This window comes from Barbus barbus (genome assembly GCF_936440315.1).
Source record: "Barbus barbus genome assembly, chromosome: 22".
Classification (NCBI taxonomy): Eukaryota; Metazoa; Chordata; class Actinopteri; order Cypriniformes; family Cyprinidae; genus Barbus; species Barbus barbus.
The window spans coordinates 11,396,986-11,469,074 of NC_136750.1; the positions used below are offsets into that span (position 1 = coordinate 11,396,986).

General features: G+C 38.3%; 2 protein-coding genes across 2 annotated transcripts; both read right to left on the reverse strand.

Moving 5' to 3' along the window:
* Positions 1-17,296: 17,296 nt before the first annotated feature.
* LOC306888633 (cytochrome b-245 light chain-like) lies at positions 17,297-25,145 on the reverse strand. The gene is made up of 5 exons (XM_079447073.1): positions 24,999-25,145; positions 24,383-24,572; positions 24,104-24,187; positions 23,896-23,977; positions 17,297-17,584 (listed from the first exon to the last, which is right to left on the reverse strand). The coding sequence occupies exons 1-5, from the start codon at positions 25,087-25,089 to the stop codon at positions 17,393-17,395; spliced, it is 639 nt and encodes a 212-aa protein (XP_079303199.1). The 5' UTR covers positions 25,090-25,145; the 3' UTR covers positions 17,297-17,392.
* A 7,814-nt stretch (positions 25,146-32,959) lies between these two features.
* Positions 32,960-52,576, reverse strand: LOC306888542 (programmed cell death protein 5-like). Its single transcript, XM_079446905.1, has 6 exons — positions 52,352-52,576; positions 39,060-39,103; positions 38,640-38,701; positions 33,639-33,730; positions 33,483-33,554; positions 32,960-33,375 (listed from the first exon to the last, which is right to left on the reverse strand). The coding sequence occupies exons 1-6, from the start codon at positions 52,415-52,417 to the stop codon at positions 33,328-33,330; spliced, it is 384 nt and encodes a 127-aa protein (XP_079303031.1). The 5' UTR covers positions 52,418-52,576; the 3' UTR covers positions 32,960-33,327.
* Between the last annotated feature and the right edge of the window lie 19,513 nt (positions 52,577-72,089).

The window sequence follows — 72,089 nt, forward strand, 5'->3', positions numbered from 1 at the left end:
TTTAACTTGAAAAAGAGGCTTTACCTCCTACATTGATGCAAGGTATCATTAATTCCTAAACCTAAGAAAGATCTTACCAATTTAGACAACTGGCGACCCATCACACTCCTTAACAATGACTATAAAATTTTCACCATAATATTTGCTAAAAGATTTAAGGATTGTTTGGATACTGTTATAGATGAGACTCAGTCTGGATTTATGACAAACAGTATAATGAATAATATTAGATTAGTTTTAGATTTATTGGATTTATTGCGATTTGCTGGAACATAATAGTTTTATTCTTTTCCTGGATTTTTATAAAGCTTTTGATTCAGTTGAACATAAATTTATATTTAAATCAGTGGAAAAATTTGGTTTTGGTGAATATTTTTGTAAGGCGGTAAGAACTCTATATTACAACTGTAGTAGCACAATTAAATTAAAATATGGTACTTCTCCTAGATTTTACTTGCCACGTGGTATTAGGCAAGGGTGCACTGTAAAAAATGATCGTGATTTTAACGGTAAAAAACTGTTACATGGTTAACGGAAAGTTCCTGTAAAATTTACAGGGAAAAACCGTAAACTGACGTTCCCAGAATTCCCTGCGTTCCATTTCAAATTCTGTTTGAATTTGACGTTTATTTTCTTTGAAATAACTATGTTTCTTTTTAGTTTTTTCTTATCAGTTATGTTTATTAGGGTTGTATGTTACATCTAATGTTGTTAAATTAATGTTTATAGCATATTTCAGTTTAAGGAGTCTCACCATGATTGTGTTTAGTGCTTGTGTGAATGACACTGTGCACCTTCTATATATTCTATTGTTTAAAAGTTGCTTGTGATGGGCTTTGGCTCATCATGTGACTTTCTCATCATCACCTGCATTTGGTGGTTATCAGTGTATTTCAAAGGAACAAAACAGATTTCAGTACTTTAATAGGTTGGTATATTAAGATTATATCAGTTAAAGAAATTACGGTATTTAACTGTAAATTTAAGTTAAAACCGTAAAATCTAAAACGTTGCTACCGTATTTTTTACGGTAGAATTCTGGCAACCACAGCTGCCAGTTTTTTACCGTAAATTTGACAGATTTTTTTTACAGTGTGTCCATTATCCCCTTATTTATTTTTACTAGTTTCCCAGATATTCGCTTCTTATATTTCTAATAGTGGTCTTCATGGTATCGCTATTGCTGACAAACAGATACTCATCAGTCAGCTGGCTGATGATACCACTCTTTTTTTGTAAGATGCTAATCAGGTTCCTTTAACATTAAAGTATATCCAGCAATTCTCCAAAGCATCAGGCCTGTTCTTGAACCTCTCAAAGTGTGAACCGATGTCCATCAAAGAATGTAATTTATCAGAAATTTGTAATATTCAAATCAAATATCAAATATCTTATTTAGGTGTTATTATAACAAAAAATGAATTAGAAAGATGCTCCTTAAATTTGAATCCATTAATTGAGAGTACTGAGAAAAAAAAACTGAATATGTGGCTCCAACGTGATCTCTCATTGAAGGGAAGAATCTTACTAGCCAAAGCTGAAGGTTTGTCAAGGTTATATGCTGCTCTCTCTTTGAATGTTGACACTTTAATATAAATTTTAGCCTCATTGAGAAACTCAAAGCGAGGGTTAAATAAGTGATTGATGGTTGTTCAGGTCTATGCAATTGAACATATTGCTGTAAACTTGGGATTTCACATTTTCATTCTCTTAAACTCATCCTTTCCTTACTTTCTCTCTTTCTGCAACGTGTGAATGTGTGAATGCTTGTGTTCATGTGTTAGATTAGTTTATGTCTTAGGTTTATATAAATAAAATCTTATTCATATTGAAAACAGAAGTATCTTGTGTTTTGTGCTCACAAGTTAATGTCTTAATCTGCCGATTTTGTTATTGCGCTATTAAATAGGGTTTTCACTATATTTACTATATTTCACTATATTTGGATTTTAATATCCAGTGCAGAGTTTGTTATACGGCTCGTTCAGTGAATCGCTTTGAGCTAAATTAAACTATTTCTTTAAATTACTTATTAATATTACTTTTATTATGTTACACTCCTCTTCATCTTCTTTCTCATCCTCAGCCTGCACTGACATCATTCAGTTTAAAGGCCTTATTAATGTTGCTTACATTTCAGCAGAAGAACCAGAGAAAGGCTGGGAAAAATGTATATTACATTTAAATGAAAATTAAACTTATGAAGTCACACATTCCCAAATAATTGTTTGATAATAACTTACTTCACTCATTGCTGCCTCCTTCAAACTGAATCTCTTCAGGCTTCTTGAAGTCTGTGACCTTTTCAATTTTCAAAAAAAAATGTAAATATTATAATGTGTATGTTGTACGTCAAGTTACAGCATCATTTGTTTTTACGACAAACATTTTCATCAGGCTGATATGAAGTCATTTTTAAGTCATACATTATGCTTGCTTAGATTATTAATTATATAATCTCTACGAGTAATTGAATGGTGGGTAACACTTTAGAATAAGGTTCCATTTATTAACATTAGTTAACAACATTAGTAAACATGAACTAAGAATGAACAATACTTCTACAGCATTTATTAATCTTAGTTAATGTTAATTTCAGCATTTACTGATGCATTATTAAATTCACAAGTTGTGTTTGTTAACATTAATGTAGTGTGAACTAACATGAGTAAACAATGAACAACTGTATTGTCATTAACTAACATTAACAACGTTTAATAAATAGTGTAATACATGCATTGTTCATTGTTTGTTCATGTTAGTTAATACATTAACTAATGTTAATAAATGGAACCTTATTCTAAAGTGTTACCGAATGGTGAAATCCAGCCCTGTAGATTACCTGTCTTACCTCATGAGCCTTTTGCCCCCTGGCTTCAAAAAAGGCTACTCGTATGCAGTAAGACTGGGTTGACAATATTGATTTCTCAGTTTTAATAGATCTTCATTTTGATGAATTGAAAATGCAATTGATTCTTAAATCTCAAAATCGTTCTTTTGGTCAATGCTGTTTTCAGCTGATCCATGGACAAAACGTTACTAAACATTATTTATATCAGCGCTGCCATCCAATAATCACAACAAGCTTTGAGCTTTATTACTTCTGATAAGAAACATATAGTCTCAGCTTTCAAATTCTATCATGAAACTCACCACTGTTCTGTACTCGTTTACTGAGCCTCAGGAAACATCAAGTGACAATCACAAACACATTTACAGTAGGCTATTTATTCAGCATTTAGTCAGTGACATTTCCCACACTAAGCTAATAAATAATTAAGATTATTTTCAAAAATGTTACCAAAAAAGTTGTTGAGAATGAAAAAAAAAAAAATTCAATTAATTTTCATTTTTGTTCATTTTTTTCAAGTCATTATATTTTGACTGTTTAACAAATGATAAAAGCCTTATTAATCTTCAAAAAGGAGGAGTCTCTCATCATCATCATTTTGCAGCTGCACAGCCTTTCTCTGGTCCTTCTGCTAAAAATGAAAAGAAGTTTTAGTTTTCATGCAACAAATTTCAAATTTAATGCAAAACTTTGTTGGCAATTGAAACCAGACATATTGAACCAGTAGTTCAAAACAAGAGCAGTAGAGCAGGGGCCCGTTTCAAAATGGGAGGTTTGTCAAACCCGAGAAAGCAAGGTAAGTCAAGCCCGTTTCTGAAAGAGAGGTAACTTCCTACGGTAACTGACTCTGAGTATAACTTACTCTGTGAACCTAACCTGGTCGGGAGCAGGTTTTCTTCGGCAAACCCAGAGTTTCTTTCGGTCTCCTCCCCCTTTTTAGTGTTAGCGAAGTTTAAATACCTTATTCATTCATTCACGCTGCAAAATTGATGTATTTTTGTCTTATTTCAAGTACAAATATAAAAAAAATTCTTAATATGCATTTTATATATGAAAAATTGTCTATATTTAGTCTTGTTTCCTGGGGGATTTTCCTTTTAAGTGCATTTTACAAAAAACAAGTAAAATTGTCTGCCATAGGGTAAGAAAAATAATCTTAATGCAAACGGAAACAAGAATATTTTTAAATTTCTTACCCCATTGGAAGATAATTTGCAAAATAAGAAAAATGCACTTTAAATCATCGGAGATGCAGAGCACATTATAAGTCCGCTGTATGCAGATTCTAAGGAAAGTGTGCATCCCTCTCACACTCATTCTGAGAATTTTTTCCAGAGCACAAATCCGTCAAAGAGGGGTTTCACAGGACTGCAAGTCAGTGGTGTAAAAATTGGTTTAAATTAGGCTAATCTGATAAATGACGTTCACTTGATAACATCTTTCTGTGACGTCCGGAAGTAACCCAATAATCCGAATTTCCTTCCACATTTCCAGTGTGGAAGCCTGGATGCATTGATGACAAGCATATCCCCCCTTCTGAAAAGGAAACTGATTACTTTATGGAATGGAAGGATGCCAGATGGAAGGGTAGTACAAGCCGTAACCACCAACACAGCTGTTAAATAAACAAATTATTCACAATTGTTTGGTCATCTTTATTTCCTATTACAAAAGCAAAATATTTTTTTTTTACTTTTGGATTTTAGAAATCTTCCAGTACTTGATCATCTCCTCTTCATCTGTCAGTGGTGCAGGTGCAGGTTCTCCCCCCTTTTTGGGAGCCTCTGCCTTCTTGCTGTCGACAAATCAGTAGTTAATTTTATTACTCTAATTAAGAAATGTAACAGGTTGGATTAGAGAATATTTAATTATGTGAAAAGAGTGTTAGACTATGTGGAAAAAGCTGCAACGCATTGAAATAAACATTGAATGTTATTTAATGTCAAATGTTTGTAAAGTCATTGAGCCCACACCCATAAACCTTTCATGTTTAAAGCTTTACCTTGATTGAATTGTGTTTTTATACTTCATTTTTAGCTGCTGCCACGTTCTTGTTTCTTTTTTCTGTATTTCTCCTTTTTTTTTTTTGATACCATTAAAATGAATATTAGGGAAAGGGAAGTGGTGTGTGGCCAAGTATGGTGACCCATACTCGGAATTTGTGCTCTGCATTTAACCCATCCAAGTGTACACACAGTAGTGAACATACACCCGGAGCAGTGGGCAACCAATGCTGCGGCACCCAGGGAGCAGTTGGGGGTTTGGTGCCTTGCTCAAGGGTCTCACCTCAGTCGTGGTATTGAGGGTGGAGAGAGTGTTGGTTATTCACTCTCCCACCTACAATCCCTGCCGGACCTGAGACTCGAACCAAGTCCAACTCTCTATCCATTAGGCCACGACTGCCCCGTCAATGAATATTAGATCGATAATTTACAGTTTTCACCTCTGAGTTATTACGTTATTGGCAGTTATTAAGAATTAAAGTTACACATTGACGGAAGTACGCGCGCTGACGTCTTTTTGGAGGGAGCTGTTGCCATGGTGAATCGTAATTTCGGCGCTCCGCTGATCATGACTTTTCATAGTCGTGGTGTATGCGCTTAACTCAGAGTCAACCAACTTAGAGTTGATTGAACTAATGGCGCTTTTCCACTGCGTGTTACGACTCGGCACGGTTCAAAACGGCACGGAACGGCTCAGCTCGGTTTGCATTTCCATTGCAGTTTAGTACCGCTTTAGGGTGGGCGGGATTATTCGCGTGTCGTTATAGTTGCGCCGCCTCTACTGCCGTGACTCCTGAAAAACTTTTTAATTCCGCGTCGCTCCATCACGCTCTCACTGGATCCGCTCCTCGGCTATCATGAGAGGACAGTCTGTACTTCCTCAACAAACAACGAAACAGCCATTTTTTGGTTGTTAAAAGAAAGGTGCGCTCATTGAAAACAGTTGCGTTCGATCCTTCGCTGGCTTTGCTGATTTAAATCTAGCGGGTCTGTTGTGTCTCGTCCCGCAAGTTCAAATGATGCAAAAAAAAAAAATAAGTTCAAATGATGCAGGCAGTGATGATATTCTCCGGCCAATCAGTGATCAGCAGGGTTTACACGTCACGCTATTGTAACTAAGTCACTGCAGCCAAACAAAATTTTACTTTAAAAATATAAGGGTCAAGAACCCAACTAAAGTAAACGCTGACCACTATAATGGTGACACAGAAATGGTCATTTGCGTCTTTGGTGATTCTGCTCGTTAACATCAGGTGTCTTAAATAATGGTCAATCACCACTCAATGAATCTCTTAATTAAAAAAAAATCTAGGACTAGTTCGCAAAAGTAGGGTTTAAACATATTTGTGAATATTTAATGAATGATTTGATGCCCAGCATTACTCCCAGAGACAAAGTTGGTCAGAATAACATATGATATGATATGCAGATCGTGTGTTTGTGTGAATATATGAACATTATCTACAATTTGAGGTAATTTTATACAGAAATATTGTGTTTTTGAGGCCTTTTCAACTGTCATAGCGCCACCTATGGTCCGATCTCTTTGAAAAATTAGCATGATTGTTAAGGGTCATCTGAAACATGTTTTCACCAAGTTTCGTAAAGTTTTGAGTTTTCATTTAGGTTTTATAGGCTTTTGGGTAAATTAGGCAACACCCCTTTTCTAAATGATAATTATTTATCTAGAGAGTCCAGAGAAGTGCGCTGCAATGGTTTGGTCGAGACTGAGCGAAAAACCTAGGACTAGTTTGCAAAAGTAGGTTTTTAACATTTTTGAGAATATTTAATGAACTATTTGATTGACATCAAAAATTCCTTGGGTAAAGTTGCTCATTATGAGGAGATCTATCGAATGATATGTATATTGTGTGGATATGTGAAACACCACGATATTACAGAGCCAAAAAATTCGTTATCCTCGTTAGCACCAACTAGTGGCCGATTTCTTTCAAAATTGTTACAGACCTTTAGGGCCATAAGTCGAACATGCCCTTTGAGTTTTGTTCCGATTGACCCCGCTTACCTTGTCAAATAGGTGCTTAAATTTAATTGACCGATGGCGGCCATGTTTTTTTCGATACGCGAATGTCCTCATAGACACTTGTGCCACATTGGACAAAGACACTGCATACCAATTTCTGCATACCAAAGTCGATCGGAACAACGGTTACCCAGTTATAGTTTTTTCGCTCTTATTGTGCCACCAAGTGGCAGAGCTCCAGTTTTTTTTTTTTTTTAACAAAGATTGAGCTTGTACATATGTGTACAGAGTTTGGTGAAGATATCTCATTTCGTTCACTAATTATGGCCTTTTTCATAAAATTGGCCCACGACTTTTAAACATTTTGGGGCTCCATTGCGAAAATAAGTTCAAATTTCAAGATTTTTGGGATAATTATTGATGGTCACTGTCCAGAGAACATTTCTGCAGTGGTTTTGTTCCGATTGGGTGAAAAACCTAGGACTAGTTTGCAAAAGTAGGTTTTTAACATAATTGAAAATATTTAAATAACATTTTGATTGATGGCATTGATCCTAGAGACAAAGTTGTTCAGAATGAGGAGATCTATCAGGAGATATGAATAAATAGTGTATGTGGGAATATATGAACTGTTTTCTTATAGTTTACGTTCATGTACAATTGAAATATTGTGTTTTTGAAGGCTTTTTTTTACTGTTATAGCGCCACCTATGGTTCGATCTCCATGAAAATTTCTCCATGAAAAAATGGTTAACAGTCATGTGACATGTTTTCACCAACTTTTGTAAAGTTTCAAGTTTTTGTTTAGGTTTTATAGGCTTTTGGGTATGTGTGGCCACGCCTCTTTTTTAAAATGAGCCAATTATAGCTAACCAAAGGACAAAATTCAAAATTTTTTCGATAACTATTGATCTAGAGAGTCCGGAGATTATTACTGCAGTAGTTTGATCGAGATTGAGCAAAAAAACAGAGGTTTTTAACATATTTTAAATAATTAATGAACGATTGATTGACAGCAATGGTTCTTGAGGCAAAGTTGCTCACTGTGAGGAGATCTATCAAATGATATCCATATTGTGTGGATATGTTAAACACCACGTGATTACAGAGCCAAGAACCTCGTTAGTGCCAACTAGTGGCCGATTTCTTCCAAAATTCTTACAGACTTTAAGGCCATGAGTCGAACATCCCAACGAGTTTCGCTCCGATCGACCTCCGTTAACCTTGTCTAATAGGTGCTCAAACTTCATTGGCCGATGGCAGCCATGTTATTTTAGATACGCCAATGTCCCTATTTTAGTAAAATTGGCCCCGCCTCTTTCGAATGTTTTTGCGCCCCTTTTGACCGTGAGTTGAAAGTTCAACTTTTTTTAATAACTATTGATCCGCACTGTCCAGAGAATATTTCTGCACAGGTTTGGTTCCGATCGGGTGAAAAACCTAGGACTAGTTCGCAAAAGAATGTTTTAGACAAATTTCAAAATGGCGGCAAAATTTTCATACCCGAAATGAAATCGGAGATAGCCATTTCGTTTTGATTGAGCCAAGGATTACAATGATATAAGACTTGAGTCTACGACAAGTGGTTTAGGATTTATGAGCAGTTTCGCGTCTGTGATCGCTGTAGCGCCACCTATGGACCGATTGGGGTGAGTCTTTGATAAGTTTCAAGTTTCTAGGCCTTACGGTTTGATCTGCACGATCAGTTTTACGGCAGAAAAATAATAATAATAATAAATATAGCTGCAAGCAACGAATACTGGGGTTCAAGCATTTTAAGGGCTAAGGTAGTATGCTTTTAGGGTCTAGGCCAACCTGGATGCATAGCTGACAGTGAAACTCATCGAAAATGGACAATAGGCTCACAGAAACACACACACACACACAAATAGAAATTAAATGGTTAAACTATCATTAAGTTTGCTTACACACACACTCATACACGGACATACATGCACACATATTTTGTTGCAGATATAGTTATTTGAAATAAATGACAGATGACAGTACTTTTTGCAAGTCTTCTCTTTTTAAGAGTTTATATCAGAGATCTCCAACCCTACTCCTGGAGCGCTATCATCATGCAGATTTCAGTTCCAACCCTGCTCCAACACACCTGTCTGAAATTAACAAGTAGCCTTTAAGACCTTGATTAGCTGATTCAGGTGTGTTTGATTGGGGTTGGAGTTGAAATCTGTAGGACTTTAGCTCTCCAGGAGCAGGGTCTAGGCCAATGTGAAATACAGGGCTGACAACAGAACACATTCACAATTGAGAATTCATTAAAACTGTCTCTCTCTCCGTTACACACACACACACACACACACACACACACACACATACACATACACATACACATACACATACACACACACACAGAGAAATTAAAGGTTCAAAAATGCTTAATAAACAGTAAGCATACAAACACAGACATACACAGAAATTAAAGGTTTAATAATACTTAATACACAGCAAGCATGCTAACACACAAACACACACATGCACACACATTTTGTTGCAGATATAAAATAGTGATTTTAAAAGACATCCAAAATGGAGAATAGGTTCATACACAAAAATGAAATGGTTAAACTAATATATTAATATTCTATAAGCATATTTACACACACACACATTTTATTGCAGAGGTATATATTTGAAATAAATAAGTGACTTATTGCAATACTTATTGCAAGTCTTCTCTTTTTAAGAGTTTATATGTCATTTTCAGGTTTTACTGTAATCATAATCTGGCATAATTGTAAAAACATGTCTGTATGAATAAAATTGTAAACTTTGACTAAATGTAATTTCAAATATTATAACAGTGATTTTATCATATCTAAGCATAAATCCATCAAACCTATGAGCAGTACTGTTTAAGTTGGTTCAGTGGTTCTCAAACCTCTCCATGAAGTAACCCCAGCCTTGCACATTTTGTATGTCTCCCTATATCTAATACACCCACTTCAGGTCTTGCAGTCTCCACTAATGAGCTGATGAGTTGAATCAGGTGTGATAGATGAGGGAGACATACATGTGCAGGGCTGGGGGTACTCCAGGACAGGTTTGAGAACCACTGAGTTAGTTGAATGAGCCCATTAGTGGTCTTCCGCTGCCATCGAGTGGTTATAAATTGCAATTTCTCATACAACACTGTGTTTTAACCTTTTATAACTATTATAGTGTTATTTTTGCCCAATCTCTCTTCAAATTGTGCAAGCTTGTTTAGAATGAAGTTATGCATAATTTGACAGTTTTGAGACTTTGCAGGCTTTCATTTAGGATTCATAGGCCTTTGGGTACACTATGTAAAGAAGATATTATAAAATGACCGGTTTATAGATGTCCAAATGCATGTTTAATTTTTTTTTTGGATAATTATTGACCTAGAGAGTCTAGGTTTTACTACACTGATTTTATTGATTTAGATTTTAAAAACCATGTATAGTTCACTAGTTCAAGTAGTTTTTTTTAAAATAATCTCAAATATTTCATGAACGGTTTGATTAACAGCATTGGTCCCAGAGGCAAAGTTGTTCAGAATGAGGAGATCTATCGCAGGATATGAAGATATAGTGTATAAGTGAATATTTTATTGCAATTTGAGGTCATTCACTATAGAAATACTGTGTTTTACATTTATGCATTTAGCAGACGCAAAGCGACTTACATTGCATTCAAGTTACAGTTTTTACATTTTATCAGCTCTTTCTTTCCCTGGGAATCGAACGCATGACCTTGGCGTTAATAGCACCACGCTCTACTATTTGAGCTACAGGAAAGCCTAGCTTTTAGAGGCCTTTTTCACTGTTATAGCACCACCTATATGGTCCAATCTGCATGAAACTTTGCAATCTTGTTAAGAGTCATCTTACACGTTTTCAACAAGTTTAGTAAAGTTTCCAGTTTTTGTTTAGGTTTTATAGGCTTCTGGGTATATTTGGCCACACCCCTTTTTAATAGGGCTGTGTATTGGCAAGAATCTGGCGATACGATACGTATCACAATACAGGGGTTGCGATACAATATACAGGTCCTTCTCAAAAAATTAGCATATTGTGATAAAGTTCATTATTTTCTGTAATGTACTGATAAACATTAGACTTTCATATATTTTAGATTCATTACAACACAACTGAAGTAGTTCAAGCCTTTTATTGTTTTAATATTGATGATTTTGGCATACAGCTCATGAAAACCCAAAATTCCTATCTCAAAAAATTAGCATATCATGAAAAGGTTCTCTATACAAGCTATTAACCTAATCATCTGAATCAACTAATTAACTCTAAACACCTGCAAAAGATTCCTGAGGCTTTTAAAAACTCCCAGCCTGGTTCATTACTCAAAACCGCAATCATGGGTAAGACTGCCGACCTGACTGCTGTCCAGAAGGCCATCATTGACACCCTCAAGCAAGAGGGTAAGACACAGAAAGAAATTTCTGAACGAATAGGCTGTTCCCAGAGTGCTGTATCAAGGCACCTCAGTGGGAAGTCTGTGGGAAGGAAAAAGTGTGGCAGAAAACGCAGCACAACGAGAAGAGGTGACCGGACCCTGAGGAAGATTGTGGAGAAGGACCGATTCCAGACCTTGGGGGACCTGCGGAAGCAGTGGACTGAGTCTGGAGTAGAAACATCCAGAGCCACCGTGTACAGGCGTGTGCAGGAAATGGGCTACAGGTGCCGCATTCCCCAGGTCAAGCCACTTTTGAACCAGAAACAGCGACAGAAGCGCCTGACCTGGGCTACAGAGAAGCAGCACTGGACTGTTGCTCAGTGGTCCAAAGTACTTTTTTTGGATGAAAGCAAATTTCGCATGTCATTCGGAAATCAAGGTGCCAGAGTCTGGAGGAAGACTGGGGAGAGGGAAATGCCAAAATGCCTGAAGTCCAGTGTCAAGTACCCACAGTCAGTGATGGTCTGGGGTGCCATGTCAGCTGCTGGTGTTGGTCCACTGTGTTTTATCAAGGGCAGGGTCAATGCAGCTAGCTATCAGGAGATTTTGGAGCACTTCATGCTTCCATCTGCTGAAAAGCTTTATGGAGATGAAGATTTCATTTTTCAGCACGACCTGGCACCTGCTCACAGTGCCAAAACCACTGGTAAATGGTTTACTGACCATGGTATTGCTGTGCTCAATTGGCCTGCCAACTCTCCTGACCTGAACCCCATAGAGAATCTGTGGGATATTGTGAAGAGAAAGTTGAGAGACGCAAGACCCAACACTCTGGATGAGCTTAAGGCCGCTATCGAAGCATCCTGGGCCTCCATAACACCTCAGCAGTGCCACAGGCTGATTGCCTCCATGCCACGCCGCATTGAAGTAGTCATTTCTGCAAAAGGATTCCCGACCAAGTATTGAGTGCATAAATGAACATAATGGCCATTCTTTTATTGGTCGGATGAAATATGCTAATTTTTTGAGATAGGAATTTTGGGTTTTCATGAGCTGTATGCCAAAATCATCAATATTAAAACAATAAAAGGCTTGAACTACTTCAGTTGTGTTGTAACGAATCTAAAATATATGAAAGTCTAATGTTTATCAGTACATTACAGAAAATAATTAACTTTATCACAATATGCTAAGTTTTTTGAGAAGGACCTGTATTGCGATACATTGCAATACGGTAAGCAAGGCGATATATTGGGATATTTCTTATTTTAGGAATAGGACATATTTTTTTAGGAAAGCTGTCATTAAGAACACACCACCATATGCAAACCTTAGTAAAAAATAAATAAATAAAAATAGTTTAACCAGAACACACTGCAGAACACACTGGGATCTGCATCAGTATAACCTTCAACATTATTGAACCACTTTTTGTGCAGTACGAGTAAAGGGGGAAATATTCAAGTGCTTGCATGCATTTAGTTAAATGTATCTATAAAATGTATTTTATAAAAAGATAAAAATATATATTTATAGACTCTACTTTAAAGTTTCATAGTTTAAGTTTACAATTGTCACATGCAATGTCATAACATTTGATCTGAACAAAAAAATTACATTGCTTAATATCAATGAAAAATAAAGTGCTTGCAGGATTCCTAAAGAAAACAAAACAATTGTAAAACAATCAAATAAATACAGATGTTAAACATTCTCAGAACTTTTCAACTTGGATTTCACAGGTTTTTCAGTTTGTATTTATGTTCTAGTGTTTGTGTGAATATATGAACATGTTCTACAATTTGAGGTTATTTTCGATTTCATTTTCTATTTCTTTACAAATATTGTGTTTTTGAAGGATTTTTTAACTGTTATAGCGCTACCTATGGTCCGATCTCCATGCATCTTTTCAAGATTGTTAAGAGTCATATGACACGTGTTCACCAGGTTTCGTAAAGTTTAGAATTTTCGTTTAGGTTTTATAGGCGTTTGGGTATATGTGGCCACACCCCCTTAGTAAATGAGCCCATTGTAGCTAAGCAAAGGACAACATTGTTTTGTTAATTATTGATCTAGAGAGTCCAGAGATTAATACTGCAGTGGTTTGATCGAGATTGAGTGGAAAACCAGGGACTAGTTCGTAAAAGTAGGTTTTTCACATATTTGTGAATAATTAATGAATGATTTGATTGACAGCAATGGTTCTTGAGGCAAAGTTGCTCATTATTAGGAGATCTATCAAATGATATGCATATTGTGTGGATGTGTGAAATACCACGATCAAACATGCGCACCTAGTTTCGTTCCGATCAGCCACCGTTAACCTTGTCTAATAGGTGCTCAAATTTCATTGGCCGATAGCGGCCATGTTTTTTGAGATATGCCAATGTCCTCATAGACACTTATGGCACATGGGAGAAATACACTGTATACCAATTTTCAGGTCAATTGGACTAACGCTTGTGTAGTTATAGCCATTTTTATGTTTTTTCCATCTTATAGCGAGTGGCAGAGCTTCACAATTTTTTTTATTTGACCAAAGATTAAGCTCTTACACATGTGTACCGAGTTTGGTGAAGATATCTCATTTTGTTCACGAGTTATAGCCTTTTTCGTAAAATTGGCCCTCCGCTTTCTAACGTTTTGGCGCCCCATTGTGACAGTGAGTCGAAATTTCAACTTTTTTTTTGATAATTATTGATATTCACTGTCCAGGGAATTTTTCTGAACTGGTTTGGTTCAGATTGGGCGAAAAACCTAGGACTAGTTTGCAAAAGTAGGTTTTGGACATAAATTTTGCGGAAAAAACCGTACCTCGCAGCGCAAATCTGATTTTTTAGGCTTTTGACCGCCTTGACCCAAGGATTTCAAAAATGTAATTTTTGAGTCTACGATAAGCGGTTTAGGGGCTATGAGCGATTTCGCATTTTTGTTCGCTGTAGCGCCCCCATAGGCCGATTGGGGCGAGCCTTGGTATCTGACAAGAAGGCTGGACTACTACCATCTGACAAAGTTTCAGCTCTCTAGGCCCGTTATGATTAATTATGTTCATCTCACTTTGAGCTAATTTGCTACATGCTCTCAATGTCAAATGCAAAAATGCTAATTCATGCGTTTATGACCTCAAGGTTAGACTATTGTAATGCTTTATTGGGTGGTTGTTCTGCACGCTTGATCAACAAACTACAGCTGGTCCAAAATGCAGCAGCTAGAGTTCTTACTAGAACCAGGAAGTATGACCATATTAGCCCGGTTCTGTTTTGATAGGTTCACTGGCTCCCTATCAAACATCGTATAGATTTTAAAATCTTGTTAACTACTTATAAAGCCCTGAATGGCTTATTTCCTCAGTACCTGAGCGAGCTCTTATCACATTATAGTCCTCCACGTCCACTGCGTTCTCAAAACTTTGGCTGTTTGATAATACCTAGAATATCAAAATCGACTGCGGGTGGCAGATCCTTTTCCTATTTAGCGCCCAAACTCAGGAACAATCTTCCTAACGCTGTTCGGGAGGCAGACACACTCTGTCAGTTTAAATCTAGATAACACACTAATACGCTTCTATTATTCAAATCTATTAAAGGATTGTTAGGCTGCATTAATTAGACAAACCGGAAGAGGGAACACTCCCCATAACACACGATGTACTCGTTACATCGTAAGAAGAATGGCATCTAGGCAAATATTTGTCTGTTTCTTTCTTATTCTGTTTCTCAGTCCGAGTCCGGATCAGATGGTGGATCGGCGCCGGGAGATGATGTCTCCCTGATCGTCGGCAGAGGCCGGGACACCTGGATGAGCCCCGGGGGCATATCTCCAGTGAAGACCTCGACTTGAATACAATAAAATTAAAAAGAAAATAACTAAAATTATAATAAAATACCTAACTACATAATACTATTATTGTTAGAAATTGCAACAATATAAAATAGAAATAAATGCATTTATACATTTAAAATTTTTATTAAAACAATAAGTAAACAATTATCTCCTGGCCAGAGGAGAACTGCCCCCCAACTGGGCCTGGTTTCTCCCAAGGTTTTTTTTTCTCCATTCTGTCACAGAGGGAGTTTTGGTTCCTTGCCGGTGTCGCCTCTGGCTTGCTCAGTTGGGGACACTTAATTTCTAGTGATTATCGTCAATTTGATTTCGCAGATACTATTTAAACTAAACTGATCTAGACACTGACATCTCTGAACTCAATAATGAAATGCCTTAACTGAAAATTGAGTGTTTAATCTTATTTCTATACATTACTGACACTCTATCCTCTAATTTGATACTGTTAAGTGCTTTGACACAATCTGTATTGTTAAAAGCGCTATATAAATAAAGGTGACTTGACTATTATTATTATTTAGTCATTTAGCACACACTTTTATCCAAAGCGACTTACAAATAAGGACAACAGAAGCAATCAATTGTAGTATTTAAACAACTAAAAACAGATCCAAAACTAAAAGCTAAAACGTTATAAATACTATCTATACACATTGTAAAAATAAAGAAATGAAATAAAAATGACAAATGCATACAACGACATTTCAAAACTTAACATTTAAATGAAAAAAAATAAATAAAAAATAAAACTAAAAACAATTCAAAATATTAAAGAACAAAAAGGTATAAGAGTATAATAATGATTCTAACATAACACTAAGCCAAACACCAAAAAAACAACATATATGTACAACCACACACACATACATACATACATAAATATATATACATACACATTTATAAATTCAATATATATATATAATTTTATTTCCATTTAGTTTGTTGAAGTATTAAAATAACTCAAATTAAATAAAACTAAAACTTAATAAAAGACCTACACAGACATAATAAATTCAAACATTAACTAAAAATTTAAATAGATAACAAATACAAATCACGACAGTATAGTTTATCAGTAATCCTAAGAAATAACACTGCCAAACACACATGCTAAAAACAACAACTTTCTTACACATAGTAAGAAATGGTTATAAAAAACTGAAACAGAAGTGAAACAAGTAGTAGAAAAGAGGAGAAATAAAAAGTGATACTTATATCCTTTGCCGGTGTCCCAGCCCGGTGGAGCCGCACAGTCTTTACATTCTTCGGTCATCACACAAGGACGCCTTCACACAACAACTGTGGCGACCACTGCCATGGTAAACTAAGCTTTTTTATACCCATCTAACAAAATACTAATTGAATTTAGCTGGACACACTTTCCTTATTTTTCCACAACAAATGGCCAAGCATGCATAGACACTGACAAGATACGCAAGACAAAACGAGACCAAACGTGATATTTTATATATTTATATATAAAAATTATATATTTATGTATTTATATTTTTTATATATTTTCATATTTTATCTGTCAAAGTTTGATGATATGAAATGAAAATGAAGTCATGCTCAGAATGTTCAAAACCAGCTCCTGTCATACAGCAGAAGAGATTTTCAGAGCATTTTGTCAGTTTGATGGGAACAATCAGATCTTTCTGAGCTACAGCACTTATTTCTTCAATGTACATGCCAGTGAATTTAACACTAGACATCAAAGAAACAGTCTTAATTAAATGAGCACAAAAGACAATGAGTTTCATTTTTCTTTGAGCAAGATTAACTTCCTTGTTCCTTGTTAAGTAATGGAGGATTACGAAAACATGACGTGATTTACATTCTGCCATAATATTATGATCATTGCACATTTTTTTTTTCTTTAGTTATGAATATAGACATTTCAGGATGACATGCATTTTAGAGGAAAAATTTCGCTACATTTTAAAAATTGATTTGTAAATGAAATAACACAGCATTAGGTTATACATATGCACAACACATAAAAAAGTAAATGAAGCTTGGCAATATTTGAACTCAATAGATGACAAATGATTGAATGAAGCACATCCTGAGTTTATTGTAAGTACAAATGAAGACAACTATATACACTCTCTTGAGGTAAATATACACAATCACTGTTAACATTTTAACAGCATCCCAGTAAAATGAGTTTTTTCTTCAATGATTATATTAATGATAAAAAAAAATCTCTTACATAAAAATTGCTCCTCTATTAGTAGCAATAATCTCTATTAGTAGCAATAATACTGCCTCCTTGAATAATAGGTTACTGTTTTCACAATGGAATCCTTATTCATTGACGGTCACAGACATGGGATTGTCATACGCAGCAGTCTCCAGTTTATCTGCTTTCTTTCGGCGGAGTTCAGGAGGAGGCCGAGGTGGAGGGTTTTGAGGAGGTTCTTTGATGCTATCCCCAACATGCTTTGGTGGCTCTGTGCGGGGCAGTATGGGCTCCCAGTGCTCTCCGTGAATAGCTGCCTGTGATGCCAAAGTTCAAAATCATGTGAAATCAAAGGCCACACAACCAAATGCATCCAAATATAGATGTTGTCCAAAGAGTTCTTCTCCAAGTGACAGTTGATGAGTCAAATGAAATAAAATATTATTATACAAAAATACTGTGGGATGGATCATCATATTACACTCACATCATCTGTCAGCACATCAGTGGTCAGCGCAAAGTATCAGATTCAGAGACATATTTTTAAAACTTTAGTTAAAGCTATGGTCTACGATTTCAAAGATTGTTCATTATTAATAACCTCGTTTAGATGCTGGTTATGGTTCTACAGTACAATCCTAATAATATGAAGAGAAAAAAGAATGAAAAAAATCCATTCACTCTATTGGGTGTACACCCGCAGAGAAATTGACCAATGTAAGCTGTCCGGCCGGTCAGCTTACATTGGTTAACTGCTCTCATCCAATCCCCTGCTCCACTCGCGTCTCCACCCACCGCACCCCACCCCGCCCCCTCCTGCGACATGAAATTTCGCGCGAAAGTAGGCAGCATCAACTCAGCAATGGAGAAAAACCAACAAACAGACAGCAGCAAGCGGCCCCTGCTCGCCCCAACAGTCAAGGTTGGAAGAAAGAGAAAGTCAATTGAGGAAAGAGCAGAGATTAAAAAAAATGTGAAGAACGCCGGACTCAAAGCCGAATCAATATAGGGTCCACCATTGCCCGTTGGAGGAAGCTTCAGAGAAACCTTGGACTTAAAACCGACGCTGACATGGCTGACTTTTTGTTGAGCAGATAAGTATTTATTTATACTTTTATGGTGTGGTGTATTACATAAATAGCTTTTTATCAGTCTGACAACATGATCATGCTACCGGTCGGCATTGGAATGTTAGCCGTTCAGCATCGCCTATCACGGGTCAAAGTAATTATATTTCTTGAAGTGCTTGACTATTTCAGTAGGCCTAACGTTAGCGGTTTTCTGTTCGAGCCGATAGAACATTGCATGTGTTGCTAATCTTGCGTGTGCGTGACCTCAAACGTGTGCCTCTGAGCTATTTTCCATGTTTACTCCTGCTTGACTGAGTGACGTTGTTCAGGTCGTTTCCCAGTGGGAGGGATCAGGTAGCACAGAGGGGAGGGGTGTGCGTGTGGAGGGGCGGGATGAGTTTTTTAAAAATTCTGGCTTTCTCGACTGATTTTCAACATCGTAGACTACAGCTTTAACTCAAAATTCTGTCGACATCTACATCATTGGCTGCGTTTACACTTGGCATTAACATGCAACCTGTATCCGGATGTTGTTCACATACAAATTGAAAAGACAAGTGTAAACACGCTTCTGATCGGAAAGTTATATGATCAGCGTGTCCTGCTCCAGAGGTAGTCGAGGACGCATTGAGATCCGATCTCAGTGTAATGTAAACGCAATCCAGCCATCGTGTCTAGATTGCATTCGCAGGTCGACATCACACAAAACGCCACCCCATCTTTCGTGAACTGTCAGAAAACAAGACGGAGAACACTCGTGTGGAGCGCTAGTGAGACTCCTACACTTATCTTTGATTTGTAAAATGTCCCGCGACTGAAAATGCTTTCCAAAAGAAAACCCACCACTTCAGGTTGATTTGCACAGGGGCCATTCTCTGCAGACTTTATATATTATTTATATAATATATATATTATTTATATATTTTATACTTTAAATATTGCGCAGGAAAGACAGATCACGGTGATCGCATGTTAATGCCAGGTGTAAACGCAGCCATTCATACTCATGTCATTCTTAAATTTTCTTTCTTCCGTGGAACACAAAAGGGTAAGACTGTGCATATGAACTGCTTTTTTATATTCCGGTGCTTTTTGTATTTTTTTAAGCTTGAAGATATATGTCCCCTTTTAACCATGTTTCTCTCAAACAGACACTCAAAACTTTTCAGCAATATGTCTCCTGTCCAACCAGACGGGGTAAGACTTTAGATCTCTGTTATGGGTCAGTAAAGGATGCTTATAAATCTCTCCCGCTTCCTCCATTGGGCTCTGCTGACCATAATTGCATTAATTTACTGCCCATATACAAGACTATTTTTAAGAGATAGAAAGGAAAGATCATGGACATAAGAATACGGTCTGAAGAATCTGTGTCCTGTTTGCAAGAATGTTACAGCTGTACTGATTGGGACATTTTTAAACAGTCCTGTGGTAATGATTTGGACTCGCTGGTGGATGTAACATGCTCATATATTGCTTTTTGCTGAGACATGACAATTCCCAATAAGCATGTTAAAATATATTCTAATAACTAGGGCTGGGTATACCTTGAGTTTGATACCGGTTCCTGAATGATACTTTTTTCGATACCAATTTTATGAAATCAGTTTTAACTATAAATATATATATTTAAATATATCCAACACAATAAATCAGTGCAAGTAGTTTTAATAAAGTTCAAATAGTTTTCAGTTTACACATCTGTTAGGCTACGTTTACACTAGTGCGTGTTCGTTTTAAAACACATAGCACAGACAGAACCATCATTTCTATTAATTTATTCTAGGTTTGAAAATCTTTATCCACTTTCATAAGTGGGTGTTTTATTTTCTTTCACCATATGTTTTATTGTTATTAAATTCTGTGATGTAGTATGTCTAATTATTTGAATGCATAAAAACAACTTAGTTTATTCAAATTTATTCTTAAAATAGCCTTATGAAATGTTTTCTTTTTCCTCAGAAATTCTGTGTTCTGTATATGGTTTTCAAATGAAGGCATAAAACATTAATTTCATTTATCTTTAAATGACTGAAAATCAAAGTTTATTTATTTTGGCAAACAAAGGGGGGTTACTATTAAAATTAAAACATGGAATAACTGTTGTGTGATCATTACAAAAAAAAAAATAAAGTTTTAATAATTTTAATAGTAGCCTAGTAGTAGCAGTATGTACACTCTGCTGAACAATAGAAATATATTTCTGCCGCAGTGTCTTCAAAGTTAAACCGAACTTTTATTTTAAAGGGATGCCGTGAATACCTTTAGAGTCATATCATATACACAAAGAACTGTAGTTTTACTGAAATCAAACGGTAAAATGCTCATGAAGTGACTCTCAGAGCAGTTCTGGAGATGTTGTTCATGTCTTTATGTCCTCATTTAGTGAGACGTCAGATGCTGAAATCACTGTGAGCTTCAGTCTGTGTGTAGTAAATACAGGTGCATCTCAATAAATTAGAATGTCGTGAAAAAGTTAATTTTTTTCTTGTAAGTTATTTCAAAAAGTGAAACTTTCATATATTTTAGATTCATTGCATGTAAAGTAAAACATTTCAAAAAAATTTTTGCTTTAATTTTGATGATTAGAGCTTACAGCTCATGAAAGTCAAAAATCAGTATCTCAATGAGTTTCAATTAATGACCATCCCTACAGTATAAATTCAGGGTATCTCTTGTTCTTTGAAACCACAATAATGGAGAAGACTGCTGACTTGGCAATGATCCAGAAGACGAACATTGACGCCCTCCACAAAGAGGGTAAGTTACAGAGGGTCATTACTGAAAGGTGTGGCTGTTTACAGAGTGCTGTATCAAAGCATATTAAATGCAAAGTTGACTGGAAGGAAGAATTTGGGTAGGAAAAGGTGCACAAGCAACAGGGATGACTGCAAGCTTGAGAATACTGTGAAGCAAAGCTGATTCAAACACTTGTGAAAGCTTCACAAGGAGTGGACTGAAGCTGGAGTCAGTGCATCAAGAGTCACCACGCTCAGACGTCTTCAGGAAAAGGCTACCAAGCCACTTCTGAACCAGAGACAACGTCAGAAGCGTCTTACCTGGGCTGTGGAGAAAAAGAACTGGACTGTTGCTCAGTGGTCCAAAGTCCTCTTTTCAGATGAAAGTCAATTTTGCATTTCATTTGGAAATCAAGGTCCCAGAGTCTGGAGGAAGAGTGGAGAGGCACAGAATCCATGTTGCTTGAAGTCTAGTGTGAAGTTTCCACAGTCAGTGATGATTTGGGCTGCCATGTCATCTGCTGGTGTTGCTCCACTGTGTTTTCTGAAGTCCACAGTCAACACAGCCATCTACCAGGAAATTTTAGAGCACTTCATGCTTCCATCTGCTGACAAGCTTTATGGAGATGCTGATTTCATTTTCCAGCAGGACTTGGCACCTGCCCACACTGCCAAAGGTACCAAAAGCTGGTTCAATGATGGTGTTACTGTGCTTGATTGGCCAGCAAACTCGCCTGACCTGAACCCCATAGAGAATCTATGGGGTATTGTCAAGAGGAAGATGAGAGACACCAGACCCAACAATGCAGATGACCTGAAGGCCGCTATCAAAGCAACCTGGGCTTCCATACCACCTCAGCAGTGCCACAAACTGATCACCTCCATGCCGAATTGAGGGAGTAATTAAAGCAAAAGAAGCCCCTACCAAGTATTGAGTGCATATACAGTAAATGAACATACTTTCCAGAAGACCAACAATTCACTAAAAATGTTTTTTTTTATTGGTCTTATGAAGTATTCTAATTTGTTGAGATAGTGAATTGGTGGGTTTTTGTCAAATGTGTGCCTAAATCATCACAATTAAAAGAATCAAAGACTTAAACTGACGTTTTTCGATACTCGATGGTATCGAGGCAATTCAGTTGGTGCCTAAAAAGTATCGAACTCGATACCCAGCCCTACTAATAACACACCCTGGGTTACTAAATCTGTGAAGTCCTGCTTACAAAAGAAAAAACTTGCCTTTAAACAGGGAGCAGCCTCTGATTTGTATTTGGCTACAAAAGAGCTGAAGATTTTGAAAGCTAAACAAGATTATAAAGTAAAACTGGAAGACAAGATGGCTGCAAATAATTCTGGTTCGGCCTGGTCGAGTATGAAAAGTATAGCAGGCCTTAATAATTCAAACAGCAGCACTCATGTTATGTTGGATGGTTTTAATTCGGACTTTGAATTTGCAAATGTTTTAAATGGTTTTTATTGTCGTTTTGATAATTTAGATTTTATCAAAGAAATTCAGGAAATGAGTCTTAACCTTATGGATACTCAGCATTTCAACATTGATCTTCAGGAGGTTGAAAAGGCTTTTAATTCAGTAAAGGTGAACAAAAGCTCTGGACCTGACAGTATTTGTGGCCGGTTACTTAAATCATGTGCAAAAGACCTAAGTCCTGATTTATAACAAGTCACTACTGACACAACATGTACCTAATCTCTGGAAAGATGCAGTGGTTGTCCCAGTTCCAAAATGTAGTCATCCTAAAATTATTAATGATTTTAGGCCGGTCGCTCTGACTTCAGTTTTAATGAAGATTTTTGAGAAATTGGTCAGGTCTGAGATCTTGAGGCAGACTCAATATGCTCTGGATCCCATGCACTTTGCATATACTGTAGGCCTCACAGAGGAGTGGAGGATGCTACAGTCACATTGCAGTCTGAATTTCAAAGCTAATTGTGCAGCTGTGTGTAAAAAAGGTCACCAGTGCTTGTATTGTTTGCGGAAATTATCACACTTTCATATTGACCTAACGTTAATGATCATGTTTTATCATGCTTTTATTGAATCAGTTTTGTCTTTTTCTTTGGTTGTATGGTTTGGTCAAACATCTTTAAAAGCGAGAAACTCTCTGAACCAGATAGTTAAATGGTCTAGTCAATTGTTGGATGAGTCACAGTTGGATCCAACATCGTTGTATGCCAGACAGTTGCAACGAATGGCTACTTCTATTTTAAATGATGACTCCCAGTGAGTTTCAGCTTATTCCCTCTGGTCGGAGGTTTTTAATCCCAAGGTGTAAAACAAAGCGACATCAAAACAGCTTTGTTCCCGTTTTAACTGTATTAAGCTGTAGGATGGGGGAGTCTTGGAGCATTCATATAATTTATCACATATCGTATTTTTGTTATTTGTTGTGTTATGTTCTTAAATGTGTTTTGAATTTGTGTTATGGTTGGTTGTCATTGTCATTTTACTGCAAGACAAATTTACCTGCGGGTATGAATAAAGTAACCTAACCTAACCTTTCATTTTCATCATTTAAAAACATTTTGCTAAACACTTGCATTTGTGTTCTACAAAAGAAATAACATCATATGGGTTTTAGTGAGTAAATAACAGAATTTTCATTTTGGGTGAACTGTTTCTGTAACAGTTTGAATGTGAAAAAGGGGATTTTATAGGAGGAAGCAAATGAGCATGAAGCAATAATATCTTCTTTTTTTTCCCCCCTATCTTCTTATACAGTGGTATTCACATTCATTCAGTCATGTTGTTTATCTGGAGTTCAGATGAAAGAGCACTGAATTGGAATATGAACTTACTGAAAGATAGATTAAACTGGCAATTCCTAGACACACACATCCCAGAACTGTGGCTAACATGAACCCTCCAGGAACACACAGCCTGCAAAGTAAAACACACAGAGACAGACATATGTGTGCATCATTTGAAACACAAGTAAGATGGTATCTTATATAATAAGAGAAGGGACATGCATGACAACACCTGATTGAAAGATAACAGACTTAAGCAGCGTGCAAGAATGCTCTGACGTAATAGTTTCTGGTCAGGGGTCCAAAAGACTTTACACAAACTGTGAAGCAGTACTGACCACTGAAATCAAACAGAACATTTTTCCATGAGAAATGTATGATTCAAAGCACACAAAGGAAGTCTTCATTATACAAATGACTAAGAAAAACATATTTTGCAGAGAATTATTGATAGTGTGTTGAAATCACCAGCCTGTACTTCCTGTAACTAGTTACGGTCTCAAATGAGTTCACTGACTCTTCATAAAACACTCACGTTCTCTCAACGCTGGTGCCTTTGCCCCGTTTGCTTCGTGGATATTCAAGCAAACACACAGACACACCGGCAGCACTATTACAGTCAAGGATATAATTGAGTACGCTAGAAATACACTTTGGTCCTTTACCAAAAAATACTTTACAAGTCAAAAGCCAATGAAAATGAGGGCAAATCAGAGTTTCATACATTTATAGGAAAGAGCCCTGTACAGGTTGTAAGGATACATGCCGAACGCTCATTTCCATTTCCTAATTTTCACACTAGACTACATTAACTTAAATATAATATTTCAAATGTAAAAAATAAAACCTTCTTTTAAATATTATTTTTCATTCAAGCTTATTAGCTCAGCGAGTGAAAATCAACTTATTGCTTTTAAAGATAATAAAAGAGATTAACACATATTCTAAACAAAATAAAAACAAAACAAAAACAAAAAACACTTGAATGACGACATAAATGACAGCTGCTAGATTTTAAACTCCATGTTGTATGTAGTTGCGGTCATCTCTTTAGAGTTTTACATCTATAATCACGAAACTATTCGAGAGACATTAATGTAAGTCATACTTTAGTCCTTGTTTAAATGTTTTAGAGCGCCTGATAAACTAACCGAGGTATAGAATTAGAGTATGTGTGTTCTTACTGAGTCCAGCAGCCAGAGCTTGCTCGTTTGCCCACATCGCCCACTCAATTTTCCCCATGATCACTTTAGTGCGTACTGACACTGATTAGTGAACTTTTTTTCAACTTAATTCTACAAAAGAAAAGTAGGAAGTGGCCAGCGTGTCATAACCCCAACCCTTTTCGTTTCATAACTTCCTTTTCACTTTGTTCTACGTTTCAACAAATTATACAGTAAATTCATGAAAGGAAATACAAGCGCTAGACCAGACACTAAACGAGATAACACAGGAGGCGGCACCATAGTCATCAGGAACTTTATTCTTCTTCTTCAGTTTTATGGCGGGTAGCACCAACGTTAAGATGCATTATCGCCACCTACTGTATTGGAGTGTGGACCAGAGTTTACCCATTTCATAATGACAGCGAAGATAACACAAACAAACAAAAATAAAAAAATAAACATTTTTACATAAATAAATTAAACCTCTGAATTCTCTTAATCAGTTCTGTTGAGATAAAGAAATAAACTCTCTAATCCATAAATACATTTAATTTTAAGCTTTAATCCATTCCCACCTTCCTAAATTCATTCTTCATTGTTTCTCGTTCATTAATACTTTTGACAAACACAAATAACATGTTCTACTGATTCCTCTGTTCCACAGTGCTCACATAATCCTGTTGGATGTTTATATATTATTTTTAAGGTTTTATTCAGCATAGAACCCAATGTTCTTAATCTTGTTAGAATATTTTCTTCTTTGGTGCTTCTTTAGTCATCCTCACAGGAACTTTCTCGTTTTTCAGATATGTTAGACTGCGAAGAAGATTGCAGTTTCACATTTTGCATATACAGAACAAAGCAAATTTACATGCCATGATACAAGATTTGTAATGAAAAAAAAAAATAGACAAATAAGAATAAATGATGTAACCCCTCAGCACACTTCTTGACTCAGCAGCATGCGCTCCGAACAACCAAATCTTAATACAATTAAATCTGCAGGCAGCCATATCATCCTGCAGCCCAAGACTGGTTGCCCACTGACGCCAAGCAGGGTTGAGCAAACAGGTGAGAAAACTGGGTTGCTGCTGGAAGAGGTGTTAATGAGACCAGCAGGGGGTGCTCACCCTGCAGTCTGTGTAGGTCCTAATGCCCCAGTATAGTGACGGGGACACTATACTCTCAACAAGCACTGTCCTTCGGATGAGACGTTAAAATGAGGTCCTGACTCTCTGTGGTCATTAAAAAATCCCAAGATGTCTTTCGAAAAGAGTAGAAGTGTGACCTCGGCATTCTGGCCAAATTTGCCCATAGGCCTCTGATCATCATGGTCTTCTAACAATCCCCGTATCTGCTGACTGGCTTCATCACTCTGTCTCCTCTCCACCAGTAAGCTGGTGTGTGGTGGGCGTTCTGGCACACTATGGCTGCCGTCGCATCATTCCGGTGGATGCTGCACACTAGTGATGGATGAGGAGATACCCCCTGACAATATAGGGTGCTTGGAAAAGCAGAAAAGCGCTATATAAATGTTATGAATTATTATTATTATTATAAATCTTGCACTCTGCGTGAATGCAGAGCAGATAGCGACACAAGTTATGTGAAACACATGAAAGGTTTAAATAAGATAATAGTGACAATGAACATTATATGACATTTAAATTAGTTTTGACGATTTGTCCTTCAGTCCTCCTGTGCATTTCTGACCCGCACTGGGCTGAATCTCCGCGATGTTCTCGTTGAGAATGCAATTTCTAAAATGGTAATAGAATGAATTCATTTCTAAAATGTTATGATACGAAAAGCCTGAAACAGACCACAGCTGTATAGACCTACACAGTAGGCTTTCAGTCATCAGCATGATTATAATAAGAGAACTTGAGTTTAAACGGAGGACGTTTTATTAATCCATCCCTTCAATGTTTCAATGATTTGGCTAAATCGTGCCAAGTTTCATTTATCCGTTTCTTGTTTTATTTAGGCCTAAATAATGGGAGCGAAATTATACAGTGCCTCACATTGTACTAATAAAAGGACAGGATTCATAAAATACGCAACAATTTCTTAATTAGTGAACAGATATCTTTTTCCCACGCAGTTCTTTTGCCTGCTCAAATGGTTATCCAGTAAGATGTGTGACATTCAGGTGAGGCAAATCGAGCTGTGAAGATCAGAAACATATTTAGCAGAGGTGGGTACCACAATCAAGAGGTTATATTTACAACAAAATTTAATAATTTATCCATCATAGATGATTACATTTCTTAAATATACACTTTTTTATAATAACAATATGCACATTTATTATTAATACAATTCTAAATTATTATATAAATAATTTCAGAAATTCTAACAATTTGTATAAGGATACAAATATTGAACAGCTGATGATAAATGCAAAATTGTGATGCATAAACAAATGCTATCAGTTTTATAGTGCCATATTTATGCTTATCAATAATAATAACAGAAACACAAGACAGATTTTATCACATCAATCACACATTGTGTAGGTAACTATGTTTACTCTATTTTTCTCCTAGTTATCAATCAACATGTTCATTATTAAAAAAAAAATAAAAAGACAAAAGAAAAAATGTCAGTTAAAATTTGGCATTAATCACAAACGACAAAACTTGATAATTATTATTAACAAGGTTAATAATTAATGGGGATCTAAGACAATTATAAAACACAAGCTACATATAAAAAATATCTTCATAATCTCTAGATATTTGTCAAATTATCCACAAGAAACCGTTTTACTGCAGTCTACGTGTGGTGAATGAAGTTCGAGGTTGCGGCGGTCATGTTCGGGTTGCAAATTATGCATGGGTCTACACCAAATTTCCTTTTATGAATATTGTCCGTTTCTAAGTGTTTGTATCCAAACAAACAATATTTGTAGATTCTCTCTACCCCTGTAGCCTATTGTTCTATGCTTGCACAGCGTCATGCAGAGCGTAGACTTTGATCAGAGGCGCCAGCGCCGCTGCTTCCGTGGCTTGCAGTTTGTATAAGTGGTACTCAAACTATTTACAGCGGCCCTGGGGCATTTAAGATTCTTCTGCGTACCCCCTCTCTTCCACTTAGACCACAGTCACACCTTTTTTATTAAAGGACAACATTTGCCCCCTTAAACTGATTTACAGGTGCATTTTTTTTTACCTTTATAGAGGCAAAGGTTTTCTATCCTTATTAATTGTATGTAATGTTTTATGTCATATACTTAATATTCCATTAAGTGTATTATTAATATAATAAATAAAACAATAAATGCTGGCAAAAGGAAGTGATACTTGTAGATTTAAAAATAAAACCGCCAGTAGGCGGTGACGGTCTTAATGATCGAGGCGTGGTGGTATTCATTCATTCATTCAGTAATGAATCAAAAGGCTGTAGTTATGAAAGGGTTATTAATCACTGACTCTGAATCGTTCAAAGCCGCAGATTAATTAACGAAACACCGCTGTATGTTGCTTGAGCACACCATGTTGCGGATTTCGTTGGAACTATTATTTTGTTGCAAAATATAACAAACAATATTGATATTGTGTTTAAAATGTAGGCTACATTTAAAATGTAAAATGTTCACTTAATATCACCTTTTTTGTAGAACTGTTGTATAAAATCATGTCACATTTGCAATCATTTGGATATTCAAGAAAAATTGTATTTCTCGTATTTTAAACATGAAAAACAATAACTCGAACAGGGTGTGTTTTTTTTAGTTGGAAAACAGCAGCTGGCTTAGGCTATTCTTATTCCCAGTTGTTGAGAAACAGCGTTATTTAAATTAAAGCCGAAAGATATTACCCGCGGTGGGTCAGCGAGGTGGAACACAGGGAAACCGCTCTTTCATTGAAGTGTTGGGTACCGCTGGCTTCTGGGCTAGTGGCGGAATAAAAACAGAATGAAACGAAAGATTCTCCACCCGGCCCTCCTCCGGGGGAGGGAGTGGTGCAGTCACCATCTCCTGACGAACAGTCTCCTCTATCTATGGGTCGCCTGTCTCAGGGCCTCTTGTACTTGCGCTTGCCACCAGGTTTGGCAGGGGCCTGGACAGGCTGCTGCGGGGGCGGGGGCAGCCGCCCCACGGCGACAAGTAGGCTGAGGGGCTGCAGCCAAGGTGGAAGCAGCAGGTTTCCTCTGGCGCATGATGTGCTTGATCACCTCAGTCTGCTTCTGTGCCGCCGAGAACTGCTGGGCAAAACTCTCAACAGCGTCGCCAAAGAGGCCGGTCTGTGACACGGGAGCATTCAGGAACTGTACCTTCTCCTGCTCCTTCATGTCAGCGAGACACAGTCAGAGATGGCGCTCCTGGACCACTAGCATGGATATCGCACGACCCAGAGACTGTGCGGTCACCTTCATCGCTCGAAGCGCAAGGTCCATCGCAGCATGCAGCTCATGTAGAACCGCCAGGTCGTGACCACCCTCGTGCAGGTCTTTCAGGACTTTGGCCTGGTGAACCTGCAGTAACGCCATGGCGTGGAGGGCAGAAGCCGCCTCCCCACAGGCTCTATAAGCACTGCCAGTTAGACCTGACGAATACTTACTGGCCTGTGAGGGGAGACACGGGTCACCCCGCAGGGTGGTAGCGGTTGTTGGACACAGTTGCATGGCCACAGACCGCTCCAACGGCAATACCACCGGCTGCGGAGTGCTTGAGGGGGGAGGAACTCACCGTATTCCTCAAATCACCTCTGCCTCCACCGGATGCGGCGGCACCCCGGGAGCTGGGACGAACGCTGGATCGAGGCAGAGGCAGAGGGACTCCGCCATGTTTGACATAATGGAGTCTTCTGTGCAACTCCGGTATGGTCATGTAGAAGACACAAGAAGAACATGAACCATCCACGAAAGCTTCATGAAAATCGCTTTTTCTTCCTGTGAGATCGCGACCACCGCTGCTGCACTGTAATGCCAACACTTGCTCGCTCTTTCTCACAGGATAGGAGAGCAGCAGTGATACACCGCCGCTCGGCTCCGAAGCGAAAGGATGAATTAATACGGTGCAACTTCTGCCTCTTAGGCTACGTCCACACAAAGCCAGATTTCTCCCTATCCAATGTTTTTTTTTTGCCTCAAATTCCGTAAACACGGAGTCGTCTCAGGAAATATCTGTGTCCACACAGAATCACTGAAAACGACTGAAAACGATGTAGTACACATGCCAGACCAATATGTGGCGCTGTAATTCTGCCACAGAGATACACAAAAAAAACAGAGAAGAAGACTTGGACCATGTGCGTAAACCTTGCGCGCTGAATACAAACTAACACACAAAGCAGAAGATTTTGCTTTAATTAAAACTAATGAGCTCAGTAGGTTCTGCAGCACAGGTACGTAGTCTGACATTGTTGTTGTTGTTGTCGCTGTTATGTGACGCAGTGGTGTCTGATTAGGGGCGAGGCGTGGGCTGATGACGTCATCGTTTCAGAAAATATACGGATTCGCCGTCCACACGAAAACATGAAAACGGCGTTTTCAAATTTATCCACCCTGGGACCCGGTTTCAAAAATGATCGGTTTCACTCTTCGAAAACGCCGGTTTCGTGTGGACGGGGCCTTACACTCATGCTGTGATCAGCGGCAGCTGGATGCAATGATCGCATGCCAATGTCCATTGGCTCGTTTAGTTACACTCGAAGTGGATTGGTCTCTCTGGTGAGATCCCAATTTTGTCGGTCATCCGACGTGACTCGGAGTCACCGACTGAAAGGGAACTTATACACTGCCTTGTAATCACTCGAGTTACAGATAGCAGCCAACAAGTCAATAGCAACATGCCCAAATCTTTTTTGTGTCAATGCAGTACAGTGGTTCTCAAACTGGGGATCTCAACCACCAGAATAATTTCAAGGGGTCGCAAGAGGGTTTAAAAAAATAACTGTAATTTTTTGAGATTATAATAGCCTAAATATTTTTAAGTAAATACTACACATAAATATTTTCAGATTTTTAAAGATGTTTAAAAAAATAATGTTAAATAATTTTTTGAGATATGACATCACTGTGCAGCGACTGGCTCACTAGTTATAGCTGCAGCTCTCACCTGCATGTGGAAACGGCAACTGCAGAGATGGATAAATTTGTAATTTGCAAACCTAAAAATGTTGAAGAAATTGTGGACAGTTTGCCTGAGTCATCGGAACCGTGTACTTTGACTAAGCATAAGAGCAAGACCCCATCAGACCAAAGTAGAAAACGTCGTAAATATCAAGAATAATTAATAAAGTATGGATTCACTTGCTCTAAAGTTACTGTCAACAACGATCTGCGAGTAGCTGCATCCACCATCAGGGGCCTGTACCATGAAGCCGGATTAGCTGGCTAGCCAGGTAAATTTCAGTTTAGTTTGCACCAATCCTGGGTTTTAGGTACCATGAAAGTGGCTTGGCTTTTAACTGCATTCATTGCCATAGTAACTTACACTCCATGGCTAACCTGCTCCAGGGCAGGTTATGTTCTGGGTTAGAGATCTCAAACTGAAATTGGACCAATCAGATATGAGCAAAGTGACACATGTCTGATACAAAAAAAGTCACTCCCCCAGTTTCTCTTCCTACAAATTAAGGTCACTATGAAGTACCTTAAAAAAAAAAAAAATACAAATTGTCTGGCTTACAATTTACATATGATTTATATAATTATAATATGATTTATGTTATTACTCCATTACTTTTAGTTTAACAATTATTATAAAGCATTCATTTTAAAGGAATATTAATATTTACAGATCATGTGTAATATAAATAAGTGGTAGAATCAATAGATAACGCTTTAAAAATGGCTACATGTGACCTTACATGTTTGAGTCTCTATAACTATATATGATCAACTATATAAACTAACTACACTGATAGAGCAAGATCATTTCCTTTATTTGTCCTCTTTCATGGACAAGTACTTCAGTGGAAAGGCGTTTAAATTCATCATATTCTTTAATCTCTTAACCTTTAACAAAAAGTTTTGAATCTCGCTGGCTCTCTCGCGAGAAGTTAATCACACTTGCTCTGTGTTGTGATTGCTGTTCACCGCTGATGTCACACATTCATGTGCACGTGCTCCATTAACTCGGGATCAAGCCTTGACAGTTGACAGAGAAAGTTGATGATCAGCTTCATGGTACCAACAAAGCCAGATTGGAGTGGTTTGGTTTTGTCAACTCAAAACTTATCCTATAACTCTGAATTTGTTCACCTACCATCATGGTACAGGCCCCAGGTCAGAGATTAAGCTTTTGTGCTGCCAAAAACAAGTACACCCATCCCATTGAAAGGTAAGCCCAAATTAATTTCATGTATAGTAAATATAGTTAAAATATTGTGAACCGCTTAAAATAAGTTGTTTGGTTTATTTTTTGTGTATGCTTTGGTAGCGGGGGGTCGCGAGTTCTTGTCAGTCTTACATTAGGGGTTGCTGGCTTAAAAGTTTGAGAACCACTGCAGTAGAACTTAATGGAGCTTTCCGAGCCTCAGACAATATGCCCTCACCTGCACCATTATTGTTTGGGAGCTACACACCCACGGGCAAAGGTTGCAGCCCAGAAACGTCCTGAGCATACAAGAAAATACAGGCACAGGGCAGTGTATGTACAGTCTTATTAAATTAACAGAGATTATTTTTGTACAAGTCTATAATTCTGCATGGTGCACCTCTAAAATCATTAATGCTTTGTAAAGTGAACTTTTGACCACAACCATTTATGCTTACCAGCATGGAAAAAACTACAAAACACGTCTTGGCACTTACGAGTTTGGCATGTTTTTGAAAACTGAAGGGTTATAAGACTGAAATAATATCAGAGTTTAACAATAAAAACAAACTAAAAGACAATTTTTTGCACTATCAAATCTCAAATAAAAGTATTTTTGTAGCATGGCCCAGAGAAAAGTGCAGTTTGGTTACAAGCAATGAAACCAATATAACAAGTATTTCTTGAAACTTTTAAGGCCTTTATTATGTAAACAGTTGGACATATAGGTTTCCAAAAAAAAAAAAAGTTCACACAATCAAAGATATGGGGCAAGTTCCAATTATTGTAATAACAAGATCAGAATTGTCCACTGTTTTCACAAAAAAAGTCTTTGCTGCAATGTGTTGAATGAAGAGAATCTGCTAAACTAAAGATGAAAAACAGCAACAGAGTTCCTTAATCATCACAGATCAAAATTCTTTGGCTGTGATTGTGATTTGGGCAGGGCAACTGATCTGTCAGTCACTGTCATGTCCAGGCCAGCAGACCAGAGTACCAAAAGTACCACGAGTACAGAAAGCCTAACTGACTCATGACAACTTTGTCTCAGTCATCATCCTCATCATCTGAGTCCATTACCCGTCGTCGGTTAAACTGGGAACAAAGCAGAGACATTCACTGGACACTTATGTTTATAGATTTATGAAGCTTAAATTTTTACAATCTTGAGAACATTTTTAATACAATCACCAGGTTCTTACTTTTACAGTTGTTTTCTTCTCTGTTTGTTGACTGACTTTCTCCAGGATCTCTATTAGTCCAGCCTCTGTAATCTAAAGATACAACACTCAATGCTATAAAACACACATTCTAAAATTATTAAACACATTATGAATGATGCTTCATCGGTGTCTTACTTTTCCTCCAAGCTGTCCAAAGCGAGCCATCTGTATCAGGTAATTCTCCACTGCTTTTGCTTTATCTGGCTTTACAAGAGCCAAATTACTCACTAAATAATAATAAAAAAAGCAAAAACATAGTTACTGTAGATTTTAGTTTTAAAATATTTAAAGGTGCAGTATGGAATATTGACAGCTAGCAGTTGAAATGAGTACTGCGTCACAGAATCACAGAGACCAAAGCAAAAACATATATTCCGACACGGAACACATCTCAAAATACAATAACTAGCTGGAGCCAAACAAGTATGTCAATTTAGGATGTGTCCTAAATATCTGCAAACATATTATGGTATTATGGTTATGGTATGGTTTATGCTTTAGTACAGTCAAACAAATTACATACAGCACCTTTAAAAGGGTCCATAATAAAAATAAAAAGAATTTAATCCTTTACTCATCCTCATGTTGTTCCAAACCAAAAGTCTTTTGTTCATCCTTGGAAAACAACTGAATGTACATACATAGAGCACATAAAAAATGGTACAGAAGAAGAAACATGTTTGCTGATTGCACAAGAACAAACCAGAGATGTTCTTATGTTTGAGCTTCTGTTAACCATATCAAATACGAGTATGGTCATGGACCACAAAACCAGTCATAAGGGTAAATATTTTTAAAAATGAGATTTACAAATTTACAGGACATCGACAATTCTAATTCTTTTTGGCTCTATACACCACCACAATGGATTTCAAATGAAACGAACAAGATGTGCTTTAACTGCAGACTGTCAGCTTTAATTTGAGGGCATTTACATCCAAATCAGGTGAACGGTGTAGGAATTACAACAGTTTGCATATGTGCCTCCCACTTGTTAAGGGACCAAAAGTAATGGGACAATTGGCTTCTCAGCTGTTCCATGGCCAAGTGTGTGTTATTCCCTCATTATCCCAATTACAACGAGCAGATAAAAGGTCCAGAGTTAATTTAAAGTGTGCTATTTGCATTTGGAATCTGTTGCTGTCAACTGTCAAGATGAGATCCAAAGAGCTGTCACTATCAGTGAAGCAAGCCATCATTAGGCTGAAAAAACAAAACAAACCCATCAGAGAGATAGCAAAAACATTAGGCATTGCCACAACAACTGTTTGGAATATTCTTAAAAAGAAGGAACGCACCGGTGAGCTCAGCAACACCAAAAGACCCGGAAGACCACGGAAAACAACTGTGGTGGATGACCGAAGAATTCTTTCCCTGGTGAAGAAAACACCCTTCACAACAGTTGCCCAGATCAAGAACACTCTCCAGGAGGTAGGTGTATGTGTGTCAAAGTCAACAATCAAGAGAAGACTTCACCAGAGTGAATACAGAGGGTTCACCACAAGATGTAAACCATTGGTGAGCCTCAAAAACAGGAAGGCCAGATTAGTTTGCCAAACGACATCTAAAAAAGCCTTCACAGTTCTGGAACAACATCCTATGGACAGATGAGACCAAGATCAACTTGTACCAGAGTGAAGGGAAGAGAAGAGTATGGAGAAGGAAAGGAACTGCTCATGATCCTAAGCATACCACCTCATCAGTGAAGCATGGTGGTGGTAGTGTCATGGCGTGGGCATGTATGGCTGCCAGTGGAACTTGTATTTATTGATGATGTGACTGCTGACAAAAGCAGCAGGATGAATTCTGAAGTGTTTCGGGCAATATTATCTGCTCATATTCAGCCAAATGCTTCAGAACTCACTGGACGGCGCTTCACAGTGCAGATGGACAATGACCCAAAGCATACTGCAAAAGCAACTAAAGAGTTTTTGAAGGGAAAGAAGTGGACTGTTATGCAATGGCCAAGTCAATCACCTGACCTGAATCCGATTGAGCGTGCATTTCACTTGCTGAAGACAAATCTGAAGGGAAAATGCCCCAAGAACAAGCATGTACTGAAGACGGTTGCTGTAGAGGCCTGGCAGAGCATCACCAGGGATGAAACCCAGCGTCTGGTGATGTCTATGCGTTCCAGACTTCAGGCTGTAATTGACTGCAAAGGATTTCCAACCAAGTATTAAAAAGTGAAAGTTTGATTTATGATTATTATTCTGTCCCATTACTTTTGGTCCCTTAACAAGTGGGAGGCACATATGCAAACTGTTGTAATTCCTACACCATGCATCTGATTCGGATGTAAATACCCTCAAATTAAAGCTGACAGTCTGCAGTTAAAGCACATCTTGTTCATTTCATTTAAAATCCATTATGGTGGTGTATAGAGCCAAAAATTTGTCGATGTCCCAATATTTATGGACCTGACTGTATACAATCTTTCTATTGATGTATGGTTTGTTAGGATAGTACAAGTGCGCAAAAAAAAAAAAAATTAAATAGAGAAAATTGCCTTTAAAGTTGTCCAAATGAAGTTCTTAGCAATGCATATCAAAAATTAAGTTTTGATATTTTTATGGTAGGAAATTTACAAAATATCTTCATGGAGCATGATCTTTACTTAATATCCTAATGATTTTTGGCATCGCCAATTTTGACCCAAACAATGTAGTGTTGGCTATTGCTACAAATATAACCGTGCTACTTATGACTGGTCTTGTGGTCCAGGGTAACATACCTGATGTGATCAATGTAAGTGCAGTGGTCAATGTTTCCATGCAGGGACACACAAGTTGTGTGCATGTGTGACCAAAATAATAAATGTGCTGGGTAAATAAGCTCAGACCGCTCATACACTTCATTCATGCTTCACTCTAGGTTTGAAAATGATAAATTCATATAAAAGATGAAAATTTAAATATTAACTTAATTATTAATTAAAATAATTGTAGTTTATTTAACACTCAATTTTTATTTTTAAATATAATAGCATTACCATACTTTGTTTTATTATTTTGTTAAAAAACTAAATAAAGTGCAATAATATTATTATTAATTATTTTACTTTGTATAGTTATATTTAACGGATCACACCATGTGCAGTGTGAGCACCAAACCAAATCTCCAGGTGCTCTCATGAAGACGAAAGTCTTATGGGTTTTGAATGACAGCACAGAATAAAATATCTGGTAAGAATAGAGAAAACTATCTACAAGCATGCATACATGCAGGGTTGGGGACTAACGAAATGCATGTAATAATTACATATTTAAAATACAAAGAATGAGAAACATTAAGATGCATTGTGTTGTCTTCTTGAGCATCAGTAAATGTTTAACCAAAAGGAAAATCCAGTCCAATGTTTGGCAGATATCAACGAAATCCGTAACAGATTATTTTTTAAAAGGATAACTTAAAATCGCATCATATGACCCCTTTAATGTAAACACAGCCCACTGTGAACACCCTTGTAATTCTCTTCAACTTTTTCGAATTTTATGAATGATTATTTTAGGTTCAAGTGTGTGTAAGGATTTGGAAACAAGCAGAGTACAGCTGTTTCTAAAGCATGCAGTGCCATCTGCTGTTATAATCTAAACTCAGAATCGATTCCAGAGGAATCGCAATGCATTTGGAAAATATCAGAATCGATCCATGAATCAATTCTGCATCGATTTATCGTCCCAGCCCTAGTATTTTGTAATCTGCAGTGAAACACATTTTAAGTGTAACCGTCCCAACGGCCGCATTTACACTGCATGGTTCAAGTGACCCAATTCCGATTTTTTCCTCCCATGTGGCACAGATCAGATATGGCCCACGACAGTGTGAGCAGAAAAAAAAACCCCAAAAAAAAAAAAAAAAACCCCAACAAAAATTGCATGGTTTCCGATATTCTCTGATCGGTTTCAGGCCTCATTCATATGTGGAAATAAATCAGATATGAATCGGATACGTGCATTTGCGCCTGCCTTTCAATCGTTCCATTGAAACCACAAAATAAAATGCACACAAATATGTCCCTGCCTTTGATATACAATCACTGATGAACGCATTTGGTTTTAATTACAAAAAAAAACAGATGATGTGACATGCTTAACAAGATTTACCACCTGAGTATTATTCCACTCACAAGCTTTCAGCGGAGCTGCGAATATCACTGTCCTGAAGAATTTATTCTAGGTTATATAATTATTTTGATGTAGGCTATAGATGTAACTATTGCATTAAAAACGTTTCTATATGAATTTAATGTCAATAAATTAAACAATGTAATGTTCAAATTGATTTGTGATGTCATATACTATTTTTGGCTTGTAACCAAGTAAAGTGTAAAATGCACATATCGGATACGGGTCACTTTTAAAAGAAATGTAAGCACGTCACCACAAAAAAAATCGGATATAGTCCCAAAATCGTACTTGGTCATCAAGACTTGCAGTGTAAATGCAGCCAACTAGAGGTCTGTGCGGGACTGTTTTTTAGTCTCACTCCCGGTAGGTTATATTCCTCACCCACTATTTATTCACTCTTTGTTCACCCGCTGCCCACTCCGACCCAACTGTTCCTATTAAATTTAGATCTAATTTCCAGAATGTCACATTTAAATTTCCACTACTGAAAAAGAGAGATAACAAATAAAAATGTAGTCTGCACAAATATTGTATTTGTTATTTTATTTTCGTTGTCAACACAATAGGAAAGTGTTGCAGAGAAAAAAAGAAAAAAGGTTGTACAAAAATTGTAGAGTATGTTATTTTTATTTGTCTTGTCAAAACACAAAATTTGTTGAACATTTTGCTGTCAACAGTAGGAAAAGTATCAGAGATGAAAAAAATAAATACATTCGACATTTAAAATTACAAGCAAAATCTGAACAAAATTTGAGTGCAGGCTGTAAGATAAGAATGAGTAAAGTCGGGAACGTGATATTGTTATACCGCCCGTTCCTGTTCAAATTACAGCAGAGTTACCAACCGCTACCGTGTTTTATTTGGAAATTTAATCCCGAGTCGCAAGAAATCTGGTTGGGTTCCACGGTTCCCGAGGGAGAGCCACGGGAATGCAGACCTCTAGTCCCAACCCTGCTTACATGACAATACTAGTGATAGCTTGCCAAAAGTTTGTAAATGAACTTACACCTGGCACGGGCAGACTGATCCAAGACTTGAGCCAATATAGAGTTTCTCATCTCCGTCTCTCTGTGAAAGTCACAATGATAATAAAACTGTTCAGACATAATCCTTCTAGACAACAATTAAGCAATGAAAGAAACATTTAGTGAAATTACGTAATAGAGTGAAAATGGTCCAAATGATCTGAATTCCTCTAAATAAATGTGGTTAATTTGAATGAATGCTGCCTTTCATAAAGCAGTAAGTTTAGTGTTGAATTTAATTTTAATAAAATGGGTTACATTTTGTTACATAAACAGATATTTTAAGTATTTAAAGAGCATGATCAACATTGGGTAACAGAAATACATAATACTTTTCAAAGACCAATAACTTTTAATTTAATGCATCAGAAAACTTTTTTGTTAGTTATTGTTTGATGTACCTCTGTTTGGTCTCCTGCTGCCCCTGCTGGTCACTAGAAGGATCCTAAAAGGGGATATGTAAAATTAATATACATTATCTCTTTAGGGGTCCAAGCACCTAATTCCAAATTTCTTCTTTCCTGCCCTAAATGTGTCCATACTTCAGAAACCGTAAGTTGTAGAGACACTAAACTATAAAACTATATGCCATTTCTATTTTGGTTCATATCTCTAGAATCGTGCAGGCTAGCTTCAGATTTGTTTTCCTCTGAGGGTGCCATGCCACTATTTTCAGCTAAAAACTGAAAAAAAAGGGTAGGCATTTTGCCAGTTCACTTAGACGACAACAGTGTTTTGGGGGCCTGAAAATGCAAACTTTTGAAAAAAGGGTTTAAAATTGCAAGTTTTTGGAAACAATACCATTATGGTTTTTGTGCAAACTATAAAAACATGTGCATTACGTGTTCAGTCTAAAAGAATGTGTGAGATTCTTTACAAAAGTTACATCCCCAACTACTTGCCCAGCATGCATAACAGCGTTTTTAGTATTATTCATGGATCTGTGTAAAGGGGATTGTTGTCTGTATGTGAAACTTTCCAAAAACACAACAGAAAACTTGACCTTTTGTAGTACATCATTGTCATGTGAAAACACCCTGAATCATTGATTCAAACCCTACAAAATTGTGGCCTGCATTGGGGGGTTTGGGGCATTTTAATGAATTTAACTGTATCTCCAAAACGCAAAGTCAGACACCTTGACACACACAGACAGTGACAAATTCTGCCTCTGGGGGTGTAGTTTCAAGACAAAAAAAAAATGCACATAAAATTGTTTCATAAAGTTCAATAAAAGCTAATATGATCAGTTATAATACACATATTATATTACTTTATCCCAAAGATATTGAAAACAAGCTGCCAGAATGAATGTATTTTTGCTCAATTAAAATGAAGAGACAACTGTGTCTATTTTAAGAAAGTACATAGAATAGTAACTTCAATCAGCGAATATTTACAATTTCTTTATGAAGTATTTATATACATGTTCAATGTGGAAGAGCTTAAAAAGAGCACACTGAGCTTTATTGGAGCAGCAACAATTTTTAATAAATTTCATGTAATATTTAATAAAATGACAGGATTTTGCTAAATAAAGTCTACGCCATGTATTAATTTCATACATATTGTTAATAATAGTAAATCATATTAAAATATCTATAAAATTATCCTTTTTCTTATTGATGTCACACTGAAGCTGTGCATTTTCATAGTAGTGCACCCTTTAAGTAGTGATCGACCGAAATTGATTTTTTATAACCGATACCAATTATTTGCATGTTTATGTGCCTGATAACTGGTATGCAGAACCGATATTTACTTACTGTTATAAAGTAAATAAATGACTGCGTGAAGTCCATACTTCACTTTGTTTTTTCCTCCTTTCAGTCATCTTAACAAAAAATGTTTTGAGAATTTAGTTTGAAAACAAAATCCTCCGTTGAGCTCCGTCCGTGACGCGCACCTTCGTGCTCGTGCTGATGCGGCGAGTATAAACCAGGCTCTACCCACTAAGCGCTCGCGCTGAAAGCACCTCTCTTCACGTGATCAGTGAAATCTGACTCCTGCTATAATGTGCTGCGGCTGGCAGCGCGCGCTGTATGAAGCAGACGCTTTGGAGCAGCGCAGACCAGGCACTCGTACAAATGCGACCATGTCAAATTTTAACTCGCAAAAAAATTACCATTTTGGTCGCAGTTTAGAGCCCTGTGATGTTAAATTTAATCTTCGTATTACAACAATAAAAAGCATTTTATTTATAAAAAGCTTTAGTAGCACCACTAATATTAGCAGTAAGCAAAATAAACGTAGAATGTCTAATGTTTTCAAATGGAGAAAAAAAAATAAAGGACAGGAGTCATATCAACTTCATTTTTAACTACAGTTTTAGTAGGTTTATAAGCTGTTTAATAGGCTAAAGAGTGAAGAATAATTCACTGGATAATGTTAACATTAATCTCTTAATTTTACAATAAGTAGTGAAGCTTATCCAAAATAAAGGCTTAAACATCTAAAAAATGCACATTTAAAAGGCTACTCTTTTGGTGAAAGTTTTTAGACAGCTTTCTCACATCTCAATGTGCAATTATCTGATTGATTTGAAATTATAGGAGGTATATAGTAACAAACACATCAATTGGTTAAGACATCAAGTAGGATTATAAATTATTTTTTGTATTTAATAATCTGATCTCAAAAATGGAAGTGTGCTTAATGGGTACGTGAGCTTAAAGGGTCATGAAACCCCCTGTTTCAGCACTGGTTGGTTCTCATCAGTTTTAAAAAGTGGGCATGGTGCACAGCGGAGGAGGGGGAAGAGGGTAGACAGCACATGCAGCTTTGGATTCAGACAGTTTCATTTCGCTCCCATCGAGTTAAAAACAAATAAATGCACAACCATTTGCACTCTGTATCGAAAACGTATGTATGAACGCGCTGTTGCACCTCTGATAACTTTTAAGGCTTATTCTGTGGCGTTTATACAAGCTATAAAAATGGTCATTAAGTGAATGAATCGCTTTTGTGCCGAACTCTTATTACAAAGCAAAAACAAACACTCTCCTTCGATCCATGAACATTTCTCTCAGTTAATGTGCGGGATGTCATCTCACAGTCTGATTTTCAATGGCTCTGGGTCTGTCATAGCAAATTAACATACCACAAAGAGACTGGTGCTGATGTTGACATCGCGGCCGCACTTTTAGCCAGTCACTAGGGATCAGCAGACAGACATGATTCATGAGTGACGGGTTTTTAGCGCGATAAAGGATCTGATTTTGGATGTATAACTGTATGTCATTATAATGCCTATATATAAGTTTGATGGTTTAACTCTCAAAACGTGAATTACACCCGTTGAGGGAGATGACCTGAAGGCTATATCACGGCAACTCCGAAATCAGAGCACAGTTAAATTATTTAATCAAAATCTATTTATATCTATACGATCCTGTCTTTTATCTTTTAAACAGTCCAGATTGGTATATCCTTTAAAGATACTGGACTTGTTAGTTTTGACTGTGCAAAATTCTATATTGTTCAATATGAACTTCATGAAAGACTTAGTTCTGTGTGAAATTATAGAGAGACACGAAAGTAAGAGCATTATTGTTGTTGTTACATTTTTTTATTGTCGGATTATTATACAGAATGACACAGTTTTGACTGTCATGGTGTGTGCATGAACGAGTGTGAAATACCTTACGTTGCTTATTCTGACCACTTATATTGGGCACTTTTTTTGCATTTAAATTCAGACTGTTGACATTGAAAATAATGCATGTGTTTTTCTAGGGTATCGGTTAATTTCTTGATTGCCGTTTTGACAGTGTCTGCTTGAATATTTTAATCATAGTTGGTAGTTCTCTTTAATGCATTTGCCCCGATTTGATCCATGGAAAATTTATCTAGCATTATATTTATATTATTTTGGCGTCATTATTTGGTTATAAGGAGTTAAAAATGGCTCTTATCAACCTTGATTTACATTCTATCACATTATTTTGACAGTTAAAGTTTTGGGCGGGTTTTTGCGAGCTTTTAGGCTGAAAATCGTCCATCCAATCTGGCAACACTGCCCCCTTGCCACAATCCTCCTCTGCAGAGTACATCAGTGTCAGACAGACTCTGGTCAGTTTTATAGTTTTAGAATATTTTAAATCCTAATGTTAATATTTCCTGGTCACAACCATGATATGTCAACACCATCTTCCAATTTCTGAGGAAATTATTTGAAATATTTAGATCATTTTATTCTCTTGAAGCAGGTACCATTAGCATCTAGCATCAACAGAAAAACAAAACGGCTACTACATGAACTCCATTTGTTTTGTGAAAGAAATGCCAAATTTGTCAACACAGTCAGATTTTGTGTTCCAATAATATATCAAAATACTTAAATGTGACTCTTGAATAAAAGTTTTATACACGATGACATACTCACTGTTTGTTGTGTTTGTTTTAATACAGTAATTGATTGATTCAATGTAGTTGATAGTTAAAAAAAAAAAAAAAAAAAAAAAAAAAAAAAAAAAAAAAAAAAAAAAAGACTACAAATTCTGGTTTTCGTCACCACTGTCAGATGTCAACTCCGTCAGTTCTGTCACCTCCGTCAGAGGAATATTTTGATTATATTTTATATTTGTTGAGGAATTGTTGGTCACATGTGAAAGTGTGTAAGGATCACAGAACCTCAGACACTTTGAACTCCTGAGATGGACAACACACACACACAGTGCATTAACATACAGACATCGGTCTCCACACCCCACTGAGAGAGAATACAAGAAAATGCCTCTCTCACATATGCATCAGTTCCTTTCCATCACCCATCCTTCCCTTCACTCAGAATGATCAATAGAAGAATGTAATATTCTACATTAATGCAAGTGTTATTTACAGTCATGTTTGGTATCATTTGAATTGTCTCAGGGCGACTGTCACAATGGTCTCATTCTTATAAGAAGTAAACTAAAAGGTAATACAAATCCTAAGAGTTCAGAGACATTTTGCATACTGTAGAGGGCGGACCAACATAGTGGTTTTCATGCAAATTACCTTCTGTCCCAAAAGGTGCCAACTCGACTTGATTAAATTGCAAATTACAATTGTTAGTTCCTGTCTCGAGTTTGGGGGATGTTTATTCTGGTCTGAAGTACTTAAGGAGAATGTGGAAAAGGGTCGGCGATTCTGTAACCAGAAGCCCGTAGTGAGGATCTCAATGCTCACACTATGTATTTCTATAAAGTCAGGTATGCATTCTTTACTCATAGATTTATCTTTGAGAATTCGATGTTTTGTATTGATATGATTTGATCTCTTTGAATTGCTGTGGAATTGACATAATACATACAATATTTACCTGACTGATAATAAATTGTTCCATTTGACCTTATTCTGTTTTACTCTGTAATTATTGACTCTAGTAGATTACGTTGCATCCTTGTTAAAGACATGAGCAACCGAATGAACGAGTAAATATAAAGTCAAGAGTTAACTAGAATAATCAAATATCAGAATAATAAATTAGAAATGGACAAGCAATCAATTTGTATTTCAAGTTAAATACGAGGTCATAAAGAAATGGAGTCAGATTAAATGATAAAATGGAGTCAGATTAAAGTTTAATTAAAATTGAAGAACTGTGCACACTGGAAAGACCGAGCACGCAGGAAACCTTCATCCACCACCGGAGACCTTCCTTGGGCCGGATGGGTGGAGCCTTACAAAGTGGTGACCAGCCTCCGTGATCTCCCTACTCAGGCGAGGACGTCTTTCCAGCGCGAATTTCGCTTTGATTCTCACTGACTGAGGATATGAGGTTTGAGCTTCTTCTTCCCTGTCTGCAACTGCTGCGGTAAGTTCCTTCATTTTACTTTTGTGTTGAGGGAATGCTTTTTGCATCTCACATATATACACATTTTTAGAACGGGTCGGAATACCCTGTTTAGAACCGGAGCCGAAAAATCCGGTGGGCAAAAGAATTAGCTAGAAAACATGGCTTTTCAGGGACAGTACAGCAGCAGTGCAGATCAAGAGATCATGGGAATTCACGCCGCACACATAAAAAATATCCTTCTTCATTTAAACGATAAAGGATTAAACCTTACGTGGAAAAACAATGAAATCATATCCTGGTTTTTGGCAGGAGAAAAATTGACATCTAAATCAAAAGATAAAAAAACAACAGCTGCCATTGTCTACTTACTTCGGAAAAACGACCTAGAAACATTAGCCGAAAATGAGCGCATAATGGCGAGTCTCATAGAAATTGAGAAAGCGCGTTCGGATGAATTGCAAAAGCTTAGAGCACAGGTCGAGGCGTTTACATACGAAAGACAAGGTTGGGCAAGGAAAAGTGAAACCATGGCGAGAAAAATAGATGCGCTTCAGGGGAAACTCCAAACAGGCAGTAATTATATATCTGCTCTTGAAGAATGTTGCGACAATGTCGGATTTCCAGTGGCCGCAGTTAAGAAAGCAGCACTGGATGAGACTTTTGATCCTGATAAAAACAGCGATAGTGACGATGATGATGTAGCCACATTAGAGAGTCAAACACGGAGAGAAACTCGTAACCGAGCTCCCGTTCAGAGACATGAACAAAGTCAGCGAAGTCCGATTATAACAAGAGCTAACGTTAAACCCAGCGAAAAGCCCTCCGCGTCAGCTAGAGTTGCTGTACTCAAAACCATGACAAACGCGAATGATGAAATAACCAGGATTAGCCGTCCATTGCATGATGTAAAGGAAGCATTAGGGAGTCATGAAAAACCTCAAACTCCAGGAGAACACAGCAGACAACTGTATGGTGAAGACAGCAGGTTTTGTAGTTCCTGTCTTAAAACAGGCCACACAGAGGAAAAATGTTGGTCACTGGGAAGAGGTAGACCTCCACCTTATTTTCTGAAACATAGGATATCACCTTCTAAAGGCGAAGATCAATTGTTTACATGTAACAAGTCATCCTCATGTAAAACTCTTTGTGAGGTAACTGCATTGCTGATGCAAGGCCTCCAGATGTTGACTTCACTTGCTAGTGGGTTAGCAGCTTACTAGCGATGACTTTAATATGTAAACATCCCAGTTTCAATGATCTTGTTTGAATTTTCAAATTTGTAATTGTGCTAAACACAATGTGCGCATGCTACACACATTATAGTTGTTTGTGCTACTACATGTGCACATAGGCTAGTTAAGTTTATTCTTTATGAAACACATGACTGCTTCACTGTAAGTGTACGAAACACTTAGGTTTAAGGTTGTAGATGCTACATACATGCTAGACCGTGTCTCTTGTGTGAAATTAGAATAACTGTAATACTGGAATTGCATTGCAATCTAAGTTACATGTGTGTGTCTATGTTTAATTTGGTTATCTTGATTGGTACACGGTGCTATTTACCATATAGCTGCAGTTTAACCAGATACAGGAGCATAGAATTGCCATGTGGCCACAGAGTGATTTCACAATTGTCTTAATGAAAATGATCAGCAAGACTAAATGAAACAAATAGTCCTTTGAAAACATAAAAACAGTGATTGTGCATTGCATCAGCTCTGACCTGCCTTTCCATATTTAAATGAGATAACACGTGAATTCTATTTGTGACAACTTAGATCTTGTTGCAGATTGATATGCTATGCTACCCAGTGCCAAAAGGGAGGAGTTGGGTTTCCATTTTAATAGTGTGGCACAAGCAAATGCAAACCAATTCACTCGTCGCTGGGTAGCACCAACCAAAATTTTAATCTGATCAGAAGGACTGATTAAGATTAATATTCCACAGTTAAATGTAGCCACATAACACCACCCAATCTTCTAAATTTTCTAGAAAAATGCTAAAAGGGAGGTGAAAAATACTCAAAATTAACTGTGGTTCTCTCAGTATTTGGTTCTGTTTCAGGTTGACCACTGCAATTCCTTGAAAGTGAGATACCAGGAAGGCACCTGATGCCAGCTGCATCAAGCCAGGACGGCGGAATTGTTAAATTAACTGTGGTTCTCTCAGTATTTGGTTCTGTTTCAGGTTGACCACTGCAATTCCTTGAAAGTGAGATACCAGGAAGGCACCTGATGCCAGCTGCATTAAGCCAGGACGGCGGAATTGTTAGAAATAACCTGAAATTGCAGGAGATGGGTGCAATAACACTTCAAGAGGCCAGTCACATCTCACAATAGCACACTACCACACAAATATCTACATGGCCTTTCCGGATTAGCACCGGAACTAAATTTTTGCAACACAGATTGTTATAGATTAGACTTCACCCATCTCCCAGACATGAGAACAGAACACAAATCTCCACCATCGCATCATCACCTCATCTAGACTGTCCAGTCTGAACACTGCACACCACAGAAAACAATGATGGCTTAGATTCCAAATGTGGTACCCCACTAAAGATCTATTGTCCATCTTCACACTGACAGAAACACATAGATTCTCACACATAGGACTTAGTTAATCCCATGATGGCAGTCTCAGAAAGACACACATAATAGTTATGATTTACAACCATCTGCCAACCCATGGAAAACATAATACATCTGTATGGCTACTGTCACAAATCGATGATGTATAATTCTGAATGCAGAGTCAAATCTGCCATGAAAATTCAAAAGATTTAAACTTTCTGATTGTTATTGGGATGTTTTGACAAACCAGAGGGCCCGCTGGTTTCCCAACACATCACTAATAACAGAAATATTATCAAAATGATTAAATATGAAGTGTTGGCACTTCTGTTCATTAACTACAAAATTTACAACTTGACTATGCCATCGAATGTGACGTAACTTGCATAACACACACATATACATACACATACACACACACACACACATATACACACACACACACACACACACACACACACACAATTACAAAGGATCCAGGATCTCCATTCTCGTACCTAAACACACTTTAGATCACTACCTTGAAATCTTAGGTGACTTGCATTGGAGAATTATATATATGTCTATACCTTTGTAATTGAGATTGAATGTTTATTATTATTGTCATATGTTTTAATGATGCATAGCATTTTTATAAACATGTAAGGTACACTGACCTTTTGCTACTTTTCATATAAGCCACTCAGACCAAGCATTCTGTAATTCCACTACCATTAAAAATCCATCAGAGCGGTAGTGAGGAATTAGCTGTTTTAAAATGAGATCACCTTATGATATGAGACCTCAAAAGATACCAGAGACCCAATGTACCATTCGCACTTGTTGACATGATGTTATGTTTTTTGCTTTGTTATATGTTCTTGTGCCAAATCTCACAGCTTTCTACATCGAGTTCATCATTGTTCAATCATTGAGCCATTAAGATGCTGTTAAGTGCCTCACACAAAGCAGTATGTAACCAGCGAGAAACCTTCACCTATTGGAGTCTGCCTAGACATCTGCACAATTGATGGTGACGAGATTCAACAAAAGAGGCAAGGAAGTCCTAGGGAAAGTGTCACTAGAGACAGAGGTTTCTCCATGATGGAACGACTCAAGAAATGAAAGGATGCACACGTGTTGTTCTCAACCAGACAGGTGAAACCCTGAACCCGTTCATCCACCTGCTGAGTTCAAGCTACATGCACCTGCTGAGACTGGTATACACAAAGGCCTTTCTAAAGGCATCCACAGCTGCAAATACTACATCACAAGGACCACAACAAGTGTCTGACAAGTGACCTCTTTGGGAATAATCTGGAATTGACCCACGTGGTCAGAGAGAGGAATCTGTAAGGATCACAGAACCTCAGACACTTTGAACTCCTGAGATGGACAACACACACACACAGTGCATTAACATACAGACATCTGTCTCCACACCCCACTGAGAGAGAATACAAGAAAATGCCTCTCTCACATATGCATCAGTTCCTTTCCATCACCCATCCTTCCCTTCACTCAGAATGATCAATAGAAGAATGTAATATTCTACATTAATGCAAGTGTTATTTACAGTCATGTTTGGTATCATTTGAATTGTCTCAGGGCGACTGTCACAATGGTCTCATTCTTATAAGAAGTAAACTAAAAGGTAATACAAATCCTAAGAGTTCAGAGACATTTTGCATACTGTAGAGGGCGGACCAACATAGTGGTTTTCATGCAAATTACCTTCTGTCCCAAAAGGTGCCAACTCGACTTGATTAAATTGCAAATTACAATTGTTAGTTCCTGTCTCGAGTTTGGGGGATGTTTATTCTGGTCTGAAGTACTTAAGGAGAATGTGGAAAAGGGTCGGCGATTCTGTAACCAGAAGCCCGTAGTGAGGATCTCAATGCTCACACTATGTATTTCTATAAAGTCAGGTATGCATTCTTTACTCATAGATTTATCTTTGAGAATTCGATGTTTTGTATTGATATGATTTGATCTCTTTGAATTGCTGTGGAATTGACATAATACATACAATATTTACCTGACTGATAATAAATTGTTCCATTTGACCTTATTCTGTTTTACTCTGTAATTATTGACTCTAGTAGATTACGTTGCATCCTTGTTAAAGACATGAGCAACCGAATGAACGAGTAAATATAAAGTCAAGAGTTAACTAGAATAATCAAATATCAGAATAATAAATTAGAAATGGACAAGCAATCAATTTGTATTTCAAGTTAAATACGAGGTCATAAAGAAATGGTGTCAGATTAAATGATAAAATGGAGTCAGATTAAAGTTTAATTAAAATTGAAGAACTGTGCACACTGGAAAGACCGAGCACGCAGGAAACCTTCATCCACCACCGGAGACCTTCCTTGGGCCGGATGGGTGGAGCCTTACAAGTGTAATCTGTCTGCTAACATGAGAATGTGTTTTGAAATGTCAAAAATATCTTGAATGCTGTTAAAGTTAAAATTATATTACAAAGTCCAAGGTAAAAAGCACATTTTGTTAAAAAAAGAGAAAAGTTGGGAGGTTGAATCAAGGCATAGCTCAGTAGCTTAGTACATATAAGAGACATTAATGTAGTTTCATTTTTCTGAGTACAAGGTTTTTATTTTTTCAATTTTGCACCCCGTTTTGTCCCACTTCTCAAGAATGACTGAATTAACTCGGTGGCTACAGTTTGTTGTCGGCTCACTAGTCAGCAGCTCGAGAGCCAGACGCATGTATAATACAGAATGTTTAGATGGATTTTTATGGCGGTCTAGGCAACAATAAACGCAGGGCTCGCAAAATTTCAAAATCCCCGTTAGCCCTTTGGGCAGGTACTCTTCAGATTTTGGTAGCCCGAAAATTTATTTAACTAGCCCAAATAAAATAAAGACCATAAAATGTCAATCAAAAACATTTTCAATACACAAATATCAACGAATATCAAGGCAAGAGTTTTATTTTACTATTTACAAGGTATCTGCAGAATTCTTAAAAATCTATTTAAGGCAATTTGAATAATTATTTCTCATACCATTTAACGTATTTAAAACTGTCTAAGGCCTTAAAAACTCTTCAATTTAGTTGTATGAAATTTAAGGACCCGTGGGAGCAATGTTCCCTCTAATTGTCTTGCTGAGCAAAACTTTTCTCTATTGGGCGGACATTTCGGGCACCTGAGCAAAAGCATTCTTTATACCAGACCTGTACAGCACACACACAAAAAAGTGTGTAACTTTTAACTGTAATGTGCTATTTATATTTGATTTGACCCTTGATGTAACTAAATGATGTACATTTTAGGTTACATGAGAACACATTTTTACTGTACAAGACACTGCAGTTCAAAAGTTTGGATCAATAAAGTTTTTTTAAAGAGGTTTCTTATGCTCATCAAGGCTGTATCTATTTGATAAAAATACTGAATATTATTTCACAAAATAATATTGTGAAATATTATTGTAATTTAAAATAAATGTTTTCTATTTTAATATACTTTAAAATTTAATAAATTCCTGTGAAGCAAATCAGTATTTGCAGTGTCACATGATCCTTTAGAAATCATTCTAATATGCTGATTTTTAATCAATGTTGGAAATACACATTTCAGTCAGGTTTCAGGCCTCACCATAGTACAGAAACTGCACTTGTTAAAATTGCAAATGACTTGCATCTTGCTTCAGATCAAGGCTGCATCTCATTGCTAGTATTACTTGATCATAGTGCTGCGTTCGACACTATAGACCATGACATACTCATAGATTGATTACAAAACTATACTGGTATTAAAGGGCAGGCTTTAAGATGGTTTAGATCCTACCTGTCACGGTGTGAGCAATAGAGGACTCCGATGCACAGTAGAGCAGGAGAAACTTTAATTTCACCACCAAAACACAAAATAACAAACAACATATAACAATGTTGTATTTTTTGGGACCTGTGATATTTATATATATAAAAAAAAAAAGTTAAAAAGAACAGTGTTTAGTCAAAATAGAGATTTTGTGTTACAATATAAACTATTCAAATGTTTGGGGTCAGAAATTTTCCCTTTCTTTTTTAAAGATACTTTAAAAAGTTTAAAGAAAGTTAAATCAACTTTATTCAGCAAGGATGTGTTAAATGGATAAAATAGATAGTAAAGACTTCTATTGTTAGAAAATATTTCTATTTTGAATAAATGCTGTTATTTTAAACGTTTTATTGATCAAAGAAAAAAGAAACAAGGGTTCCAAATAAATATGAAGCAGCACAACAGTTTCAACACTGATAATAAATCAGCATATTAGAATGATTTCTGAAGGATCATGGGACACTGAAGACTAGAGTAATGATGCTGAAAATTCAGCTTTGATCACATGAATAAATACAATTTTAAAGTATAGGTATTAAAACAGGAAACCAATATTAGAAATTGCAATAATATTTCACTATATCACTGTTTTTTTCTCTATTTTTTAAATGAATACTTCCTTGATGAGCAAGAGACTCAAAGTCAAAGACTCAAAAACAAGGTCAATTATTTATCAGGTTTATAATATAGCTCTAACATAATATATTATCAAAACAAACGATTTAAACTGATAGAATAGAATAGAAACTGAAGCAAAACTTAAGCTGAGATCTGTAAGTTAAATATTAAAAAAGGTGAACATTTGAATTCTTCTATAGCGGTCTAAACATCGTAATGAAGTACAGTTTGTACAATACTCGTGTACATGTTTCAGAGTTTTGTTACCGTTCTTTGCCCATCCTCTGCTATTTCCAGCACTTAATCAAGCCACTCTTCTTTAATACATGAGGACGTTTTATTTCACGTCATTGAGTTTGCATTGTCTCTTGTGTTGAGCGCACCGCAACTATTGAAGTATTCAGTTTCTACAGCGATTAATTTGGTGCATCTTTCTATTTCTCATCGTTCTCTTTCTATGAAACCTTTAAAACGCATTCACCGGCTCTAACGTCGTGACATCAGCTCTATAGCGGTTTGCCTGAGCATTGCTATTCTTTCCCTTTTACTGGCGGCATTCAATCAAACGGCTTCCAACTCATTTTTGTGTGCTCGAGGCACATTATTTCTTCTGCGCGGTCGCGGCGGAAGAAGAGCTCGGTCGCGCGCGCGCTCAGCTTTAGAGGGAACACTGCGTGGTGGGAGCACCGTATTTAAGGCAGCCCGTCGGGCAGGGCAGTGATACATTTTGGTAGTCCGTCTGGAAAACATAATAGCCCCGGGACGTCGGGCTAGCGATTTTGCGAGCCCTGAAACGCGAATGGCGAGAATAGATTTGATTCATACCGAAGGGCCTGATGTATTACAGTTCAACATACGTCTATTAATGTTGCTCGTTTCTTTCTTACCCCATGTTTCGCCTGCAGTTCTGCCATACGTTGCCGCCTAATGCCTTCCAATTCTTCATCAGCCATGATTTTTAAATATAGAGCAAGCTTTCAGAAAGAAACACGATTCGTGTGTGTGCTCTGCTTCTTCAAGCGTGAAGCTCCGTTAGTTGTTTTAATCAAAACCAGAGCGATCGAATCATCGAACCTCACTCCTTCGGATTCTTCTTCTTATTATTTTATGGCGGGTGGCATCCAACAGTTATGGTGCATTACCGCCACCTACTATACTGGAGTGTAGACCAGAGTGACTAACAGAACTTTATTTATAAATAATACAAAAATGTAAACTTTATATTCTATTTATTAACCCAGTTTCCCTCAAGAATACAATTAAAGAATTATAATTTCCTGTTGTGCTCCTTTCTTAAATCAGAACAAGTTTTGGACAATTGTTTTTAAACAAAAGCTTCCAGTTACAATACATGTCCAAAACTTGTTCTGATTTAAGAAAGGAGCACAAAAACAGACATTAAAGAGGAGAATTCAGTTTATTTATTCAACAGTCTTCATTCAAACACAGTTTATTTTTTTAATTTGTATGAGAAAAATTAGGGAAATTAATTGGCAGTAATAACCTAACTGAACATAACTGAACTACTAACTAACGGGTTTCAACCGTTTATATGCTAATTCACTTATGTGCCTTAATTGTTTTGTTCATATCTTGATTTTTTTCAGTTAAATAGCGACCAAGTTTTCCTGCTCTGGCCTTCAGCTCTGCTTCTTCCAAATTTTTGCCCTCCAGCCACTTTTGAAAGCAACCTAGGAAAAAAAAGATATACAGCTGATCAATCAATTGCACAGCAAATACAATCAACAGATTACATGGACAGAATAAAAGTTAGAAACATCTAGTAGGGATCAGATATTTTGTTTGGTGTAGTAGCATCTCATAAACCTCCATTTCCACTATCAAGGTAAATTGTTTCTGTTTTTGTTCTATACTGATCCTATAATGACACTGACGCGGTTATGGTTTCTTTTTCAGTTGTGGTGCAATCAGAATTAGAATGGACTGACTGAGCAAATGACATACCGCAAATTCTGCAAGGAACACAAATTTGTGATTTGTGAAATTTTCTTTGTACGTCACTTACATCTGAGATTATTTGAAATATTTCAGATCTTCTAATCCTGATAACTGATCTCTGGCTAATTTGGTTCTTCAAACGAATTTGAGTATTAGATTAAAATATCTGGATTAAGTTGTCTAAGATTACTGCGTGTTCTCGTGTTCCCCAAAAAGGGCAGATGTATCGATACTCAAAACCACGATCAGCAGTGCAGTGATTGCCTAGCGGCAAGACAGCAACGTAATGATATAATCATATCATTAAAAAAGACACCTGACGAAAAACTTGACAAATTTCTGGATCTTTATCAGAATCAGAATCAGACCTTTATAAGAAAACAGCCAAGCAAACAAAACTATATAAATGTTATAATAGATAAAAAATGCACTGTTTTTAATTTATTTGTAATTTTTGTACATGATTCCCAATTATGTATATTCATGATTTCTAGTATTTGTACAGGCTTTACTTTATTTCAATACTGCAATTAGCAATTCATTTAATTTTTTTCTCTTCGAATCAGATTTCTTATGTGACAGCATTAATTCAAGTTTCTTAGAGATCAAGTTATCTGCATCTCCTGCGCTCCATCAAGTCATTCCCATAATTTCTGTCACCACTCAAATTAATGCACAATTCAGATGAACTGTAAAGCATGTGTGTAAGCCTCCAATACAATTATAAAGTAATTATTTAATCACTAATAAATCTTTCAATGAGTAAAACTGGCTGAGTCTATAGTATTATAGACTACACAACATTGTTATATTATTTTCAAATTAACATTTTAATTATTATTATTTTACATTATTACAAGAGTACCCTACTGGTCCTTGGACAATAAAGTAGTGGTGACTAGGACAGATTTTAAGTATCAATTCTGCTTAAAAAGATGCAATCTAATCCTGTTTATATGAAATAAACCTGCTCCCGAGTAGTATTAAGTTTACAGACCTGTTGCTATGACAGCAAGTCTAGGATGAGAAAGTGACCTTGACCTAACTGAGTTAGCAATGTACAAAGAACTGGCCCCAGACCTGTATGTTCAGCCTAATGTCTATACTATATAATAACCAATTCTAGATTATCAAACGAGAATACAACAGTTAGTTGTGTACATCTGCCAAATTAATTAATCAAACCTGATTTTTTGTACTGTTTTTTTGGTCCAATAAGTAATATCCCTGTCTTATCTGAATTGAATAGGAGGAAATTATTGGTCATCCAATCTTTTATATTTTTTACACAATCTATTAGCTTAGTTTAGAAGTTTCATCTGGTCTTGTTGAGATATATAGTTGAGTATTATCAGCATAACAATGAAAACAAATCCCGTATTTTCTAATAATATTACCAAGGGGCAACATGTATATTGAAAATAGCAGAGGACCTAGGACAGATCCTTGTGGTACTCCATACTTTACTGGTGATAATTGAGATGACTCTCCATTTAAATTAACAGCGGTAGCGATCGGACAGGTAGTGTCACGGTTCAGGGTGCCTTCTCGGCTCCTCGTGCTGTCTGTGTTGTCCTGTCATGTTCGGTAGCTCGTGGTCCGGGCAATCAGTGCCGATCGTGCAGCGGGAGGGCACGGATCACGAGCTGACTCTCCACCACCTGTCACTCATTCCCCCACTCCCATATATGTCCCTGTTTTTCTCTTCCTCGTTGTGAGTAGATTGTTTTGTCCTTCCTCGTGTTGTGTATGAGAATCTCACTTCTCTATTTTGACCCTCTGTTCCCTTGTGCTACAGGACTCGTAGCACGGAGATCCAGCAGCCTGTGTGGTCCGCAGACGCTGCCGGCCAGCTCTGGAATCTCTGCTTCCTTAAGCCGCTGTTATATATATTGTTTGTTATTTTGTGTTTTGGTGGTGAAATTAAAGTTTCTCCTGCTCTACTCTGCATCGGAGTCCTCTATTGCTCACACGTGACAGGTAGGATCTAAACCATCTTAAAGCCTGCCCTTGAATACCAGTATAGTTTTGTAATCAATCTATGAGTATGTCATGGTCTATAGTGTCGAACGTAGCACTATGATCAAGTAATACTAGCAATGAGATGCAGCCTTGATCTGAAGCAAGATGCAAGTCATTTGCAATTTTAACAAGTGCAGTTTCTGTACTATGGTGAGTCCTGAAACCTGACTGAAATTCTTCATCGAGATAATTTTTTGCAAGGAGCACAATTGAGCAGACAACTTTTTCTAAAATTTTAGACATAAACGGAAGATTTAAAATGGGTCTGTAATTTGCCAGTTCATTATAATCTAGTTATGGTTTCTAGTTGAGGACACTTTCAGTAGTTTAGTGGGTACAGGATCTAATAAACATGTTGTTGGTTTAGATGCACTGATAAGTTTATTTAGCTCTTCCTGTCCTATAGTTGTAAAACACTGCATTTTTTCTTTGGGTGCGATCAAAAATCGTAAAGGGACATTAGTTTGCAAGGCAGAATCATAAACTCATGTAATTTGTGCACAAGATTTTTATTAACATTAACGCAAACTTGTCTAACAAACAAACATACAATCACTCATACATGGGGCAAATGAGAGTTGATGGATGAAACCATCAGGAAACCAGAGAATGAAACTATGAAAAGAGTCAGTTAACCACCTGAATAAAACCATCAGCGCCATTTATAACGTTTAGTTAAATGTTATACTTGCATTGACTTGGTTGTGACAAGTGTCCGGAATGCAGTCTCAGATGAAAGTCTTAATGGTTTCAAGGTTTTGGACTCCCGATCATGTTCTTCCGGGTTGAAGAGTGATGAATTCCAAAGATGTTCTGAGGTAGAAATGTTCTTCCCTGGTAGAAAGTGAAAGACCTAAGAAAGAGATCTGCTGAGGCTTGAGGAGCTTTGATTGAATGGAAAGTCAAGGCCGTAAGGCCTGGCGCAAAACTTAAGGGTCCAGAAGAGTCCTAGCTCACATTCTCATCTTCTCAGAATCTAAAAGATCCGCAGACTGGAGGGGCGTCACTGAACAGTGTTAGGTAGATTGTTCCAGAGTTTGGGCGCTAAATAGGAAAACAATCTCCCGCCAACAGTTGATTTTGATATTCTAGGTATTATCAAATAGCCAGAGTTTTGAGATTGCAGTGGACATGAAGGACTATAATGCGATAAGAGCTTACTCAAATACTGAGGTGTCAAACCATTCAGGGCTTCATAAGTAATTAGCAAGATCTTAAAATGTATACAATGCTTAATAGGGAGCCAGTGCAGTGTTCACAGGGCTAATGTCATACTTCCTGGTTCTAGTAAGAACTCTAGCTGCTGCATTTTGAACCAGCTGGAGTTTGTTTATTAAACGTGCAGAGCAACCACCCAATAAAGCATTACAATAATCTAACCTCGAGGTGATGAATGCATGAATTAATGTTTCTGTATTTGACATTGAGAGCATAGGTCGTAATTTAGATATATTTTTAAGATGGAAAAATGCAGTTTTACAAATGTTAGAAACATGTTTTTCGAAGGAAAGACTGCTATCAAAAAGTACGCATAGGTTCCTAACTGATGACGAAGTATTAGATAAGTATTAGACAGTGATCTAGGTTATTATGTGCAAAAGTTTTTGGTCCAATAATTAACACCTATGTTTTTTTCAGAATTTAGCAGTAAGAAATTTCTAGTCATCCAGTTTTTGAAATCAACTATACATTCCGTTACTTTTGCAAATTGGTAAGTTTCATCAGGTCGTGAAGAAATATAGAGCTGGGTATCATCAGCATAACAGTGAACGCTAACACCATGTTTCTTAATGATAGCTCCCAAGGGTAACATGTAAAGCATGAAAAGTAAGGGGTCAAGTACTGAGCCTTGAGGTACTCCATACTGCACTTGTGACTGGTATGATACCTCTTCATTTACTGCCACAAATTGATGGCGGTCAGATAAGTACGATTGAACCATGCCAGTGCACTTCCTCTAATGCCAACATCATTTTCTAGTCTATTTAAAAGAATGTTGTGGTCGATAGTGTCAAACGCAGCGCTAAGATCCAGTAGCACTAATAAAGAGATACAACCACGATCAGATGATAAAAGCAGGTCGTTTGTAACTCTAATGAGAGCAGTCTCAGTACTATGATATGGTCTAAAACCTGACTGGAAATCCTCACATATATAATTTTTCTCTAAGAAGGAACATAGTTGTGATGATACTACCTTTTCTAATATATTTGACAGAAAAGGGAGTTTCGAGATCGGTTTGTTAATGAATTAATTCTTTGGTGTCAAGTTTTGGTTTTTAATGAGAGGCTTAATAACAGCCAGTTTGAAGGTTTTTGGGACATATCCTAATGACAATGATGAGTTAATAATATTCAGAAGAGGATCTATTACTTCTGGAAGCACCTCTTTTATGAGCTTAGATGTAACAGGGTCTAAAATACAGGTTGTTGGTTTATATTATTTAACAAGTTTATACAATTCTTCATTTCCAATAGAAGAGAATGAGTGGAATTGTTCCTCAGGGGATCTATAGTGATGTGATACTGTGGCTGACAGCTGCATGGTTACAATTTTATCTCTAATAGTTTCGATCTTGTAAGTAAAGTAGTTCATAAAGTCATTACTACTGTGCTGCTGGGCAATGTGTGCACCTGCTGATGTTATATTGTTTGTTAATTTAGCCACTGTATTAAATAAATAATTGGGGTTGTGTTTGTTTTCTTCTAAAAGAGACATAAAGTAAGCAGATCTAGCAGTTTTTAATGCTTTTCTGTAGGATAGGGCACTTTCCCGCCAAGCAATACAAAATAAGTCTAATTTTGTTTTTCTCCAGCTGCGCTCCATTTTCCGGGCTGCTCTCTTTAGGGCCCGAGTGTGCTCATTATGCCACGGTGTTGGACTCTTTTCCTTAATTTTCCTTAAGCGTAAAGGAGCAACCTTATTTAAAGTGCTAGAAAAGTGAGAGTCAATAGTTTCTGTTACATCATCAAGTTGTTCTGAGCTATTGGATATGCTAAGGAATTGAGATAAGTCAGGAAGATTATTTATAAAGTAGTCTTTTGTGGTAGAAGTGATGGTTCTACCATATTTGTAACAAGGAGTTGGCTTTACAGCTTTAGCTATATGGAATATACACAAAACTAGATAATGATCTGAGATATCATCGCTCTGCTGCAATATTTCAATGCCACTGACATCAATTCCATATGACAGTATTAAATCTAGAGTATGATTTCGACAATGAGTAGGTCCTGAAACGTGTTGTTTAACACCAATGGAGTTTAGAATGTTTATAAATGCTGATCCCAACGAATCTCTTTCATTATCAACATGGATATTAAAATCACTAGCAATTAGGACTTTATCTGCTGCCAGCAGTACCTCAGATAGAAAATCAGCAAATTCTTTAATAAAGTCTGAATGTTGCCCTGGTGACCTGTATACAGTAGCCAGTACAAACATCGCACGGGATTAATCATTAACACTTGTTTCTTTGGAAAACGTTATATGAAGCACCATTACTTCGAACAAATTATATTTGAACCCCGACCTCTGAGAAATAATAAAAAATATTGCTATAAATTGTGGCAACACCTCCCCCTTTACCTTTTGGATGCGGTTCATGTTTGTGACTGTAATCTTGGGGGGTAGACTCGTTTAAAGTAATGTAGTCATCTGAGCGTCTCCACGTGCACGCGGCTTTTGAACATGGTTTCTATAACAATACTATGATACATTTGACAAAGAATTGATTGGAAGAAACATTTAAAGCATGATTTTTCAAACTTATACATACCAAACACGCATAGGAATCCTTCAGCTATTCAATAATGATTAAAAAGACATACATAATATTTGATTAAAACATGATAGTCTAATATGTGGGTTACAAACATAATATGGGGTTCTGCATAGAAATGTCCTTTTAGGATGATTTTATGTGCATATGAAAAAGAAAGTCTTTGTATAGTCCTATGGAGAACAAAGGCATGTTCTTTAGACAAAGGAATTTTGGTTTGGTCTGTCTTCTATGTGGGGGAGAAGTCAGTCTAAGGAAGCTCGTGAATTCAATCGTGGAACGCGTGATGGCCATCTATTTGACCATCAGTCTTAATTATTTGCCCCAAATTTGACGGTCTCCTTCCTGAATTGGAATTATCAATGTGTTCTTTTGTCTCAAGGTTGTAAGCTGTTCTGTGAAATAGTTGGTTAGTTTGCTTGCTTAAGACTAGTGGTGCCAGAATCTAATTTATGACATTGTCCTGTTTCCTTGGGGCCTCTCTGAATTCCAGCTCCTCAGGTTTCAATGTTCTGATGCATCTTAAATTTGTCTGATTCAGTCTCTGATATTCTACATAATATAGCTATATAATATCTGTATGATTAAAACTCGCTGAGTAATTTAAGTTCCTTTTGTCACGCTCGAAGGAGGAGGAAGCAAGTTGGCGAGTGAATAAGCTTTTAATTGTAAAAGTCAGAAAACACAGAGTACAGTGATGATCAGTGGCGCAGGAACGAAGATGGACAACACAGAAGAATGGTGAGTTGAGGCGGGTCCGTGGGTGAAGAGTGATGCATCCAGACGAGTAACAAGAAACACAGCAACAATCCACGAACTAGACAGCGACTCCAGACAGTAGCACGGATCCACAGTGACGACATGAACAGGTACAGAAGACTTCGTGAAGACATCAACAACGATCTGACAATGGAGAAGAGAACCAGGTGAATATTTATAGGTGCGTAAATGAGCTGCAGCTGGTGCTGCAAACGAGCCTCAGCTGAGGCGCTGATCTGCTGTGATGGCTCGGTCACGCCCACACACACATGATTACAAACGCACATGACACAACACGGGACGAGAAGGAAGCAATGCATATGTGAACCGTGACAGTACCCCTCTCCTAAGAACGCCTCCTGGCGTTCCCAGGTTCCCCTACCTGTCGATTGTAATCATCAATAAGGGAGTGATCCAGTATGTCTCTAGCAGGTACCCAACTTCTCTCCTCCGGACCGTAACCCTCCCAGTCCACCAAGTACTGAAATCCGCGTCCCCTCCGTCTTGAGTCCAGAATACGATTTACCGAAAATGTGGGTTCCCCGTCTACGAGTCGCGGCGGGGGGGGAACCGGGGCTGGCGGATTAATAGTAGAGCGAAACACGGGTTTAATTTTGGACACGTGAAAGACGGGGTGAATTCTCCTGTACACTGGAGGAAGGTTGAGGCGGACTGCCACCGGACTAATGATTTTGGTGACAGTGAACGGGCCAATAAATTTGGGAGCAAGCTTATTAGAAACGGAGCGGAGAGGAATGTTCTTGGTTGAAAGCCACACTTTTTGACCCACAACGTAAACGGGAGGCTTAGACCGGTGGCGATCGGCTTTGGTGCGCGCCCCCACTTGGAGTAGAGTCTCACGGGCTCTAGTCCAAGTGCGGTGACACCTCTGGACAAAGGCGTGGGCGGAGGGGACCGCGACTTCGGATTCCAGACTGGGAAAAATGGGTGGCTGGTAACCTAAACTACATTCAAACGGAGATAGGCCCGTGGACGACACTGGCAACGTATTGTGGGCGTACTCCACCATAGACAGTTGCTGACTCCAAGAGGAAGGATTCTTGGAAACCAAACATCGCAACGCCCTTTCCAGATCTTGGTTGGCTCTCTCGGTTTGGCCATTGCTCTGGGGATGAAACCCTGAGGACAGACTAACAGTCGCTCCCAGTAATTTACAAAACTCTCGCCAGAATTTGGACACAAACTGGGGTCCCCTGTCGGAAACCACGTCCACCGGGAGGCCGTGTAAGCGAAAGACGTGGTTTACGACTGTCAACGCTGTCTCCTTGGCTGAGGGTAATTTGGGCAAGGGGATGAAATGGGCCGCCTTCGAGAATCGGTCCACCACAGTCAAAACGACTGTGTTGCCCTGAGAGGGCGGGAGGGCGTTAATGAAATCTAGCGCGATATGGGACCAGGGTCTCGAAGGGACGGGCAGCGGTTGAAGTAACCCATCTGGGGGTCGATTGGAAGTCTTACCAGTGGCACAAACCGAGCAAGCCAAAACAAAACTGTGAACGTCGCGAGCCATACGTGGCCACCAGAATCGTTGCTTAACCAAAAAATTAGTACGATTGACTCCTGGATGACAAGCCACGTTGGAACAATGCCCCCACTGAATAACGTCTGACCGTAAACCCTCAGGCACAAATAACCGATTCGGTGGGCATCCGGGCGGAGGCGTTACCCATTCTAAGGCCACCTTGACCTTCGACTCGACCTCCCATGTGAGAGCGGAGACAAACAGAGTCTCGGGTAAAATGCACTCGGGAGTAGACGGGCGTTCGGAACGGTCAAAAATGCGCGATAAAGAGTCGGGTTTGATGTTTTTGGAACCCGGGCGGTACGAGAGAGAAAAATCAAAACGACCGAAAAAAAGTGCCCACCGAGCCTGCCTGGGGTTCAATCTTTTAGCAGTCCTAATATATTCGAGGTTCTTGTGATCGGTCCAGACGATAAAAGGTACCCCCGACCCTTCCAACCAATGACGTCACTCCTCCAACGCTAGCTTGACTGCCAACAACTCCCTGTTACCAATGTCGTAATTACATTCGGCTGGTGATAAACGATGGGATAAAAACGCGCAGGGATGTATCTTGTCGTCTGTGGGAGAGCGCTGAGATAGCACTGCTCCTACCCCCACCTCTGACGCGTCGACCTCCACCACAAACTGACGTGAGGAATCAGGGGCTATGAGGATGGGGGCTGAAACAAAGCGGCCCTTCAGTTTGGCAAACACGGCCTCGGCCGTGTTAGACCACCTGAACGTAGTTCTGGGGGAGGTCAAGGCCGTCAGAGGCGCGGCTAGTTGGCTGAAGTTGCGGATAAAACGCCGGTAGAAGTTAGCGAACCCCAGAAACCTCTGTAGGGCCTTACGGGAATCTGGACTTGGCCACTCCACCACAGCCTTAACCTTTTCAGGATCCATGCGCACTCCCTCAGACGAAATGATGTACCCTAGAAAAGGAACAGACTGTGCATGAAAAGCGCATTTCTCCGCCTTGACAAAAAGCCCATTCTCTAGCAACCTCTGAAGCACTCGCCGGACGTGCTGCACATGTTCCTGGAGAGATGAAGAAAAAATCAATACAGGTAGACATATATGAACTGATCTACCATATCTCGCAGCACGTCATTGATGAGTGCCTGGAAGACCGCCGGGGAGTTGGACAGCCCGAAGGGCATGACCAAATATTCAAAGTGCCCCCTGGGGGTGTTAAAGGCAGTCTTCCACTCATCCCCCTTCCTCATGCGGACCAAATCATAAGCATTACGTAAATCCAATTTTGTGAAAATTGACGCTCCCTGCAACCTCTCGAAAGCTGAAGACATCAACGGCAAAGGGTAAGTATTCTTTACCGTGATGTTGTTCAACCCTCGGTAATCAATGCAAGGACGCAGAGACCCGTCTTTCTTCCCCACAAAAAAGAACCCCGCCCCTGCTGGAGAAGAGGAAGGGCCTGCTCCTGAAAAACAGAAACAGAAACAGACGAACAGGCAGACACTAGACAGGACTCATAACATCTATTGCTCCAAGCCATGATGGATTTCAGGTGCCAGTCTATCTTGGGATTGTGACGAATGAGCCAGGGGTGACCGAGAACGACAGGTGCAAGGGGAGAGTCCATGATCAAGAAGGAGATGGTTTCGGTGTGATTGCCTGATGTGATGAGAGTGACGGGTCCAGTAGTAAAAGAAATGGTGGGGAGTTCAAGACCGTTGAGGGCGTGGACAGATATCTTGTGTGTAAGTGGCTTGATGGGGATTTGAAGTTTATGTGCAAACGTGTAGTCCAGGAAATTACCCTCCGCCCCAGAGTCCAGAAGTGCATGACAGTCAAAGGAATGTGTTGCCCATCTTAGTTTTACCGGGAGGAGGGTCGACGAGGATGATGAGGTCTTCTCGGCGGAGATCCCACCCGATAGTAGCCTCACAGTTACTATCGGGCTTGGTCTTTTACTGGGCACTTGTTCAGGTAGTGTCCTGTCCCACCACAATATAAACAAAGACCCTGGGATCTCCGCCTCTCCCTCTCCTCCCGGGAGAGCCGAGCCCGTCCTACCTGCATGGGCTCGTGATCGTAGGTGGGACTGACCACGTCCCCGTCGCTGGACCGCTGCCTCTCCGCCCCTCCAGGAACTCGGCAGGAAGGGACGCACCGTTCGACTCTAGATAGTCGTGCGTCCACCTTCAATGCCAGATCTACTAATCCATTGAGAGTGGTGGGGAGGTCCAGGACGTAGATCTCCCTCTGGACGCGGTCAGCCAGCCCATGCAGGAACATGTCCCACTGCGCCTCCTCGTTCCAGCGACACTCCGCTGCCAGGGTCCGGAACTCAATGGAATAATCCGAGACCGATCTCTCACCCTGGCGAAAATCGGCGAGCATTCTGGCCGCTTCCTTCCCGGCGACGGCACGGTCGAACACTCGCTTCATCTCTTCGGATAGTGTCTGGAACGAGGCGCAGCATGGATCCTGGTTCTCCCACACCGCCGTACCCCATAGTGCCGCTCTCCCAGTCAGAAGTGTCAATACAAATGCAACCCTCGTTCGCTCCGTGCTGAACGTTCTGGGTTGCAAGGAGAAATGCATCGAACACCGGATGAGGAAGGCCCTGCAAAAACTAGGTTCCCCGGAGTAAGACTCGGGCACTGGCAGCCGAGGCTCTGACTGGAAGAGGTTCTCCGGTGGGGTGGGGAGGACTGGCGGCGTGGGTGGCGCAGTGAGGACACAGATGTTGAAACTGTTGGGTGAGCTCGGACACCTGCGCCACTAGAGCCTGAATAGCACGCCCCGTGTTACTCAGACTCGCTTCCTGGTTGTCCATTCTACTGATACTCCGACTGAAAAACTCCTCCAGGGAATCCGTAGGTGCACTCGCTGCTTCCATCGAATGGTCAGATCGTTCTGTCACGCTCGAAGGAGGAGGAAGCAAGTTGGCGAGTGAATACGCTTTTAATTGTAAAAGTCAGAAAACACAGAGTACAGTGATGATCAGTGGCGCAGGAACGAAGATGGACAACACAGAAGAATGGTGAGTTGAGGCGGGTCCATGGGTGAAGAGTGATGCATCCAGACGAGTAACAAGAAACACAGCAACAATCCACTAACTAGACAGCGACTCCAGACAGTAGCACGGATCCACAATGACGACATGAACAGGTACAGAAGACTTCGTGAAGACATCAACAACGATCTGACAATGGAGAAGAGAACCAGGTGAATATTTATAGGTGCGTAAATGAGCTGCAGCTGGTGCTGCAAACGAGCCTCAGCTGAGGCGCTGATCTGCTGTGATGGCTCGGTCACGCCCACACACACATGATTACAAACGCACATGACACAACACGGGACGAGAAGGAAGCAATGCATATGTGAACCGTGACACCTTTAGGGGCTTTAAAAAAAAATGCACCAAAACGATGCCCCCACAAATGTAGCCCTCTCCCGTTGAACAGCTCAAATGATAAGTATGTCTAGGGGGAAATTTCAAATAAAACAAACAATAAAATTTGGGGTGAGAGTTACATCTATCAGTTATAAATGGCTGTTTACATTTTAGCAATAACAAACTTTAAAATACAACCCAGGGTCTCAGATATCAGTATGAAGTGTTTAAAATTCTATACAGAGCGTGGAAGTGGCTGTGTACTGTGTTTCTATTGCATGATGTAAATTTCAATCTCACTGAAATTACTCAACTGTACATTAAACAATTAACCATTACATTTTTATTCACAGGAAGATCACAGGTCAAAGAGTTTGTCGATAAACCTTTACATTTACAAACCCGATTCCAAAAAAGTTGGGACACTGTACAAATTGTAAATAAAAACAGAATGCAATGATGTGGAATTTTCAAATTTCAATATTTTATTCAGAATACAACATAGATGACATATCAAATGTTTAAACTGAGAAAATGTATAAATTTTAGGGAAAAATAAGTTTGTCGATAAACCTTTACATTTACAAACCCGATTCCAAAAAAGTTGGGACACTGTACAAATTGTAAATAAAAACAGAATGCAATGATGTGGAATTTTCAAATTTCAATATTTTATTCAGAATACAACATAGATGACATATCAAATGTTTAAACTGAGAAAATGTATAAATTTTAGGGAAAAATAAGTTTATTTTAAATTTCATGGCATCAACACATCTCAAAAAAGTTGGGACAAGGCCATGTTTACCACTGTGTGGCATCCCCTCTTCTTTTTATAACAGTCTGCAAACGTCTGGGGACTGAGAAGACAAGTTCCTCAAGTTTAGGAATAGGAATGTTGTCCCATTCTTGTCTAATACAGGCTTCTAGTTGCTCAACTGTCTTAGGTCTTCTTTGTCGCATCTTCCTCTTTATGATGCGCTAAATGTTTTCTATGGGTGAAAGATCTGGACTGCAGGCTGGCCATTTCAGTACCCGGATCCTCCTTCTACGCAGCCATGATGTTGTAATTGATGCAGTATGTGGTCTGGCATTGTCATGTTGGAAAATGCAAGGTCTTCCCTGAAAGAGACAACGTCTGGATGGGAGCATATGTTGTTCTAGAACTTGGATATACCTTTCAGCATTGATGGTGCCTTTTCAGATGTATAAGCTGCCCATGCCACACACACTCATGCAACCCCATACCATCAGAGATGCAGGCTTCTGAACTGAGCGCTGATAACAACTTGGGTTGTCCTTGTCCTCTTTAGTCTGGATGACATGGCGTCCCAATTTTCCAAAAAGAATTTCAAATTTTGATTCGTCTGACCACAGAACAGTTTTCCACTTTGCCACAGTCCATTTTAAATAAGCCTTGGCCCAGAGATAATGCCTGCGCTTCTGGATCATGTTTAGATATGGCTTCATTTTTGACCTATAGACGGTTTTGACGGCAACAACATAAACAAACGTTACTGCGCATGCGCGCTTTTGTGGCCCAAACTTAACTTCCGGTAAACTTCCGCAAACAATCAATAACAACAGCGTCAGTCCCTTTAGAGTATATTATTTATAATAATAAGCAGTATACATAACAAGTAAATCATAGATTAATGAGAGAGAGAGAGAGCGATAAGTAAATTAGCTAAAAAGTTAAAACTATGTCTAGCCAATATGTTTTTGAGTTGCCATTAGAAGAAAAAAACCGCTACTTTGCCAAACTTAAATGCGACAAGGTTAACGTTACTCTACCAGACCCGTTCAACAAAATGTTGAGACAAGAATTTTTTTCTACAGACCTGTCTAATTTACCGGAGGTCAGTCAGGTACACATCTTTGAATACCTAGTCGAGAAGGAATGCGTATATACAAGGGAGGCGTTCAAGGCATATCGGAGCTTGGATGCTTATAACTATTTTCATTCCGGAAAAGTTCAAAACATTCTAACTTACACGAATGGAAGTACCTGTGTTGTTTACGGGGAAATCGAGGCTGGTCAGACACTTTCAAAGAGCTACTCCGCCTGGATAGTTGCAAAGAAGTCCGGCGAAGTCCAGAGTGGGCATTGCACCTGTATGGCAGGGTAAGCATGGCTGGCTAGCTAAACAATACAGCACTGTTACATTTTACAGTAGCATTTAGATAAGCTTTTTCAATACTGCCATTTATCCCGCTGATAAAATGTCTGTTTGGATCTATGCAGCAATGGAGAGGTGTGTAGTCATGTGGGTACGATTTTGGTTACCGTGGAGCAGTGTGTCCAGGATGGACTCCAGAGTGGCCCATCTATCACTTCAAAACCAAGTGTTTGTTCACGGGTAACTAAGAAGGTGAATAGTTTAGCAATTATTATATTGATTAATAATAATAATTGTTATCATTATATACTGTTTTTTTAATGGGGGTCATACAACATTACATATATCATGTGTATTTTCCTTAATTGTTGTTACTATAATGTGTATTAGTGTATAATGTATATTTCAAATATCCTTTTAGGCTGACCCACAACCAGTAGCTCAGTGCAATTTCTTGAAACCTGGCAAGAAGATCAAGCTACAAGCTCCCCTCTGCCTTCCCACTGTAAATCCAGATGGCTCACCAAAAAAGCTTTTTAAAGCCCTGAAAGTAAGTTTAGTAGGGGAGCCAAAGTCTCAAAAATGGGTTGAACCTGACATGGTCTGTCATACTTTTTATTTGTGTTTTTTCTGTTAATTTTGACCCTATGAACCAATAATTGGAGGGTCTGCTCTGCCGGAAATATTGCGAAAAAAAATTGTGGCCATTTTAGTGTATGCACCCTTTATTTTTTATTAGAAAAATGTGAAAAAATATTTTTTTCCTCAAATCCTCAGTGGGTTTGGTAGGCTGTCAATAAATGCATTCCAGGTACACCGAACACATGTTCTGACAACATCCACTGAAAAAATAACTCTTAAAACACATTTCTACATGATTTTGCATTAATTTAATGCCAAAAAATTAGGTGTTTTCTCACTTTTTTCCAATATTTTCATCTGTACTTCACTGGCAATCAACTATTCCCCCAAGTTATGACATCAGTCAATATGTCATTCTTTTCACCAAACAGTATACTCATTCCACAGAAAAAATCATAAAAATCCAACCAAAATCAATGGATCTGTGATGATTTCACTAATAGTTGATCAGCAGGCTCAGAACCTCAATAGAATTTTAGGCTGCTCTCAAAATTCTGTAAAACATGCTGGATATTTAACATCATGGCACACTTACGCACACACACATGATCTTAGTAATTTGAATGAGTTTGTCTGGAACAACTAACCAACGGTAACCAATGGTTACCAACGGACTTCGAAGCTGCTCATCATTGTCTGTGGTAAGTGACAGTGACTTCAGTGAATACCGGTAGGTCTGCCCCAGCGTTTTGGGAAAAGAATGGCAATATGGATATTGTAATAGTAATTAACTGAAAGGACCACGCCAGTTTTCAAACAAGTATGTTTCTGATGATTCCTCATCCCAAATGTATCCCTGTAGTAGCAGCATTCATTCTCTACTTAGCTAGCTTTAGCCGTTTTTGCTCATTTCTGTGGTTCCTTTAAACGACCATAACTCCTCACAGGAATGGGGTAGAGAATTACTTATTTTTTTTTATGCTCAGAACAGTGTTAATTTCATTGACACTGTAATTTTCGTCATTATTTTCATCAACGACATTTTTTTGTCATTGACGAAACTGTCACTAAATTGTCCTCATAGTTGTCGTCATTTAAAGCTGTTTTTTTATCTAGTTATCGTCTCGTTTTCGTCTGTGAAAACTTTTTATCTCACTGCAGTTAAATCTGTATCTGTATTGCATGTTCAAGCTTTAAAAGTGATTCATAATAACAGGTTAATTAAGAAATGTTTTCTCTGGGAGTATATAATGGGTTTGGAAATTTTTGAGAAATTCTAAATTAATGCATTACAATTTATCCAAACCCATTCAATTTTACATTTAGTCGACTAAAATCTTATTGTATTTCGTTGACTAAAACTAGACTAAAACTAAAACAATTCAGATGACTAAAATATAACTAAAACTAAAATGGCATTTTAGTCAAAAGACTATGACTAAAACTAAATAAAAATTTGTTTTGTCAAAATTAACACTGGATCAGAATTGTATGCTTTACGAGGGGTATGTGTCCTATATGTCCATTTTGCTTCGACCGGAAGTTGAGAAATTGCGAAAATTTCAAATGGACTTGCTAGGTAAAGAAATAGATATGAGAATAAATGCTGCTTCAGGGATACGTTTGGAGTGAGGAATCATTAGAAATACACTTATATGAAGGCTGGTGTTGTCCTTGAAGTGTTTTTCATGTCAGACAGATAGTAAGCCACTAAGGATAACTAAAGGCTGCACTAAACGTTAATACTGAACAATACAAATGTTCTGTAAGATGTAAACACACTATATATTATGCATCCTTTTTTTGTATATAGTACTGTACAGTATATCGAGTGAGTGATTTGTCAAAAGCTAGTTAGCTAGTAGTGTCAAACATCTAGATTTCTTTCACCTGAATGCACAATATTTCCCATTTGCAGATTTTGTTCTGATCTTATTGGGTTTGCTGTGGAGGAAAAGTTAGCGAGAAGAGAAGGCAGCAGAGGATTGGAAAGGACAGTAAAGCCGGGCTCACACTGTGCGATTTTTAATAGTCTTTTGCGATTGTTGCTTGTCACACTGTACGAACATGATCCCCATGTCAGACTGTAGGATCTCAGTTGTCTTAATGTCAGACTGTACGTCAGTCAAGACACGATAAAAACGGACGTAGGCTACTCAAGAAGACTTGTCCGGAGTTTTACGTCATCAATACGTGACCCGCGTTCTCTCGCTATAATGGTATCTAGCAAACAACAGCAACGTGTAGCTTAGTTTTATTAATTACATGCCTTGATGTTAAAAAAAAAAAAAAAACGAAAAAGACTACGTGTGTGGAGCAAGTCATGGCTGGGCAAAAGAGGACTTTATGGACTTCCAGTTCTACAGAGCGAACTTGAGGTAATTTTGTTATTCCAGTTTAAACATCCTGCCCCTTAATAAATAAACTTTAAGTAAACTTTACTTTGTACATACATTGTTTTTACAAATAACGAAGTTTAAGTTTGAAGTTGTCGTGCTAAATGCGTCATCAAGTTCAGTGCTCCTATTGGTTCTTGGTTTGACGGTCGTCGTAGGAGATGTCACACTGCAGGAAAGTGTCTGAAATCTTCTGACACTGCCAGAATTTAATCGGAGGAAAAAATTGATCGCAACGGCCATTAATCGGCTGTCGGTGAACATGTCAAACCAGCGATCTAGACAACCGATTTTAGCCTAGGATTATAGGAATCTTTTAGGATTTTAGGATTTTAAAAATTTGTCTCAGACGACCAAATCGTGGCCAAAATCGCACAGTGTGAGCCGGGCTTAAAGAGGAGTGGAGTGGAGAGGAGAGTGGAAGATTGAACAGAAGAGAAGAGAGGAATGAGTAGAAAAGAGTGAAGAGGACAGTGGTGGACTGAACAAGAGAGAAGAATAGTGAAGGAAAAAAGAGGAGTGAATTGACCAGGAAAGAAGAGTGGACTGGAGTGGAGTGGAGAGGTATGGAGAGGAGTTGATTGAATCGGAGAGAAGAAGAGGGAAGAGGAGAATAGTGGAGAGGAGTAGAAGAGGAGAAGAGTGGAGAGGAGAGGAGAGGAGAGGAGAGGAGAGGAGAGGAGAGGAGAGGAGAGGAGAGGAGAGGAGAGGAGAGGAGAGAATAGTGGAGAGAAGCGGAGAGGATTGGAGAGGAGAATAGAGAGTGAAGAGTACAGGAGTGGATTGAACAAGAGAGAAGAGTGGAGAGGAGTGGATGGAATAGGAGAGAATAGGAGCTTAACACGCTCAAAACTGTGGAGATGATTGTGGACTTCAGGAGAACCCCCCCTGCTCTCCCCCCACTCACCATCATGAACAGCACTGTGACTGCAGTGGAGTCATTCAGATTCCTGGGCACCATCATCTCTCAGGACCTGAAGTGGGACAATCACATTGACTCCATTGTCAGGAAGGCCCAGCAGAGGTTGTACTTTCTACGCCAGCTGAGGAAGTTCAACCTGCCACAGGACTTACTGAAACAGTTCTACTCCGCCATCATCGAATCCATCCTCTGCACCTCAATAACTGTCTGGTTCAGCTCAGCTACCAAATCTGACCTCAGAAGACTACAGAGGGTAGTTCGGACTGCTGAGTGAATCATTGGTACAACCCTCCCCACTCTCCAAGAACTGTACTCATCCAGAGTGAGCAAAACGGCTGGCAAAATCACTCTGGACCCCTCACATCTAGCACACAACCTCTTTGAACTGTTACCGTCTGGTCGACGCTACAGAGCTCTGAGCACCAGAACGACCAGACACAGGAACAGTTTCTTCCCTCAGTCAATACATCTCATGAACACTCAATAAATAAACGTGGAACACACAACTAATTCATTATCCATTCACCACACTCACTTATTTTATTTTTATTTTTCTCATTTCTAATTTGCACATACTTGACCTGTACATACATAGTTGCCTATTTTATATATTGTGTTTTTTTGGGGTATTTTTGGCTGCTTTTACATTGGTTATTGGCTATTTCTTGTTATTTTGTTTTTATTACCTGTGTCCTGTCCTGTTACTGTCTTTCTGTTGCACCGTGGAGCTTCTGTCACTACAACAAATTCCTTGTATGTGTAAACATACTTGGCCAATAAAGCTCATTCTGATTCTGATTCTCATATCTTTCTACCTGTTCATGCCATCACAGAAGTTCTGGCGGGGAAGTATGATGTTGCAGCTTCAGATCTTACATCCCTTCTCCTCAGCACCTACATACTTACCGGATGTGACACAGTGAGCTATCTGTACAGAAGAGGAAAAAGGCGGGCCTACACAACTGCTATTAAACACCTGACAGACCTTCTGCTGCTGTGCAGGTACGGTGACCCTGAGGAAAGCCTGGATGTTCAGGAAGAGGTTATAACAGCAGCACGGCAATACATGGTGTCACTCTATGACAGGAGTGACTTTGGTGGTACTCTAGATGCACTGCGAGCCCATCTCTTTGTGAGCATCAAAGGAGACATGTGTTGCCTTCCACCAACTGAAGATGCCTTCCAATTACACCTT

Bases quoted from the DNA above. Each gene is read 5' to 3' on its own strand.
- LOC306888633 (XM_079447073.1), bottom strand. From the start codon at position 25,089: ATGGGGAAAATTGAGTGGGCGATGTGGGCAAACGAGCAAGCTCTGGCT. The intron at 23,978-24,103 runs TTAAGTCTGTTA...TTTACTTTGCAG, and splicing joins AGAGCATTCTTGCACGCTGC to GCTGTGTGTTCCTGGAGGGT. The intron at 17,585-23,895 runs GTAAGTTCATAT...TTGGCATCACAG, and splicing joins CCAGTTTAATCTATCTTTCA to GCAGCTATTCACGGAGAGCA.
- LOC306888542 (XM_079446905.1), bottom strand. From the start codon at position 52,417: ATGGCTGATGAAGAATTGGAAGGCATTAGGCGGCAACGTATGGCAGAA. The intron at 33,731-38,639 runs GTAAGTTCATTT...ATTATTATTTAG, and splicing joins TCAGTCTGCCCGTGCCAGGT to TGAGTAATTTGGCTCTTGTA. The intron at 33,555-33,638 runs GTAAGACACCGA...TTGTATCTTTAG, and splicing joins TTGGACAGCTTGGAGGAAAA to ATTACAGAGGCTGGACTAAT.